This window comes from Heptranchias perlo, unplaced genomic scaffold (genome assembly GCF_035084215.1).
Source record: "Heptranchias perlo isolate sHepPer1 unplaced genomic scaffold, sHepPer1.hap1 HAP1_SCAFFOLD_64, whole genome shotgun sequence".
NCBI lineage: Eukaryota > Metazoa > Chordata > Chondrichthyes > Hexanchiformes > Hexanchidae > Heptranchias > Heptranchias perlo.
The window spans coordinates 583,544-655,632 of record NW_027139666.1 but is presented as its reverse complement, the minus strand read 5'-3'; positions in this window follow the sequence as shown (position 1 = coordinate 655,632).

The window sequence follows — 72,089 nt, the reverse complement described above, 5'->3', positions numbered from 1 at the left end:
GCGATCACGTCGTACAAAACGTGGGTACTGCATATCATTATCGGGATCAGAGTGATCTCCGCGGAGGACAAGCATTCACATACTCAGAAGATTAGACAACAGGAGGACAGACAGAAGATATTTTGTTTAGGTCAATCAAAACGACACGCTGATGTGGGGAAGTGATGCATGCACTTTATTTTATATTAATAGGTATAGTTATGTCGTACTGCTTGGATTTGTGAAGCCAATAATAACGATTGGTTTGTGAGTTTGCCTGGTGTGAAATGAAGCAGTTTGTCGATTGGGATCAGTTTCATTTTAACAAGTGTTTCCTGTGTCCGAATATTGAAAGATTGGTGAGGCGTGTGACACATGTACAGAAACAAGAATATCTAGTTCCTGTCACATTCCTGGGTTATACTGTCGCATTGTTAGATATTGTACAATGCACAAACCCGAATATCCAATTCAGATTATGAGAAGAAACTAATGTTACATTCTTCGATTACACTATCGTATTGTTCGACATTGGACAGTTCAGATTATAAGGGGAGCTATTGTAACATCACTGGGTTACACGGTGATATTGTTTGATATTGGACAGTGAAGAAACATGAATATCCCCTTCAGATTATAAGGGGGAACTGTTGTTACAGCGGTGCGTTACACTGTCATATTGTTAGATATTGTGCAGTGCAGAAACAGCATATCCAGTGCTGATTATAAGCGGAACCATTGCTGCACCCCTGGTGAGAGCCGTGGCTTAGTTGATAGCGCACTCGCCAAGAAATTAGTAAGGTTATGGTTTCAAATCCCACTCTAGAGATTTGAGCACAAAATCTAAGTTGACACTCCAGTCTAGTGCTGAGGGCATGCTACACCGTTGGAGTTGGTGTCTTTCAGATGAGATATTAAACCAAGGCCCGATCTCCCCTTTCAGGTGAACATAATGATCCCATAGCACTATTTCGAAGAAGAGCAGGGGAATTCTCGATGGTATCCTAGCCCATGTTCATCCATCAAACAACACCTAATAGACAGATGACGTGGTCATTATCACACTGATGTTTGTGGGACCTTGCTATGTGAAAACTGGCTTCCGCGATTCCTGCATTACAACAGTGGATGCACTTCCTTGGTTATAAAGCGCTTCGGGACGTTCGAGGTCGTGAAAGGTGCTATATAAATGCGTCTCTGCATTTCTTTTTCTGGTTTACACTCTCGTATTATTAGATATGGGCAGTGCAGAGACATGAATATACAGTTCAGATTCTCGGGGGAACTATTGTTACATCATTGGGTTACACTGTCCGTATTGTTACACATTTTGCAGCGCAGAAAGTTGAATATTGAGTTAAGATTATCAAGGGGAACTGTTGTTACATCCGTGAATTACCCTTTCGTATTGTCAGATATTGGAAAGGGCATAAACAGGAATATTCAGTTCAGATTATAAGAGGAATTACTGTCACTTCCCTGGTTCACTCTGCCGTATTGTTACGTATGGGGCAGTCCAGAAACATGACTATCCAGTTCAGATTATAAGGGAAACTAATGTTACATCCCTTGGTTAAACCATCATATTGTTAGATATTGGACAGTGCAGAAACACGAATATCCGGTTTAGATTATAAACGGGAACTGTTGTTGCATCCTTGGGTTACACTAACATATTGTGAAATATTGCACAGTCCACAAGCATGAATATCCATTTCAGATTACATGGGGGAATTATTATTACATCCCTGGATTACACTATCGTATTCTTAGACATTGGACAATGCAGAAATGCTAATATCCAGCTCAGATAATACGGGGAACTATTGTTACATCCCTGGGTTACACTCTCACATTGCTAGATATGTGGCAGTGCCACACACCGGCCTGCAGGATCATCCAAGAACGTCACTAAGGTCAATCTAGGAGAAATGTGAAGCGTAGATGTTTCAGTACAGGGGATGGCCCATCGTGTCAGTACCACTTCATGGTTATAGCAATTCAAAACGTATACAATGAAAAACTTTCTTCCAAATGCCCTTTATCTTCAACAATTTCAAATATATATTTAATTTTCTCCTAAACGATGCAATGGTTAAATATGCAATTGTCACTTTTCTGTTTTTTTCCATTCCCTGTGTTAAAACATTCCATGTTCCAAAAAATCTCTGCGTGAAGAATTTACACAAACTATCTCCAGATGCTGGCCATTTGCTGGCTCTCTCTGCCTTCCGGATGTTTCTGCCTCTCTCTGTTTTTTTTCTCTGTTTTTGTTCCCTGTTTGTTTTTTTGTTGAATGTGTATTCGGGGGTTCTGCAGGTGACACCTCTCTGTCTGAACACGGTGATTGCCTTGGCAACGGGCAGTTGCAGGGGCAGTCTGTAAACACCATGTATTGTTCTATATGTATAAATGCGTAGGCTTCAAGGAGCTCCTGAAACATTTACCTGAGGAAGGAGGAAGTCTCCGAAAGCTTGTGAATTTAAAATAAAATTGCTGGACTATAACTTGGTGTTGTAAAATTGTTTACAATTGTCAACCCCAGTCCATCACCGGCATCTCCACATCATATCTCCAGATGAGTTGGAATTGATGATCCCTTGTCACTGATCCTCACAACCACAGGATACAGTAATTCTCTATTACTCTATCATTGATTCTCACAACCAGAGGATACAGTAATTCTCTATTACTCTATCACTGATCCTCACAACTAGAGGATACATTAATTCTCTGTTACTCTATCATTGTTCCTAATAACCAGAGGATACAATAATTATATTACTCTATCACTGATCCTCACAACCAGAGGACACAGTAATTCTCTAATACACTGTCACTGATCCTCACAACCAGAGGATACAGTAATTCTCTATTACTCTATCACTGATCCTCACAACCAGAGGATACAGTAATTCTCTATTACTCTATCACTGATCCTCACAACCAGGGGATACAGTAATTCTCTATTGCTCTATCCAGTTCCTCAAAACCAGAGGATACAGTAATTCTCTATTACTCGATCAAACTCATTTATAACTTAAAATTTAAGTCTCCTCTTCTCAAGTTACGTGGAAACAATTCCGGTATTTCAAAGATTTTCTGCTACTGTTTCTCCTCCCTCGTTTCTTTGGAGATAATTTCCATTGTGCTTTCTGTGGCTGCAATATAATGGGACGTCAAAATTGCAGACTCTGCACTGGAACTACGGCTTCACCCGAAGAGAATAATTAAGAAAGCTTCATCCTTATCATCAGCCCCATTGAGCAGTAAAATGTGATACAACCAAAGAGATAAAAGACAAATAACTAATAAACCTTCATCCTGATCATTGCAGTTGGTCTCATCTTAGGTAGAAGACTTCCTAATGGCTGTCTCACAGCTGCACAAACTTATTTCAATGTGATGTCTGCAGATAAACCGAGTTTGAAGGAAACAGTGTCGATGAGTAGTTACTAATGTTAATTTAACTCAAAATGTCCGTCAATTATATAAGTCTCTTTCTGGTACAAGAATATCAGCCCAGAAATTGCTTTTGCTCATACAGTGGACAACTAATGAACACATTCCAATGAAAGTCAACAACAACTCGCATTCACAGGCCGCCTTTAATGGAATAAACATTCCCAAGGAGCTTTAGTGAGGAATGGGTAAAAACGGCTTCTGAATGAATATGAAGATATCATGAGGACTGGCAAAAACCTTGACAAAGAATGGGTTTAAGCAGGGTGTAAAAGTAGGAGAAGCAAATGGAGAGACGGAGGGGATAAGGTTCGTATTCGATCGTAGAATTTAGATATCTGAAGGAACGGCCACCAATGATGGTAAAATATAGCAATAACTGCTTGTATTATACAGCTGGTTTAACGTTGATAGATGTCCTTAGTCGATTTACTGAGGTATGAGCAGACAAAAAATGGACCTCAGGCTAAAGAAGGAGGTACTGGAGGGGTAATAAAACTTGGAAGCAAGAGATGGATTTCATAGAAGGTCTGAAAGAAGGAATGAACTTACCTTTATATGGCGCCTTTCAAGACATCAGGACGTCCCAAAATGCTTTGCAATCAATCAAGTACATTTTGAAGTGTAGTCATTGTGGTAGTGTCGGACACGGGTCAGCCAATTTGCACACGGCAAATCCCACAAACTGCATTGAGATAAATGACCAGAAAATCGGCTTTCGTAATGTTGTTTGAGGGCTATATATTGCCCCGGACAACGGTAGAACGCCCCTGCTGTTTTTCGAATATTGCCGTGGGATCTTTTTCATCTCCCTGAGAGGGCAGATGGACCCTCGGTTTCATTCCCATATATGTCAGCAACACTGACAGTACAGTGATCCCTCAGTGCCACACTACAGTGTCAGCCTAGATTATGTATTCACGTCACTGGGGTGAAACTTGAACTCAAAACCGTCCGACTCAGATGCGAGACTGCAACCACTGAGCCACGGCTGACACTTGAAAGGAGGAGGGGGAGAGGGAGGGGTATGGGGAAGGCATTCTGGAGCGTCGATACGGCAGAAGGCACTGCCGTCAAAAGTAGGGCAAATGGACTGTGGATGCACAAGCGGCCAGAGATGAAGGAGCTGAGTGTTTGGGAGAGATTGTGGGGCTGGATGTGATCGTAGAGATTGGGGGAGCTGGGGTTGAGGCCCTGATGGTAAGAAAGAATAAAAACAAACGACAGGTTTAGGAGACTGGAAGCCAATGTAGTTCAGTAAGTAGGTGGATGATTGGTGAGGGACTCAATAATCAAAAAGAGAAGGGTGAGGATGGAATCCTTGGCCAGCATGTGGAGATTGTGGGGCCAAAGATCTTCACTTCCCACTTTTTAACTGGAGGAAAACGTCGCAGATCTAAAATAGTATGTCAGTCTGACAAAACAAAGACATTGGAAGGGTCAAAAGATGCATTGCTTTTGTCAGCGTACATCTGAAAGAGTTCCGTATCTGCGAACAATGTCACCAAAGGACAGCATGTAGATGAGAAAGAGGAGGGAGCCAAGGATTGAACCTTGAGAGACATCAGAGATTACGGTGATAGGGTGGGAAGAGAAGCTTCTCCTTGCTATGATCAGATAGGTAAATGGAACCAAGCGAGGGTAGTCCCATCAAAAGAGGCCATTTTCCGATATATGAGGAGGTCACTGGTGGGTTTCCGGTAGGTGTGGAGGAGAGGGCAGAAATGGGGAGGGGTGGGTCATGGAGAGATTTAAACCCGAGGAAAAAAATGTCAAATATTTGGCGATCGGTAACTGGGAGTCAGTGAGGCAGAGCAGGAACTGGTGCTGGTTGGAAGGTGGAGGTTGGGTGACCTGCCAGGAGTGGACTGGAGGAATGGAGTCTGGAGGGGAGAGAGGCATTGATGAGGGTTTCAATGGCAATAGGCTGAGGAAGTAATGGATGCGAGTGAGGGAAGCACGGGGTCTTTGTGATGGAGGTCAAATCAGGTCATGAGCTCAGCTCGGGGTTACACGGGAGTAATTGTATTGCAGCTGTCAACCAACGAAAAATAAATGGGTAAACATCTTCAGTAAAATAACGGAGAAAGGAATGGCAACGAAGCTCGTTCAGAGTCCGACCCCTAATGTCACCCACAGTCATTTCTCGGCTGCAATACTCAACGTAGCCTTTAACTGTCCCCGTGTCATGGACTCAATATTCATATTTTAACCGGAAAACTGCAGGAACAGAGTCAAACTGGTTTGCTTATGCCCCTGGATTCAGTGTACACGCGGAGAAATCGTTAAAATTTTAAATGAATCAGCAGGAGTGAACATGGTCAATACAATTATATGAAAACTGTAAAGGAAGCCGCTCAATTTTGTTGGACCAGTCCTTTCTGAACACAGCTTTTAACTTTATTCCTGAGAGAGGTCTCATTAAGACAAGGATCTGAGCTTTGAGATGTTTGTGATACATCCACGTCATTGTTTACAGTGAAGACAAAGCTCTCTTGTATTGTGTTTGTTCGGGTCACTGGAAGTAATAGCAATGATCAGGGGTATAACCGTGTCAGTGGAGATGTCTCCCCTGTATAAATCAGAGCTAGTTGCAACGTGACATCACAGAGTGCCTGCCGGAGCTGCGGTTTTCAGATCAACAGAAATCACTGTTTCTCAAAGAAATGGGATATTCACTAATGATTCAGATAGAACGCGTTTACTATCCCGTTCTTGCAGCCATTGGAGTTCCAGGTAAGCCGTTAACTCACCTGTGAATATTGTAAATCGGTGTTTACTGTGCTGCTATACTTGACGAATTGTTTTTTCTCCCATCATGTTTTACACCCCCGCGTGTTCTGTTCCATCAGTTGAATGATGGATTTTTTTAAGTCTCTGCTCTTATGTTCTTGTAGGAGCTGCATTATATCTGTAATAAACGCTCCATATCCAATCATGACATTTTTACTGGATTGTTCTCTGTACTGAATGTAGTGTTGAACAATGTTACGTCCTTAACTTCTAAACGTTCGGTTTTGTAAAAACTGCATTATATGTTATGGATTTTTGGATGTCTAATTCATGCATTTTAATGTAATTTTAATTGAATGAGCAAAGTCAATAAACTGAACACATTATGTATCAAACGAGCGTTGCACTGACACCAGTAACCACAAAAACTAAAGGTTGAATTCATTAATTGCGTTGTGTTACCGGGATCAAGAGATCAGGTTTCCTCTAACACTCTGCTGCAGGCTCTCCCTGTGAATCCCAGCTGCTCCTGACATACCCTCCAGCTCCGACATGGGATTTTCCTTGTATCCCTCCCAATCTCACTCAATGTTTCGAATTCCAACTGCATTTTCCAATCCGATCCGAAGTCTCAAACTCACCGCCGCGGGTCTCTGGTCCTTTCTCGTTTTGTGCCAGCCCCTGTCGGCTCTCTTAACCCACGGCAAAAGAAAAAAGCAGCACCTCTCCCTGTTCACACAACTTCGCGGCCCTCGCTCACTTCCCCGTCTATCTGGAGCCCATATTGGATTTAATCCCCTGTATTCCCGGTCTGTAAAGCACCTTCTCCCTTCCCCACCGGCACTGCGCCCTTACTCGGCCATTCCAGGGGATCCGGTGCTCACATTATTCACTTTCTGTATCAATTTCCCAATTCATTATTGTCAAATGTTTTCCAAATAGTTCTCTGCCCGGAAGCGCTGGTCAGTGAATCATTTTCCAACGTTTGATGAAGCAATAAAGCTGGGAATTTCACCCCAGACCATGTGAAAATGCTGTCTTGGCTCCAGGTCTTATCAGTAATTCCTCTGCTTCCTTTTCTCTCTCATAGTTAACTTGATGGCGATTGTGATCCTGTACCGAGGAAAGTGCGGACTCTCCAAATGTGTCTCTCGCTACCTGGTGGGAATGGCGGCGGCTGATCTCCTGGTCGTTATCACTGATGTAATATTGAGGGGGATTGGTGATATTTATTTCCCATTTTCATTCTTGACCATTACCCCCGTGTGCCGCCTCATCGCCATCCTGATCTCAGCAGTCACAGCGGCTTCTGTCTGGTTAACAGTGGTTTTCACCTTTGATCGATTTGTGGCGATTTGTTGTCAGAAGCTGAAAACAAAATATTGCACCGAGAAAACGGCGGCTGCTGTTATCGGGGTGGTGAGTGCGCTGAGCTGTTTACTAAACATTCCCTGGTACTTTGTAATTGACCCGGAATATATAATGGACAATGTACCCCGGGGTTGTGTCTGGAAACCGACCTTTTTCACTTCACCCGCATGGGCAGCGTTTGAATTGTTTAATCTTGTGTTAACTCCTTGTCTCCCATTCATTCTGATTTTGCTGTTCAATGTTCTTACCGCCAGGCACATTTTAATGGCCAGTAGAATCCGGAGGGGACTCCAGGGCCTCAGCAATGGAGAGAATCACAAGGATCCAGAGATGGAAAACCGAAGGAAATCCATCATTTTACTCTTCAGTATATCAGGCAGTTTTATATTGTTATGGAGTGCGTTCGTTTTTTTTATTATCTTTCCGCATATAACAAACTCCCAGTACTATATGGCCAGTGACATTGAGTCAGCCGGATTCATGCTTCAACTTCTCAGTTCCTGCACCAACACGTGTATTTATGTTGTGACCCAGACTAAATTCAGAGAGGAGCTGAAGAATGGGGTGAAATGCCCACTGAATCTAATTGTTACATTGTTTAAATCATAGAAACATCTGAAGAATTTTCATCGAAAATTAAACAAAAAGTCAATTAGAGTAGATTTTCACGTTTGTCGTTGGTGTTAGATGGCCGGTAGCGAATCGTGTGCCTGTTATTCACCGCGCCTGATTTTAGTATCCACTGACATCAATGAGTTCACTAAAGTAACTGATATCAATCCAAAACTTTAAATACATTTTGAAATACCAGACAGGAATTGTGTTTTACCCGACAAAGCCGGTGTTGTGAAATGATACAAGATGTGATTCTAACATGAAATGATTTACTGTTATTCGTCTGGAAATAATATGATTTCAATATTAAATGTTTAATCCTGAAATCAATAAAATCGAATACGCCTTTTCGGTTGATGATTATTTCCCATCACACACACTGCCCGGTGGGATGGACTGAGGGTGAGCTTTCAGGGCCAGACTGCGTCCTGTTCATTTGGACATTTATTTTGACCAGAGCAAAATAATAATGGACCAAGACCCGGACCGTTACTAACTGGTAAAATAATAAAGTAATTTCAAACTCCAGTGGGCAGTTGCGGAGATCGTTTCCTCTCTGAGCTGCTCTGCAGCAATATTTACTCACTGCAGGGAGTTCAATGGGACATGAGGCTGGGCCTGGTTCCATAGATCTATAAGGAAACCTCCTGATACATTTCCGAGATCATCAAGAGCCGGTAGATTTCGCATTGCCGAAGGAGGCCAAGGGAATGCTCTCATGCATCTCCTTGACCCACAAAATATAAGTTAAAAAGTAGTTTCTCAGTGTTCTGGCCCATGGAAAGGGCGGCTCCTCCACCCATTTGTGCCAAACATTAAATTGTGTCCCATGTACATCATAATACTCTGATTTACATTTTACTCGTGGCCTGACCGGTAACAGAGGGTGTTGCTGCAGCCGCTCTTCTCAGGACCCTGCCCGCGATTCCGGAGGCGTGAACGCCAGCGTTAATGAAGCAGTAAGTGACCTGACACCATTTACTCGCCTCAGCCACCCCATTTCCGCCAGCCAGGGATGCTTAAAATCTGCCACACTTTTCCTGACCTACGCCCTAGTATCAATCTTCGAATCCCACAAGCTGGTTCATTGTCTCAAACTGCACCGGTTCACAACACGTAAAGGGAAATTTTCACCATCGCTCGGGGCTGAACTGGTGGAGCAGATCACCCGCCCCTTTTCGAACCCGGCATTTTAATTTCTGCTCAGTCAGTTTTCCGCCCACGCAGAGAAGATGAAATTAGCCCCTGCGTCTCTGACACCAAGGTTCGACAGGTGTATGAAAGGCCTCAGACAGTGTTTGCCAAACAATAACGTGAATGTTGGAAAATGGGTCCGTGTATTTAGGTGAAAGACGATAACGCCCCTCCACAGACTCAGGAACCCCATGTGAGAGAGGTGGTGGAGAGCTTGGGAGTGATAATAACAAGCTTAGAGCACCAGGGGTGTTCAGGGAAATTGTGGTCTGTTGCTCACCGAGAGCTGTTTGATTTGCTCTGCGGCTGTGGAGCAAATCAAACAGCTCTCGGTGAGCAACAGATAATTACAGGGAATGAAACCAAAATACACCAACAACGAGTGCAATTGTGACGTCTTACCCAGAGATGTTAGTCAAGCTGATCCATCGGTCTCACTGGTATTCGGTGAGAGATATCTCGAACGGGCCATCGGTCTCACTGCTATTCGGTGAGAGATAACTCGAACGGTCCATCATTCTCACTGGTATTCAGTGAGAGATATCTCGAACGGTCCATCGGTCTCACTGGTATTCGGTGAGAGATAACTCGAACGGTGCATCATTCTCACTGGTATTCGGTGAGAGATATCTCGAACGGTCCATCGGTCTCACTGGTATTCAGTGAGAGATATCTCGTATGGTCCATCGGTCTCACTGGTATTCAGAGAGAGGTATCTGGAACGGTCCATCGTTCTCACTGGCATTGCTTGAGAGATATCTCGAACACTCCATCGGTCTCACTGGTATTCGGTGAGAGATATCTCGAACGTGTTCGGGAATCTCCTGCTTCACCCGGATTCCCAGTATCAATTCGCCTTTACTTTCGAAGGACAGCAGTACTCTTGGACCATCCTCTCTCAAGGTTCCCACAACAGCCCCGCTATTGTCCCTGCTCATACGAAAGGAGCTTTGACAGTGCTGTGAATCCCCGGGGTGTCATCCAATATGTGGATGAAATCCTAATACACACCGGGACACGGGAAGATCCCCTGCGAATGGTGAGTGAGGTTTTCCATCGACTGGAGTCCTCTGGACTTAAGGTCAATGTTACTCAGCTGCAGTTGATGAACCCTCAGATCACGTTCCTTGGTGTCCTCCAAGAGGCCGGGTCCCGGTCTGTTGACCAGGATAAAGTCAAGGTTATCATCTCCTTACCACGGCCCACCGATGTGACCTCTGTGCACTTGTTTCTGGGTATGACAGGATAGAGTGGGGATTTTATCTCTGATTATACAGAAATTGCTGATCCCCCTATTAACTACTCCGGGAGGGAGAGGAATGGCAGTGAGCAGAGGGCCCAACCAATATCATCACCACCCGTAAGAGGAGACTTGCTATTGGTCCGATGCTTGCCTCCCCCCACTCTACAAAGGACTGTGCCCTTTACCCCCTTTCCCGATCTGAGAGTACCGTCGCCATGCTTGGGCGGGTCCATCATGGTAAGACCAATCCCATTAATTTTACATTGACTCGTCTCCGGGGAACTGAGCTGAACTACATTGAATGAGAGAGGCAGATACTTCAATTGTATTGCGCCCTCTCTAAGTCCCTCCACATCATTGGAGGTCACAAAGTTAAGGTTTACACCCATCACAGTCCAGGGCTCTTACGAACTGAAGGCCGAATTAAAGAGGGAAATGTGTCTCGTGCCCGAATCACTGATTGGCCGCCGAGACCCTCGAGGTCCCACCAGCAGAAGATGTTCGGAGAATTTTTACTAACCTGGACCAAAAAGGATTTAAATCTCATGGAATGAAATCAGATTCCAAATTTGAGAGGACCGAGTTGCACAGAGTGGCTCGGGCCAAAGTGAGCAATGCAGTAAATTGGACCTAGAGATGGACTCATCGTGACTTTCCCCGTTGGGTAATGGAACACGTGCATGAAATCCTCGCCTTATTTTATCAACACTCAGAATGATTTTCTCTTGCATTCCAATCTGCATCCGGCGTGTACTCAACTCAAGGTCACTTCCATTGCCTTCTACTCATTCTATCTCAGCACCCCAATCCACAGCAGCCCTCTGCTTTACGCGATCAGTTAATAAAATCCAAGCTTGCTTTCAACAAATCAGCATTTCTTAGAATCACAACATTATAGATTGCTTACAGCACAGAAGGAGGCCATTCGGCCTATCGAGCAATCCAGTTAGTCCCAAAACCCCGCTCGTTCCCCGTCGCCCTGCAATTTATTTCCCTTCAAGTTTTTATCCAATTCCTTTTTGAAAGCCACGGTTGAATGTGCTTCCGCCACCCTTTCATGTAGTGCATTCTAGATCAACCACTCGCTGCATAAAAAAAGATTTTCCTCACGCCGCCTTTGCTTCTTTTGCCAATCGTAATTCTGTGTTCTCTGGCTCTCGACCATTCCGCCAATAGGAACAGTTTCTCTTTATTTACTTTCACTAAACCCTTCATGATTTTGAACACCTCTATCAAATCTCCTCTTAATCTTCTCTGCTCTAAGGAGAACTACCCCATCTTCTCCAGTCTATCCATGTAACGAAAGTCCCTCATACCTGGAACTGTTCTGGTAAATCTTTTCTACACCCCCTCTAAGGCCTTCACATCCTTCCAAAAGTGCTGTGCCAAGAATTGGACACAATGCTCTCGTTGTGGCCGAACCACTGTTTGATAAAGGTTGAACACAACTTCCTTGTTATTGAACTCTATGCCTCTATTGATAAATCCCAGGCTCCTGTATGCCACTTTAACTGATTCCTCAACCTGTCCTGCCACCTTCAAGGATTTGTGCACAAATAACCCCAGGGCTCTCTGTTCCTGCACCTCATTTATTATTGTACCATTTAGATTATATTGCCTCCCCTCATTCTTCCAACTAAAATGAATCATTTCGCACTTCTCTGCGTTAAATTTCATCTGCCACGTGTCCGCCCATATCACCAGCCTGTCTATATCCTCTTGAAGTCTATCACTATTCTCCTCACCGTTTACTACACTTCCAAATTTTGTGACATCTCCACATTTTGCAATTTTACCCTGTACACCCAAGTTCACTCATTAATATATATCAAGAAAAGCAGTGGTCCCAGCACCGATCCCAGGGGAACACTACTGTACACCGCCCTCCAGTCCGAAAAGCAACAGTTCACCACTACTCTCTGTTTCCGTTCCCTTAGCCAATTTTATCATGCTGCTACTGCCCCCTTTATTCCATGGGTTTCAATCTTGATGACAAGCCTATTATGCGGCACCTTATCAAATGCCTTTTGAAAGTCCATATACACCACATATACCGCATTGCCCTCATCAACCCTCTCTGTTACCTCATCAAAAAACTCAATCATGTTAGTTAAACACGATTTGTCTTTAACAAATCCGTGCTGGCTTTCCTTAATTAATCTACATTTGTCCAAGTGACTATTAATTTTGTCTCGGATAATTGTTTCTAAAAGCTTTCCCAGCATCAAGGTTAAATTGACTAGCCTGTAGTCACCGGATTTATCCTTACACCTGTTTTGAACAAGAGTGTAACATATGCAATTCTCCATTCCTCTGGCACCACCCTTCGTATCTACGGATGTTTGGAAGGTTATGGTAAGCTCCTCTGAAATTTCCACCCCTACTTCCCTCAGCAACCTAGGGTGCATCCCATATGGGCCGGGTGACTTAACTAATTTAAGTATATCCAGCCTTCCTACGACCTCTCTTTATCAATTTTTAGCCCATACAGTATCTCAACTATCTCCTCTTTTCCTGTTACTTTGGCAGCACCTTCTTCCTTGCTAAAGACAGATGCAAAGTACTTATTTGGAACCTCAGCCATACCATCTTCCTCCGTGAGTAGATCTCCTTTACGGTCCCTCATCGGCCCACCCCTACTCTTGCTGCCCGTTTACTATTTATATGCCTATAGAAAACTTTTGGATTCCCCTTTATGTTAGCCGCCAGTCTATTCTCACACTTCCGCTTGGTTCCATTTATTTTCTTTTTCACTTCTCCTCGGTGCTTTCTGTATTCAGCCTGATTCTCACTTGAATTATCAACCTGACATCTGTCATACTCCCTCTTTTTCTGCTTCATCTTTATTGACCTCATCAAAACGGTCATACCCAGTATTCGGAGTCCTGGTCGTTCACTTCGGTACTTCAATTTGAAGAAAAGTTTCATTTGTTTTGATGTCCGAACAGGCAAAGATAAGTCCCCTGGAGTCCAGCTGAGGACATCAAGTTTTGAAGTTCATACTGTTGGTCAGACTCACAAGGAGATGGTCAAAACGTTCCAACTTCTCGATTTGCTGATAGCCTCAGTATAATGAACAGGGCAAGTAACACTTAACTATCAAATATCCTGCTCAGCGTGAAACTGACGGGATGGGGTTGACCCCCATTTAACATTCTGCCCATTTCACTTTTGAAATCAATTGTAAAATCAGGCTGGTTTTAACGCGGGCGGCCGACACGAAACCATCCCCGCCAAGAGGGTAAGGTTAAAATCGGGGCATACTGCAGGCGCCAGCAACCAATGTCCCTGACAGTACTAATTATGGGATGGGTTCACCTCTGTGCACACTTTTAATTTTAATTACAGCTCTTTAATTTATTCAACTACCTTTTTCAAGATGTTAAGTTGTTATTTTAACAGTGTAAATCAACAAAGAACGAATTACTAAATAAACAGTGTAATTAATTGATACGCAATTTGAAATCAAATTAATCAATCTACTAATTATAATCTAGACCCCAAGTGATCATATTCGTCCTTGAAGTAAATTACTGCTGACAATAAATAAATAAATAAATATTAGAAGTAACGCCACGGGCAGTGTGTCGGGACTGCATAATGTGAGGATATGTTGGCAGCGAGACTGTCTCAGATTGCCATATCTGCAGGAAATGTCTCTGGCTTGAGTCACTCCGGCTCAGAGTTTTTGAGCTGGAGTGTGAGTTAGAGACACTTCGACACACAAGGGAGGGGGAGGAATATCTGGATAGATTTCTCCAGAGCCCAGTCACATCTCAGAGGAAAGCACAGGCCCAGGAAGGGGAGAGTGTGACTGGAAGTCAGCAGGGTAGGGGTAGCAAAGAATGAGGTGCCACAGACACTGGTCATATCCGACAGGTACAACGTACTTGCGACCGATGAGGATAAGGACGCCGACTGCAGCTAGGATGCTCAGAATGCTGAACATGGCAACATGGTGCAGGTGGCAGTCCGTTGTGGGGGAGGGATGAGCAAGATAGGAATAGAAAGGTTGACTTCATGGGTGAAAGAATGTATCCTCTACAGTCACAACCATGAGTCTAGGAGGGTGTGTTGCCTATTTGGTTCCATGGTAAAGAATATTTCGAAGGAACTGTAGAGCAACCTAGAAAGGGAGGGGCAAGTCCATATTAAGACAACAATGACAAGAGTAATAATATGGTGCGGGGAGGGGGAGATCCAGCTAAGGGAGGATAAAGAGATAGAAAGTAACTTAAAAGCAGAACCTCACATGAGGTAATCTTAGGATTACTAGCCGGGTCACGCACTAATTGGCATCGGGAGACACAGATCAGGAAGGTGAACGCGTGGTGGAAAGATTACTGTGGGAAGGAGGGGTTCCATTTCATGGGGCACTGGTATGAGTACTGGTGCAGGAAGGAGCTGCACTGGTGGAACGGGCTCCACCTGAACCGGAATGGGGCCAAGGTCCCAGCGGAATGGATAAATAGGGCTGTTGATACGACTACAAACTCGTTCGATGGGGTTCGGGATCTGATAGAAGTAACAGTAGGTTGAAGATTAAAGGTATGAGAGATGAGAGTAAAGGTCAGACTAAGGAAAGGAATAAGTGAAACATAAACGGTCAGGGATCAGATAAAGTTATAGAACATAAGTACAACATGACTATCAAAATAAAGCGAGAGGAACAATTAATAAAATCAAATTAAATGACTGTACAACAATTTACACAGCATCCGAAACAAAATGGGGAACAGGAGGCAATAATTCGTGGAGATGAACCACGTGTAGTAGAGATATCTGAAATATGGTTGCATAAAGAACATGATTTGCAGTTCAATATTGCAGGATATAATATATTTAGAAAGGATAGGGAAGGAAGATGGGAGTGGAGGATCTCTACTAATTGGGGATAACATAATGACAGCAGAAAAACAGGACATAACTATCATTAAGATAGGAACAGAATCCATATGGATTAAGAAAAATGATAAGAATGCGTCGACTACGCTAATCGGGGTACACTACAGACCACCGAACAGATGAAGGGAGATGGAGGGAGGAATAACTCGGCAAATCTATGAAATAAGTAAACATCATAGAATAGCAATTATGGGAGATTTCAACGACCCCGAATTAAACTAGCAAGAAGCGGTAGTGAAAGGAGAGAAAGGGAATGCAGTCTTTACCGTTTGTTCGGGAATCCTTTCTTACCCAATATGTAAGAAGCCCAACAAGAGAGGAATCAGTAGTGGATCTAGTAATGGGAAATTAAATGGACCAGATAGAGAATTAAGCGTGGGGGAGCATCTAGGCAATATCGATGATAATATAAATAGGTTTAAAATAATGATTGAGGGATACATAAGTAGGACAAAGGCCAAAATAATAGATTGTAAAAAAAAAAGCTAATTGTGAAGGGACGAAGACGGAGCTAGGGAAGGTAAACTGGAAAAAAAATATTAAGAGACAAAGAGGTGGAACAGCAATGGGAAATATTTTAAAATATGGTTAATAAAGTTCTGCATAAATTCATTCGGCTAACATATGGAAAAAAAACGAGCCAATAGTGAGACCGTGGATGAATAAAGAAATAAGGGTAACGTTGAATCTCAGTACAAACGCATACAGTTGGTTTATAGATAATAAAGGAGAGTGTGACTAAATGGAATACAATGACCTTAGAAAAGAAGATTAAATAAATAACTGGGAAGGAAAAGAGGAATAATGAAATGAAATTGTGGACGAATATTAAAAGAAAGAGTAAAGTGTTCTATATACAGATGAATATGAAACGGAATATTAAGATAGGGATAGGGCCACTAAGGGATGCACAAGATGAACTCACAGGCAATGTCACTGAAAAGGCAGAAAGACTGAATAGTTACTTTACTTGATTTTATTTACCAGGGACACTAACATGACATTAGAAGAAGAGATCAAAACGGAGATCAAGACAGTGAAATAATTGATAAAGTAAACAAACTTAGAGAGGAATAAATCCCGTATCCCAAATCATTGAAGACTCAAAGAAACTAGTGAAGAGATAGCAGAGGCATTTTTACACATATATGGAATCATTGAATCATAGAAGTTTACAACATGGAAACAGGCCCTTCGGCCCAACATGTCCATGTCGCCCAGTTTATACCAATAAGCTAGTCCCAATTGCCTGCACTTGGCCCATATCCCTCTATACCCATCTTACCCATGTAACTGTCCAAATGCTTTTTAAAAGACAAAATTGTACCCGCCTCTACTACTGCCTCTGGCAGCTCGTTCCAGACACTCACCACCCTTTGAGTGAAAGAATTGCCCCTCTGGACCCTTTTTTATTTCTCCCCTCTCACCTTCAATCTATGCCCCCTCGTTATAGACTCCCCTACCTTTGGGAAAAGATTTTGTCTATCTACCTTATCTATGCCCCTCATTATTTTATAGACTTCTATAAGATCACCCCTTAACCTCCAACTCTCCAGGGGAAAAAGTCTCAGTCTATCAAACCTCTCCCAATAAGTCAAACCATCAAGTCCCGGCAGCATCCTAGTAAATCTTTTCTGCACTCTTTCTAGTTTAATAATATCCTTTCTATAATAGGGTGACCAGAACTGTACACAGTATTCCAAGTGTGGCCTTACTAATGTCTTGTACGACTTCAACAAGACATCCCAACTCCTGTATTCAATGTTCTAACCAATGAAACCAAGCATGCCGAATGCCTTCTTCACCACCCTATCCACCTGTGACTCCACTTTCAAGGAGCTATGAACCTGTACTCCTAGATATCTTTGTTCTATATCTCTCCCCAACGCCCTACCATTAACGGAGTACGTCCTGGCCCGATTCGATCTACCAAAATGCATCACCTCACGTTTATCTAAATTAAACTCCATCTGTCATTCATCGGCCCACTGTCCCAATTTATCAAGATCACGCTGCAATCCTAGATAACCTTCTTCACTGTCCACAATGCCACCAATCTTGGTGTCATCTGCAAACTTACTAACCATGCCTCCCAAATTCTCATCCAAATCATTAATATAAACAACAAATAAGAGCGAACCCAGCACCGATCCCTGAAGCACACCGCTGGTCACAGGCCTCCAGTCTGAAAAACAACCCTCGACAACCACCCTCTGTCTTCTATCGTCAAGCCAATTTTGTATCCAATTGGCTACCTCACCTTGGATCCCGTGAGATTTAACCTTGTGTAACAACCTACCATGCGGTACCTTGTCAAAGGCTTTGCTAAAGTCCATGTAGACCACGTCTACTGCACAGCCCTCATCTATCTTCTTGGTTACCCCTTAAAAAAACTCAATCAAATTCGTGAGACATGATTTTCCTCTCACAAAACCATGCTGACTGTTCCGAATCAGTCCCTGCCTCTCCAAATGCCTGCAGATCCTGTCTATCAGAATGCACTCGAACAACTTACCCACGACAGATGTCAGGCTCACCGGTCTGTAGTTCCCAGGCTTTTCCCTGCCGCCTTTCTTATACAAAGGCACAACATTTGCTACCCTCCAATCTTCAGGCACCTCAACTGTAGCTGTCGATGATTCAAATATCTCTGGTAGGGGACGCGCAATTTCCTTCCTAACCTCCCATAACGTCTTAGGATACATTTCATCAGGCCCCGGAGATTTATCTACCTTGATGCGCGTTAAGACTTCCAGCACCTCCCTCTCTGTAATATGTACACACCTCAAGACATCACTATTTATTTCCCCAAGTTCCCTAACATCCATGCCTTTCTCAACCGTAAATACCGATGTGAAATAATCATTCAGGATCTCACCCATCTCTTGTGGTTCCGCACATAGATGACCTTGTTGATCGTTAAGAGGCCCTACTCTCTCTCTCGTTACTCTTTTGCCCTTCATGTATTTGTAGAAGCTCTTTGGATTCTCCTTTGCCTTATCTGCCAAAGCAATCTCATGTCCCCTTTTTGCCCTCCTGATTTATCTCTTAACTCTACTCCGGCAATCTCTATACCCTTCAAGGGATCCACTTGATCCCAGCTGCCTATGCATGTCATATGCCTCCTTTTTCTTTTTGACTAGGGCCTCAATCTCCCGAGTCATCCAAGGTTCCCTACTTCTACCAGCCTTGCCCTTCACTTTATAAGAAATGTGCTTACCCTGAACCCTGGTTAACACAATTTTGAAAGCCTCCCACTTACCAGACGTCCCTTTGCCTGCCAACAGACTCTCCCAATTAACTTCTGAAAGTTCCTGACTAATACCATCAAAATTGGCCTTTCCCCAATTTAGAATTTTAACTTTTGATCCAGACCTATCAGTCTCCATCGCTATCTTAAAACTAATGGAACTATGATCACTGGTCCCAAAGTGATCCCTCACTAACACTTCTGTCACCTGCCCTTCCTTATTTCCCAAGAGGAGGCCAAGTTTTGCCCCCTCTCTGGTCGGGCCATCCACATACTGAATGAGAAATTCCTCCTGACTACACTCAACACATTTCTCTCCATCCAAACCCCTAATGCTATGGCTGTCCCAGTCAATGTTGGGAAAGTTAAAGTCCCCTACTATTACCACCCTATTTTTCTTGCAGCTGTCTGTAATCTCCTTACATATTTGCTCCTCAATTTCCCGTTGACTATTTGGGGGTCTGTAGTACAATCCTATCAAAGTGATCTCTCCCTTCTTATTTTTCAGTTCTACCCATATAGACTCAGTGGGCGACCCCTCGGATATATCCCCTCTCACGACTGCCGTGATGTTCTCCCTAATCAAGAACGCAACTCCCCCTCCTCTCTTACCTCCTGCTCTATCTTTCCTATAGCATCTGTACCCTGGAACATTGAGCTGCCAGTCCTGCCCCTCCCTGAGCCATGTTTCAGTAATAGCTATAACATTCCAGTCCCATGTAGCCATCCATGCCCTGAGTTCATCTGCCTTGCCCATCAGACTTCTTGCATTGAAATGAATGCAGTTTAATCTAGACTTCCCTTGGTCTTTGCCCTGCTTTCTCAGACCATCTGTCCGGTCATGTTTGGTACACTCTCCCTTACTGCCTTTTGTTTCTGTCACCACTTTACTTCCCACTGGCTTCCTCATCTGTTCCCATCCCCCTGCCACATTAGTTTAAACCCTCCCCAACAGCACGAGCAAACACTCCCCCTAGGACATTGTTTCCAGTCCCGCCCAGATGCAGACCGTCCAATTTGCACTGGTCCCACCTCCCCCAGAACCGGTTCCAATGGCCCAGGAATTTAAATCCCTCCCTCTTGCACCATCTCTCAAGCCACGTATTCATCCTAGCTATCCTGTCATTCCTACTCTGACTAGCTCGTGGCACTGGTAGCAATCCTAAGATTACAACCTTTGAGGTCCTACTTTTTAGTTTAACTCCGAACTCCATAAATTCAGCTTGTAGAAACTCATCCCGTTTTATTATCTATATCGTTGGTACCTATATGCACTACGACAACTGGCTGTTCACCCTCCCCCTCCAGAATGTCCTGCAGCCGCTCCGAGACATCCCTGACCCTTGCACCAGCGAGGCAACATACCATCCTGGAGTCTCGGTTGCGTCCGCAGAAACGCCTGTCTATTCCCCTTACAATCGAGTCCCCTATCACTATAGCTCTGCCACTCTTTTTCCTGCCCTCCTGTGCAGCAGAGCCAGCCAGGGTGCCATGAACCTGGCCGCTGTCACCTTCCCCTGGTGAGCCATCTCCCCCAACAGCATTCAAAACGGTATACCTGTTTGAGTGGGGGATAGCCACAGGGGACGCCTGCACTACCTGCCTGCACCTCTTACTCTGCATGGTGGTCACCCATTCACTTCCTGCCTGTACTCCCTTTACCTGCGGTGTGACCAACTCGCTAAACGTGCTATCCACGAGTTTCTCTGCATCGCGGATGCTCCACAGTGAATCCACCCGCAGCTCCAGCTTCGAGATACGATCGGTCAGTAGCTGCAGGTGGACACACTTCCTGTACACATGGTCGGCAGGGACACTGGTAGTGTCCATGACTTCCCACATCTTGCAGGAGGGGCATATCACGGGTGCGAGGTCTGCTGCCATGACTTGCCTCAGCTTAGATACCCCTTTTAAATTGTATGTATATACATATATATAGTCCAAAGCAAAGAGAATAGTGCCAGAAGACAGCTAATGTTATTCCTATGTTCAGAAAGGGAGATAGAACAAATCCAGAGAACGATAGAGCAGTTAGTCTAACGGCGGTGGTCGCAAAGATATTGGAAACTTTACTAATAAATGTAATAGAACACAAATGGAAACCGAAAATTTGATAACGAATAGTCATTACAGATTTCAAAAGAGGTCAACTTTAAGTACTGGGTTTACTTCTGTGCCCGACAGTGAATTGTCAATGGGAGCTGATTGGATTGCATCTTTTTGGAGATGGCCATTGTCTGGCCCTTGTCTTGTGTGAATGCTGCTTGCAATAGATCGGCCCAAGCCTTGCTGCATGCAGGCAGGGACTACTTCATTCACTGAGTAAACTGTGTATGACGCACGTTGCCATATATGATAGTGGAGAGTTCAGGTAGAAACCAAATTTCACCATGCACTCGGTACTTTTTGTTGCAGATGCTTCCTAGCACGTCACCCTCAGCAACATAGGAACAGGATTAGACCATTCAGCTCCTCAAGCCTGTTGAGCTATTCAGTTATATCATGGCTGATCTGCACCCAACTCCATTTGTCCGCCATTACTGTTCATTCATTCATACCCTTACCGAATAAAACTCTCTCCACTTCAGCCTTGAAAGTTCCAATTGTCCAAGCATCCACAATCTTTTGGGGCGAGAACTCCAGATGTTAACCACCCTTTGTGTGAAAAAGTGTTTCCTGATTTCACAGTGCATGGCCTTCCTCTCATATTAAGCTAATGTCCCCTCGGTCTTGATTCGCCCACCAGAGGAAATAGTTTCGATGTATCAGTGTTACGATCGCTCTACCCGATCGTACTCCTTTATCATTTTAAACACCTCGATTAGATCAACCATCAAATTTATGGACTCAAGAGAATACAAATTAAGTTCATGCAACCTCTCCTCATAATTTTACCCTTTTAAACCCAGATATTATTCTGGCGAATCGGTGTTATTCCGCCCTCGAAGACTATTGTGTCATTTTAAGGTGTGGTGCCCAATCTCCAGATCGAGTCTGACCAACGCTCTGTACAACTGAAGCATAACTTTCTCTCCTCTGTATTCCTACCCTCTTGAGATAAAGGCCAATATTCCATTTGCCTTTTTGATAACTTTTTGTTTCTGTGCACTGGCTTTTAGTATTTGTGCAACTGGATACCCAAACCCCTTTGCTCCTCAATAGTTGATAATCTCCCTCTATTAAGAAAATGTTATGATTTGTCTTTCTTCGATCCAAAGTGTATGACCTCACACTTCCTCATATTGAACCCCATCTACCACAGTTTTACCCAATCACTTAATCTCTTTATGTCGCTATGTAACTTCCTGCTCCCATCTATACTACTCACTGTTTTCCAAACTTGTCTCTTACACCCACGTGTTGAGCTCCAGCATGGCTGAGGATCAGAATGTTTATGGAGCCTCCTCCTCGTATTAGTTGCCTGATTGTTTTTACCATATGCCACAATTCTCTACACTTCCTGGAATGTATTGAACGCGTAAGGAAGCTTTTTAAGTCGAACGTTGACCTTCCTTTTCGCTTCCTACACGGAGACACCAAACCCAGCCCCCCATTTCACCCCATATACTCACACTTTTATCGTTCTCAGGATGTGGGTTTCGCTGGCATGGCCTGGATTGATTGCCTATCGCTAATTGCCCTTTGGTGATGATGGGCAACATTCATGATCGCTGATTAGTTGTTTTTATACAATGCTTGCTAAGACACTTCAGAAGGCAGCTCGTATCAACAATGTTGCTGCAGGATTGGAGTCACATATAGGCCAGACTGGGTAAAGACGTACGAAACTAGTCCATCCAGCCTGTCCAACACAATTGTGATGCCTTTTGTGTTCCAGTATATACACTCCTCAACTCCCACAAAACAATGTTATCTCCTGGAGGAGGCGAAGAAACAGATAAAAACCCAGGTTAATTTGGGGGAAAAATCTGGGAAATTCCTCTCTTACCCTCTTTGGCGATCGAAACAAGTCCCGGAGATCACTCTTGCCCTGATAATTCTATGCATTACTTCACCTACCTTTTGGAAGAGGAGATCTCCGCCCCAGCCAGAAACAGGTCCAGCTCTCGCTTGAAGGAATTCAGCGAATCGGCGTCCACCGCACGAACCGCCAGCCTGTTCCACAGGTTCACTATTCTCTGAGAAAAGAACCACCTCCTGAGTCCTGACATCTAAGCTAGATCTGGCCTTGTACAACTTAAAAGTGTGATTCTTTGCCTTCCCTAAATGATTTAAATGGAACAAACTGTCAATAGGAACACAATCTATTCCCTTCATCATCTAATAAACCTTGATCAAATCACCCCAATATCTACTCTGCTCTAATGTTTAGAGTCCAAACTCTTTTAGCCTATCTTGATAAGACAACAGGTTTGCTTCCCTAAAGGGCAATAGTGAACCAGTTTGTCTTTTTTATGACAAGCCGACGGCTTCATAGTCACATGACTTGACATCAGATTTTTATTTCGAAAATTCCTAATTGAACTTACATGCTCAAACTGTCATGGTGGGATTTGAACTCACGTTCTCTGAATCATTAGTCCAGGCAGTTAGATTACCAGTACAGTAAAATAACCACCATGCTGCCTTTCTTAGCCTTGATTATTTTTAAGATCTTCAGTGTAACTTTTACTGCAATAAAGCTTTGAAATGTTTCCTGTACCATTTCATCAATAGTTTTTAAAACAGGAGACCAGAAACTGACTAAACGGCACTGATTAATCCCTGGAAATTAATGATGGTCAGACCGCACAATTCTGAGCAAAAATATCAATTACCAGCCGAAAACTTTAAGAGACCTTCAATCAAAAAAGGTGGTCATGGAAAAGGACAGGGAGGGGCCGGAAATAAAGGTTCTAAATTGGGGGAAGACCGATTTTAATAGGATAAGGCAGGATCTGGCCAAAATGGACTGGGATCAGCTGCTTGTAGGAAAATCCGCATCGGAGCAATGGGAGTCTTTCAGAAGGGAGATTGAGACCATACAATGGCAACATGTTCCCGTAAAGGTCAAGGGTGGTTCCAAGAACTCCAGGGAACCTTGGACGTCAGGGGATATACGAGAATGGATTAGGAAAAAAAGGAGGGCTTTTGGCAGATACAAAAGGCTAAAGACGGAGGAAGCCCTAGAGGAGTAAAAAAGTGCAGGGGGATACTTAAAAAAGAAATTAGGAGATCAAGGAGGGGCCATGAAATAACACTGGCGAGCAAAATAAAGGAAAATCCTAAGATGTTTTATAAGTATATTAAGGGTAAGAGGATGACGAGGGAAAAAATAGGGCCCATTAGGGACAAAAATGGCAATCTGTGTGTGGAGCCGGCAGATGTAGGAGGGGTTCTAAATGAATTTTTTGCATCTGTTTTCACTATGGAGAAGGAGGATGTAGACATAGAAATACGGCAGGGGGACTGTGATATACTCAAACATATTAACATCGAGCGGGAGGAGGTATTGGTGGTTTTAGCAGGCCTAAAAATGGATAAATCCCCAGGCCCGGACGAAATGTATCCCAGGCTACTGTGTGAGGCAAAGGAGGAGATTGCGGGGGCTCTGACACTTATATTCAGAACCTCTCTGGCCACAGGGGATGTGCCAGAGGACTGGAGAACCGCTAATGTTACACCATTATTCAAGAAGGGGAGTAGGGAAAAACCGGGGAACTACAGGCCAGTGAGCCTAACATCAGTGGTAGGAAAATTATTGGAAAAAATTCTGAAGGAAAAATTAGTCTCCACTTGGAGAAGCAAGGATTAATCAGGGATAGTCAACATGGCTTTGTCAAGGGAAGATCATGTCTGACTAATTTGATTGAATTTTTTGAGGGGGTGACTAGGCGTGTGGATGAGGATAACGCAATGCATGTGGTATACATGGATTTCAGTAAGGCCTTCGATAAAGTCCCCCACAGGAGACTGGTCAAGAAGGTACGAGCCCATGGAATCCACGGTGCTTTGGCACTTTGGATACAAAACTGGCTTAGTGGCAGAAGGCAGAGGGTGATGGTCGAAGGTTGTTTTTGTGACTGGAAGCCTGTGGCCTGTGGGGTACCACATGGATCGGTGCTGGGTCCCTTGCTGTTTGTGGTCTACATTAATGACTTGGATATGAATGTAAAAGGTATGATCAGTAAGTTCGCTGATGATACAAAAATTGGTAGGGTGGTAAATATCGAGGAGGATAGCCTCAGTCTGCAGGACGATATAGATGGGTTGGTCAGATGGGCGGAACAGTGGCAAATGGAATTTAACCCGGAAAAGTGCGAGGTGATGCACTTTGGAGGGACTAACAAGGCAAGGGAATACACAATGAATGGGAGGACCCAAGGCAAGACAGAGGGTCAGAGGGATCTTGGTGTGCAAGTCCACAGATCCCTGAAGGCGGCGGAACAGTTAGATAAGGTGGTAAAGAAGGCATATGGGATACTTGCCTTAATTAGCCGAGGCATAGAATATAAGAGCAAGGAGGTTATGATGGAGCTGTATAAAACACTGGTTAGGCCACAGCTGGAGTACTGTGTGCAGTTCTGGTCGCCACACTACAGGAAGGATGTGATCGCTTTGGAGAGGGTGCAGAGGAGATTCACCAGGATGTTACCAGGGCTGGAGCGCTTCAGCTATGAAGAGAGACTGGGAAGATTGGGTTTGTTTTCCTTGGAGCAGAGGAGGCTGAGGGGGGACATGATTGAGGTGTACAAAATTATGAGGGGCACAGATAGGATGGATACTAAGGAGCTTTTTCCCTTTGTTGAGGGTTCTATAACAAGGGGACATAGATTCAAGGTAAAAGGCGGGAGGTTTAGAGGGGATTTGAGAAAGAACTTTTTCACCCAGAGGGTGGTTGGAGTCTGGAACTCACTGCCTGAAATGGTTGTGGAGTCAGGAACCCTCACAACATTCAAGAAGCATTTGGATGAGCACTTGAAATGCCATAGCATACTAGGCTATGGACCAAATGCTGGAATATGGGATTAGAGTAGACAGGGCTGATGGCCGGCGCGGACACGATGGGCCGAAGGGCCTCTATCCGTGCTGTATAACTCTATGACTCTATGACTCTATAACAAGCATTATAAGGCATGGAAGATATTTTGAAGCATTAATTTATTCCTGTTATTGTGGAATTTGTAATTTGTTCAGCTTTTAAAAATTGTTTAAGCCTTTATTTTGCAGCTTAAGAATTTCACTTGCTGAAAAAATGGCGGATGTTCCCAATTTCCAGGACTCATTCCCAACGATCTGTCAGAGCCTGTTGGTGGGACATTGCAGTTACACGACGAGACGTTCACATTCCAAATCTTATTATAAACATGGAGATAGTGTTTTATAACGGTGAACAAAAACTGTGACCAAAATTTGTTGACGAGGAAGTCAGATTCGATTTACAGGAAATGCGTGCAGACGTAAAATTTTAAATACTGTCTAGACGGAAACATACGTCAAGTCCGACGGAGATAATCTGTTCCCTTTCTTTGTATCAAACCTTTCAGTATGTTTCCCTTAAATGGAGTAGATTAATATATTTGTGCTTTACTGAACCATTCCTTCATACTGACCTGCGCCTCTAATTCTTGGTTTTCCCAAATTGTAGTTTTCCATCTAACTTTGAGCGAGATGTCATCACAGCTGGGATACGTTATCAAACCAATCTCCTTGTGTGATCCACCTCGAAGTGTTTTCCACTTTATATCATCGCGCTCCTCATGCCATCTCCTTTTGTACATTTGCCCCTCACATATCCACTAAAGGAAGTCCGAGCTTGCAATGGTACCGTGCCTTTCGTAACGACAGAACACACCTGAGAGTTAAACAGCCAGTGAATTATTTTTGAAGTGGACACTGTTGATGTTCATCCATTATATCCTTCTTCCTATGATATTTGTTGAACTGATGCCAGCATTTCGTATTATTTCCGTGCTAATGATCTCACTTACATAATCCGTATTCTATCTGTATCGTCCAATTTCCTTCGTCATGCTGATGTTCTCACTATGTTGTGCTACTCAATAAATTGTTATTTTATATGTTATTCCTTATTGACTAATCCTGATTTGTCACACTGTACAGTAATTTCCCGTCTTTTCACCTTAAAAGCAATGTGACCATCATTATTGAAGGTTTTTCCTTGAACTTGTCACATTCACACTTCAGACTGGAACGATGTTTGGAGATAATGAATGAACGCCTTACCCATTCATTTGACATTCCTCTGTTGCTGTTTCATAAAAGCATTCAAACATTTGTTTTAAATTATCAAATGTGGCATTGGTGGCTCCCTTTCTGACAATATGTGTTGCCTGTACTGTGTCAGAGGCTCCATATCTCGCTGCCTGTATTATGATAATGGCTCATTATCTGGCAGTAGTCCCTACGTGTGTTCTGTTTTGATCGAAACTTGGATCTATGGCTTGTCAGTGTCTGTATTCTTGCGAATCACTCAGATCAACAAGGACTGAGAGTCAAGCTAGTGCAAATGGACTAACAAATATATTTTTACAACACAATAGTGTTGACAAGGCAGCAAAGGATTTCAATTTCCCCTCCAGCCTCTCACATTTCCATTTGTATTGGGTACACTTTATCCTGCAAATTGCCGATTCAGTTTACCTTTCCTCGATGTCAAGTGTGATCTCGAGTTTTATACCAATCTTTAAATGTAATTATTTAAGTGTCAGAAATCCAAGTACTCTTGTGGCAGCATTTTCCCTGGGTAATATCATCATTAAAAAAAATCTTTTGCGTAACAACCAATAGAATGAAAGCGATTTCCGTAATTGGTACTTCTTCATTGATTGCAACTGACAACAGGGTGACGTAGGCTCACGTCTCAGTGGAGTGTCCCCGCTGTATAAATCAGGGATCCACGCACGGCATCACTTCAGAACAACGAGAGATTCTGCCTCCCACGTTAACGATGACACAGCTTCAGCAGAAAATGCGATATCCCATCATTATTCAGATCGAATCTATATATTATCCGCTTCTCGCAGCCGTCGGTGTTCTTGGTAAGCTAGTATACGTAAGTATTAATTGAATAGATATACATTTCACCTCAGAGCTGCTCTCGTGATGTATCTCAAAATGTCATTTTTGATTGATGTGATTGTTATATATTGATATCAGTTCAACGATAGATACATTCTATGTTTTCGCCATTTACTTCATGTCATTTTTCTGTCAGTTTTATAGCGGCATCGAAATTGAAATGGGCTTCTAACCGTCGATTGACCTATTGATATGAAACCTCTTCATTTCAAAGAAACAGGTTAATGCCTCAGTTAGAAAGGAGAGGGAAATTTCAGATAAATGGAGTAATAATCCATACCGCACAGAGCCTGCTGTCAACGCCAATGACTTCGAAATTATCACTGACGATAGTAAAAGACCAAAAGTCAAGGAGTTTGATATTCTGCAATATTAGTAATAACACATTTGGAATAAATTAATTAATTCTTCATTCAAAGTATAGGTCAAAGAATATTATTTGTCGTGAAATGTCAAAACGTTGAAAAATTTGACAGTATAGAAATAGAGACAGTTGGATCATCGCTCTCTGCAGCACGGAGCGTGGCGCCGGCCGATGAAAATCCGAGGGACTGCAGCAGCACAAGTGGTGGAAGGGAGTAATTACAGTGCTGCAAATTTTCGCAGGCAGTTCCCATTATAAATATGGAGATATGTATTCATAAGAGGAAGATTTGACAAAGAAAGTACTCCAATGCAATATTTTTATTACAGCAAGATTTATAATTCATGGAAGTTGGCTTGATGTTCTTATCTTCCTTGTAAATTAGCACCTTCTTTACAAGGACGAGCTGTGCAGCTGAAGGGATCCTATCCATTAATTAATGCAGGAACAGGACTGTGTCAAACTGATGGTTTTGCAGTGAGTTGCATGAAAATGCCTTTATTTCTTTCTCTTCATTACAGTTAGCGTACTCGCCATTGTGATCTTATCTCGAGGAAAGTGGGGTCTATCCCCATGCATCTCTCGATACCTGTTAGCTATGGCAGTGGGAGATTTGCTAGTCGTTATCACTGATCCGATATTAAGGAGGATTCGTGTGATACATTTCCCGGATTCATATTTGTCCGTTTTCCCTGTTTGTAGTGTCATTGTGGCCATGTCTCGTGCCGCTAGAGATAGCTCTGTCTGGTTAACTGTCGCCTTGACTTTCGATCGATTTGTGGCCATTTGCTGTGTGAAGCTGAAATCAAACTATTGCACCGAGAAAACTACATTTATCGTAATGGTAACAATTTGCTTGTTAATCTCTTTAAAAACCATTCCCTGGTGCTTTGCTTATGAACCCAGTTTTCTACTTGATAATGTTCCGTGGCATTGCAAATTAATATCAAAGTATTATACATCACGCGAATGGATAATATTTGACTGGATTGATACCATTTTAATTCCGTTTATTCCATTTTTTGTGATTCTGCTCCTCAATATTTTGACCATCAAACACATTTTAGTCACCAGTAAAATTCGCAGGAGACTCAGGTGCAGCAGTAGCGGTGATAATCACAGTGATCCTGAGACGGAGAACCGAAGAAAATCCATCATTCTGCTGTGCACTGTTTCAGGCAGTTTTATACTGTTGTGGACACCATACGTCATAAACTCCGTGTATTTCCAAACTACAGGCACATTTCACATCATATATCCTCATAACTCTATATATATCTCACGAAAGCTGGGATATATGCTTCTTCTTTTAAGTTCCTGCACTAATACGTGTATTTATGCAGTAATTCAAACTAAATTCAGAGAAGAGCTGAAGAATCTGGTGAAATATCCATTGCGACTGATTGTTAAATTAGTTGAGCAATAAAAAGTACGACCGGATTGTATTCCTAGTCTGACAGCTCATTCGGCATTTTCTTATTTTGTGCTTGTGGAGCTAATGGACTTCAATGTTGTGAAGTGGCGAATCCATTCGCTATTCCATTTTGCATTTATCTTATTTCAATGTTTTATCTATCTCAGTCTCCACCCCTGCCTCAATCCATCTGCTGCTGAAACCCTTATCCATGCCTTTGTTAAATCTAGAATCGACTATTCCAATGTTCACTTGGCCGGTGTCCCATCTTCCTGGATCCAGGCGTGTAGCTCAGGCCATTGAATAACACGTTGGATCCAGGCGTGTAGCTCAGGTCATTGAATAACTCACTGGATCCAGGCGTGTAACTCAGGCCAATGACTAACACACTGGATTCAGGCGTGAAGTTCAGGCCATTGAATAACACACTGGATCCAGGCGTGTAACTCAGGCCATTGAATAACACATTGGATCCAGGCGTGTTGCTCAGGCCATTCGATAACACATTGGATCCAGGCGTGTAACTCAGGCCATTGAATAACACATTGGATCCAGGCGTGAAGTTCAGGCCATTTAAGAACACATTGGATCCAGGCGTGTAACTCAGGCCATTGAATAACACATTGGATCCAGGCGTGAAGTTCAGGCCATTGAATAACACATTGGATCCAAGCGTTTTGCTCAGACCATTCAATAACACATTGGATGCAGGCGTGTTGCTCAGGCCATTCAATAACACACTGGATCCAGGCGTGAATTTCAGACCATTGAATAACACACTGGATCCAGGCGTGTAACTCAGGCCATTGTATAACACATTGGATCCAGGCGTGTAACTCAGGCCATTGAATAATACACTGGATCCAGACGTGTAGCTCAGGCCATTGAATAACACACTGGATCCAGACGTGTAGCTCAGGCCATTGAATAACACACTGGATCCAGACGTGTAGCTCAGGCCATTGAATAACACATTGGATCCAGGCGTGTAACTCAGGCCATTGAATAACACACTGGATCCAGACGTGTAGCTCAGGCCATTGAATAACACACTGGATCCAGACGTGTAGCTCAGGCCATTGAATAACACACTGGATCCAGACGTGTAGCTCAGGCCATTGAATAACACATTGGATCCAGGCGTGTAACTCAGGCCATTGAATAACACACTGGATCCAGACGTGTAGCTCAGGCCATTGAATAACACACTGGATCCAGACGTGTAGCTCAGGCCATTGAATAACATGCAGGAAGGATTCAATTGCAGACGGTTACACAATCACTCGCATAGCCTTCAGGTACGTGCATTTGATATAAAGAGACAGTTCTGTCACGACCAATCATCAGCTGGTGCAAGAAATGTAAAACTGATGGGCAACCACCATTAATGTCACCAGATTGACGACGCTAGTTTTCTACAAATATATACCTTTCTTCCTAAATCTTAAGAATGATATCAAGGATGAAAGACTTCAGTCACTTGGAGAGACTGGAGAAGCTGGGATTGTTCGCCTTGGAGCGGAGACGGTTAAGGGTAGATGTAGTAGAGGGATTCAAAATTATGAGGGGTTTTGATACAGTACATGGGGAGAAACTGCTTCGACTGTCGGGAGTATTAGTAACCAGAGGACACAGATTTAAGATAATTGGCAGAAGAGCCAGATTACAAAATATTTTACGCAGAGAATTATTATAATCTGTAATGCATTGCCTGAAAGGGTGGTGGAAGCAGTTTCAATGGTAACTTTCAAAGAGGAATTGCATAAATAGTGAAAAAGTAAAAGTTGAAGGGCTAAAGTGAATTTAGGATTAATCTTTCAGGCGTTTATAAGGGACATAGAGCTGAACCGTTAACCCGAGTTTCCTTCCCACAAATGCTGCCGGACCTGCTGAGCCTTTCCAGCTAAAATCCTTATCCTCACGAGTAGAAAGCACATTTTACCTGTTGGATAGGACCATTGCTGAACTTTGAAATACGAGCTAAGGGAGACGAGCTATAAGAACATTTTGTTCGGCAAAACGCCAGATTTTATATTGTATTAAATCTTTGTTACTATTTTACAGAATTTTCCTGACTGTCTCTCTTGTTCAAGGTTTTAAGTAAAAAAAAGCACTGATTCAGAGATTATTATTTCATTTCTGAATTAAAGTTTGTATAGACTTACTGTGTGTGGTACTATGTGTGAGTGAGATTCATTCTGTATCTATCAGCCTCTGATACTGTGTGTGAATGAGGGTTTCATTCTGGATCTGTCGGTCTCTGACATTGTATGTGAGCGTTGGATTCAATTTGCATCTGTCAGTTTCTGGTACTGTGTGTGAACATAGAATTCATTCTGTGTCTGTCAGTCTTTCGTACTGTACGTCAGTGTGGAATTTATTTTGTATTTGTCAGTCTCTGGTGCTGTGTGTGAATGTGGGTTTCATTCTGTTTGTGTCAATCTTTGGTACTGCAGGCGAATGTTGGCTTCATCCGATGTCTTATAGTCTCTGGTACTGTAGGTGACTGAGATTGATTCTGTATCTGTCAGTCTCTGGTACTTTGTATGAGTGTGGGATTCATTCTGTACCTGTCAATCTCTGGCACTGAATGCGAGTGTTTGATCCATTCTTCATCTGTCAGTCTCTGGCACTTTGTGTGAGGGTGGGATTGATTTTGTATTTGTCAGTCTCTGGCACTGTATTTCAGAGTGGGTTTCATTCTGTATCTGCCAGTCTCTGGAGCTGTATGTAAGTGTGGGTTTTATTCTATATTTGTCAATCTCTGATACTGTGTGTGATTGAGATTCATTCTCCATCTATCAACCTCTGGTACTATATGTGAGTGTGGGATTCGATCTGTAACTGTCAGTCTCTGGTACGGTGTGGAAGTGTGGGATTCATTCTATATCTGTACTTAACTTTCATCTCAGGTTACAATATGGTGCTTGAAATTGCCTTTTCCTTATCTTAATGTATAATAGTTTTTCGTCTATAATTTAATTGTAAATATGGATAATTTTTTGGATTTGGTGCACTAGGTTTTACTCAGATAATGTGTTTGAGGTTTGGACTAGTATTAAATAGAGAACACTAATGTGAATGATAATATATCTTTTAATCCGAATAGGTGATTACTTTGGACTGGTATGAAATGTGTAGCTCAGTCTGCACTCGTGGAATTGATACTGCATCTTTCAATCTGACATCGTATGACATTTTTGGACGAGTATGTAACGTGTAGTTCAGTATGCACTGATGGAACTGATACTGTGTCTTTCAATCTGACACTGTATGAGATTTTGGAGCTGGTATGTAATGTGTAGCCCAGTCTGCACTAATGGAACAGATCTTATATCTTTTATTCTGACACTCTATGGATTTTTTGGACTGGTATCTAACGTGTAGCTTTGGCAACTATAATGTAATTAATAATGTGTCTCTCAATTTCATAGCAAGGGTGAGTTCCGAAATTCCTAACAGGTGCCAGGGTTAACGACATCTCCCCGAGGCTGGAGAAGAACTTGGAGTGGGAGGGGAAGGATCCAGTTGTCGTGGTCCACATAGGTACCATCGACGTAGGTAGGACTAAGAAAAAGGTTCTGCTGAGAGATTTTGAGCAGCTAGGGACGAAATTAAAAAGCAAAACCACAAAGATAGTAATCTCCAGATTATTACCTGAGCCACGAGCAAATTGGTATAGAGTCAATGGGATCGGAGAGATGAATGCGTGGCTCAAAGATTGTTTTGGGAGAAGTGGGTTTCGATTCGTGGGGCACTCGCACCAGTACTGGGGAAAGAGCGAGCTGGTTCCGTTGGGACGGACTAAACCTGAACCACGCTGGGACCAGAGTTCGAGCGAATCGAATAACTAGGGAGGTAGAGAAGGCTTTAAACGAAACAAGGGTAGGGGAGTGTCTCGGTGGAGAGAAATCTAGAATGCTAAAGAGAAAATACAAAGAAGCAGTGCAGGGAAGTGATTTGGGTAAGGATAACCAGATTGTGTCAGGAAGGGACAGAGCGTATAAACAAAAGAGTGCACGAACAAATAGGGTCCGGGTGAGAAAAAAATGGTAACAAGACAAATAGGACCATGTACAAAAAAAATCAAAATGTCTCAAAATGTTAAAAAAGACAAATCTAAAGGCACTGTATCAGAATGCACGAAGCATTCGTAATAAGGAAGACGAATTAACAGCACAAATCGATGTAAATGGATTCGATACAATTGCGATTACAGAGACATGGTTACATGGTGACCAAGGCCGGGAGCTGAATATTCAAGGTTATTCCATAATTCGGAAGGACAGGCAAAAATGAAAAGGAGGTGGGGTGGCCTGGTTAGTAAAGAATCAAATCAGAGCAAAACTGAGAAAGGATATTGGCTCAGAAAATCAAGATGCAGAATCAGTCTGGGTGGAGTTAAGAAGCACCAAGGGGAAGAAAACACTGGTGGGAGTTGTCCATCGGCCTCCAAACAGCAGTGGTAATGTAAGGGACGGCAATTTACAGGAAATTAGAGAAGCATGTAACAAGGGTACTATATATAGACATGCCGAAAAAAATTAGCAATAATACTGTGGAGGATGAATGCCTGGCGTGTGTATAATATGTTTTTTTAGACCAGTACGTTGAGGAGCCAACCAGGGAACAGGCTACCCTAAATTGGGTATTGTGCAATTGGAAGGGCTTAATTAATAATCTTGTTGTGCGGGTCATTTAGAGATGAGTGACTATAACTTGCTAGAATTCTTCATTAGGATGGGAAGTGAAGTAGTCCAATCCGAAACTAGGGTCCTAAATCTAAACAAAGGGAACTAAGAAGGTATGGGAAGTGAGTTGACTCTGATATATTGGGAAGCTTCATTAAAAGGCATGACTGTGGATAGGCCAGCATTAAAGTCACTAAAGCACAAAAGGAAAAGCGGCCCAACCATGACTAACAAAAGAAATTAAAGAGAGTATTAGATCGAAAGAGAAGTCATATAACGTTGCCGGAAAAAAGTAGCAAGACTGAGGATTGGGAGCAGATTAGAATTCAGCAAAAAAGGACCAAGAGATTGATTAAGAGGGGAATAATAGATTATGAGAGTAAACTTGCAAGGAACATAAAAGTGGACTGTAAAAGCATCTATAAGTATGTAAAAAGAAAAAGATTAGTGAAGACAAATGTAGGTCCCTTACATTCAGAAACGGGAGAATTTATAATGGGGGACAAGGAAATGGCAGAGCAATTAAACAAATACTTTGGTTCTGTCTTCACGCAAGAGGACACAAATAACTTCCCAGAAATGCTAGCGAACCAAGGGGTTAGTGAGAAGTAGAAATTAAAGGAAATTAGAATTAGTAAAAAAAATAGTGCTGGAGAAAGTAATGGACTGAAAGCCGATAAATCCCCAGGTCCTGATGATCTGCATCCCAGAGTTCTAAAGAGGAAGCCATGGGAATAGTTGATGCATTGGTTCTCATCTTCCAAAATTCTATATATTATGCAATAGTTCCTGCAGATTGGAGAGTGGCAAATGTAACCCCACTATTTAAAAAAGGAGGGAGAGTGAAAACAGGGAACGACAGACCGGTTAGCCTAACATCAGGAGTAGGGAAAATACAAGAGTTTATTATAAGGGATGTGAAAACAGGACACTTAGAAAATATCAACGGGATTAGCAAAGTCAACATGGATTTACGAAAGGGAAATCGTGTTTGACAAATATACTAGAGTTTTTTTGAGGATGTAACTGGTAGAATAGATAAGGGAGAACCAGTGGATGTGTTGTATTTGGATTTTCAGAAGACCTTTGATAGAGTCTCACATAAGAGGTTAGCGTGCAAACCTAAAGCACATGGAATTGGTGGTAATATATTGGCATTGATTGAAAATTGGTTAACAGACAGGAAACAGAGAGTGTGAATAAATGGATCTTTTGTGGTGGCAGGCGGTGATTAATGGGGTGCCGCAGTGATCAGTGATTGGGTCCCAACCATTCAGAATATATATGAATGATTTGAATGAGGGAACCAAATGTAATATTTTCAAGTTTGCTGACGACAGGAAACTAAGTGGGATTGTGAGTTGTGAGGAGGATGCAAAGAGGCTTGAAGGCGATTGAGTCAAGTTGCGTGAATGGGTAAATACACGGCAGATGCAGTATAACTTGGATAAATGCCAAGTTATTCACTTCGGAAGGAAAAACAAAAAGGCAGAGTATTATTTAAATGTTGATACATTGGGGAAATGTTGATGTACAAAGGGACCTGATTGTCCTTGTCCACCAGTCACTAAAAGCAAACATGCAGGTGCAGCAAGCAGTTCGGAAGGCCAATGGTATTTTGGCATTTAATGCAAGAGGATTTGAGTAAAGGAGTAAGGATGTCTTCCTGCATTTATGCAGGGTCTTGGTGAGACCACACCTGGAGTATTGTGTGCAGTTTTGGTCTCCTTCCCTAAGAAAGGGTATACCTGTAATAGACAGAGTGCAGCGAAGGTTCAACAGACTGATTCCTGGGATGGTAGGAGTGTCGTATGAGGAGAGATTCGGTCAACTAGGCCTGTATTCACTAGAGTTTAGAAGAATGAGAGGAGATCTCATTGAAACATATAAAATTCTGACCAGGCTGGACAGACTGGATGCAGGGAGGATGTTTCCGCTGGCTGGGGGGTTTGGAACGAGGTGTCTCAGGACACGGGGTAGGACATTTAGGAGTGAGATGCGGATCAGCCATGATCATATTGAATGGCGGAGAAGGCTGGAAGGGCCGAATGGTTTGCTCCTTCTCCTATTTTCTATGCTTCTAGGCCAGTCAGTTTAATCTCGGTAGTGGGAAAACATTTAGAATTTAAAATTCGGGACAAAATTTACAATTACTTGGACAAGTGTGGATTAATTAAGTAAAGCCAGCACGGATTTGCTAAAGGCAAATCTCGTTTAATCAACGAGATTGAGTTTTTTTGCTGAATTGGGGAGTGGAGGAGAGGCGTTGGATGTGGATGGTGTTTGAGCAATTCATGGGCCTTCGTGTGTCCAAAATCAAAACTATCTGCGTAACTTCAACTGCCCCCTGTCTCTTGCCCTTTACCTTTCCACCTCCCTAAGCTCCCAGCCCTGCCACTCCATCGAACTGTATCCTCACTATTCTTACTGTACGCAGTTTCTGTTCTGTCTTCCTCCATCCTTCAGCTCAACACCTTGTTCATGAAGCCCACGAACTGTTCCCTCGATCTCCTACAGCCCAAGCCTCGGATGATTCAAATTCAGCTTCTCTTTCACGTGTTTCTTGACAATATTACTATCATCCAGCACTGCAGCTTCCTTCGCAACCACCGTGATCACACCCTCCTCACGTAGTCAACCCTCAGCGCACCCTATTTCTACACTTGAAATTTTGGAAGATAATTTTGAAGATCGTAATATACAAGGAGAGAATATGGAGAGAATGCAAAGGACTGGGGTTAGTTTTGAATTGCTTTAGCCAAGCAGGCCGCAATGGACTGAAATTACTCCATCTGTGCTTTACATTTCTATGGTTCCTAGTTTCCATGGCAATTAATGCCCTATCACCACCTTCCATTCCTCCTCTAAGTCCTGAAATGCGTATTGGTTTGTAATTGCGATGAAAGCTCTGTCCCCAGGTTTTATTCGAGTTTTTCTGAAGTGGCTTCTGTCCCGTCCACATTGCTGAGACTGCACTGGTCAAAGTCACAAAGGATAACCGGAATGATTGCATCCTGGGTTATTAATCTCTCCTCGTCCTCATCGACATCTCTGCCACTCACCGCACCATTCGGCACACCGTCCTTCTCCAACTCCTGTGCACTGCTCTGCTCAGGTTCTGCTCTTTCCTGACTCACACCACATTGCTGTTAATGGCATTCCCTCTGTTAAACTTCAATGTACCGAATTGATGAATTCTTGTTCCTCTCCGCTTCACAATCCTTATGCTACCTTCGATGAAGCCAGTTGTCAGCCATCAGATATAGGCCAATGATACACAACTTTACCTCGCTACCTCCACTATTGATCCATAATTGTACCAACATTGTGAGGTTTCCTCCCAGATTTCAATACTGGTAGGAGCTCAACTTATTCCAGCCGAATTTCAGCAAGCGTTAACCCATCCTCTTTACCTCTCAGCAGCAATTCGTTCAATTGCATCAAACTCTCTGCATGCTGCCTCAAGCTGAGCCAAAGGATGTTAACACGACGGCTTGCTCGACCTGATCTCGGTTTTGGACCTAACATCGAATTTGACACCAAAATGAAAGGCAAATCGTGTCTGACAAACTGAATTATTTCTTCGAAGATATAACTTAGAGGGTTGATGAAGGTATTGCAGTTGATGTTGTGTATATGGACTTTCAAAAGGCCTTTGAAAACATAATAGGCTTGTTAGAAAAATTGATGCCCCTGAGATTAAAGAGACAATGGCAGCATGGATACCAAATTGGCTAAGGGACAGACAGCAGACAGCACGGTGAATGCTTGCTTTTCAGACTGGAGGGAAGTATGCAGTGGTGTTCCCCAGGGGTCAGTGTTAGGACCACTGCTCTTTTTGATATCTATTGATGACTTGGACTTGGGTATCGAGGGTATACATTCAAAGTTTGCAGATGACATGAAACTCGGAAAAGTAGTAATGTGGAGGATAGTAACAAACTTCATAAGGACATAGACACAATGGTGAAATTGGAGGACGAATGAGGAGAGGCACTATAAACTAAATACTACATTTTTATTGGAGGTGCATGAACAGAGGCCCGTGGGTGCACATACATAAACACATCTTTGAAGGTTACAGGTCAAGTTGATAAGGCTGTTTAAAAAAGCACAGGGGATCCTTGGCTGTATGGTGGAAGCATAGAGTTCAAAAGCTAGCAATTTATGGTAAATCTTTATAAATCACTGGTTAGGCCTCCCCTGGAGTATTGCACACAATTCTGGGCACCAGAGTTCAGGAAAGATGTCAAGGCCTTGGGGAGGATGCAGAGGAGATTAACCAGATTTGTACCAAGGGTGGGGAATTTCAATTTTGTGGGGAGACTAGAGAAGCTGGGATTGATCTCCTCAGAGCAGACAGCGTTAAAGGTGGATTTAATAGATGTGTTCAAAATTATGAAGGGTTTTGAAAGAGTAAATAGGGAGAACCTGTTTCCAGTGGCAGGAGGGTCGGTAAGCAAAGGGCACAGATTGAAGGTAATTGGCAAAAGGACCAGAGGAGAGATGAGGAGACAATGTTTTTGGCGCAATTACTTATAATGATTTGGAATGCATAGCCTGAAAGAGCAGTGGAAGCAGATTCAACTGTAACTTTCAATAGAGAATAGGGTATATATACTTGAACAGGGGAAATCTGTAGAGCTATGGGCACATGCATGATGGGCCGAACGGCTTCCTCATGTACTCTATGATTATTTGATTCTTTGATCAGGTAGGTTTTCTTCCTTGGTGGCAAACGCAATCCAGTAACGGGTTGTTTTGTCTGGAGAGGAGAAGATGCGAGTCCCTCACCAGTTCTCACCCTTCACTCACAACTTCTCTTTATTTATCCCAGTCCTTCCGAACTGCTGGACAAAGGTGTTAACCAAAGTCCAAAGATACCTCCTTTCCTCAGTTCGGTCGAATTCTGAAACTAATCCCCAGATGTTAGAGGTTTAGTGGGAGGTATCCTGGCGATGGGAGGAAGTGGTGGGAGCACGGAAAGTTCGAGAGCAGACTGAAAGGATGGACGGAACAGTTTCTGGTTTGTGATAAACTCACAGCGAGACTTCTGCAGGTTTAAGGGCCTGTACTCAGACCAGCTGAGAAATGCAGTTCTAATATTGACTCTTTTCAAACCTGATTGGCCAGAATTATGACGATTGATATTATGTCTTTGAATTCTTCAACTGTGATATGTAACTGCCGCCTATCAGTTGGTTGCTATCGGACTCCAATTATGAGAGTTACGAACTGCACTTTAAATTTTTTTTGCGCAGGCCGTCATGGTAATTTGTTGGGCATGTGTGACATCTTCAACTTCACTGGTCCAGAGCCCTGACACTGTAACTTGCCAGGACATTCAGAGTTTATCGTGATGCTGCAGACACGAATATTACCAATCCATTGTATCCAAAGAAGCCTGTTAATGGTATTCTGAGTGTCTGTGAAATCTTTAATATTCCTGTAACAACTGAAAATGTACGTTTCCTCCTGATTTACTGATAGGAATAAACTTCGAACATGTAAATAACTCCTTATACCCCTTGATCCCATATGCCTACGATTGAGTCTTTCAGTCGTAAAACCCTCTGAAATAGCACGGACATTAGCTCTCCTCATGTTCGCAGCTCAAATTCTCGATTGTATTTATAAAGTTAAAATCCCGTGGGTGGCCTTCAGATCCCTCGGTGCCGGACACACCGTTCTGAGTTTGGATTCTTTAAGGATGGCTGTCGAAGTGATGGTCTTAACATGTACTAAATACACAGAGTCCTGTTAATGAGGTTGTTTGTCCGGCTCTGTCCCAGGGCTAAAGTAGAACCGTTGTTTACTGAGAAAATCCAAAGAAATTTGTCCGTGTTTTGAAAGATCCCTTTAAATAGATTCTGTTACATATTGAAGCTTTGGGGAGAATGGTTGATTAAATCTATTTGTTTAACTGAATGCGACTAATATCTCTGATGGTGCTCTCCAGGTAATTATCCCGGAGGAGGATCCCCGCTGGTATCAGTGAGGGATCCTTTGACCGAATTGGTACCTTTCATCAGAGCCTCGTGTCCAACGCAGCAGACATCGCTCCTTCACACTGAACATGGACTATCCAGTCATCTTTGAGATAGAACGTATTTACTATCCCGTTCTTGCAGCCGTTGGTATTACGGGTAAGGAAATAGAACTAGTCATCGTGTAAACCAATGTAACTCTTACTGCTCTAATTGCTAGTCCTGCCCTGTAACAGATTTGTTCTCGATATATTTTGATTGATACAATATATATATAACACGGATTAATGTAAGAGAGAGACAAATATGAAGAGAGTGTGTTTGTCAGAGAGATAGGTAGAGAGAAAGAGAGAGCGAGAGAGAGAGAGAGAGAGAGAGATAAAACAGGGAGAAAGAGATAGATACATGAATCAAGACTAATTGAATCACTCTTTCAAAGAGCTGGCACAGACAAAATTGGCCCAAAGGCATCCTTCAGTGTTGTATCGTTCTATGATTCTATGATCATGTGTCTTGATATGTTTGTGACATAATCGCCCAATCCGTTCATTGTACAGTATTTTTGTTGTCTACTTAATAGGATTTCATGTTTGAAATAATGAACTGCTTTGAATTTTCAACCTGAGAAATAATGGCAGATAATTCCCCAGTACTGTGTGCTGGAGAATTCCTTATCTCGAATAGACGCTGGCATCAGACAGAATATAAAGCTTAATCGGGCTGTGAGAAAACGTAATCGTTGTTTGTGTTGAAGTTTTAAATTGTCCTTTTTATTGCCAGAAATATCATGTTAACACGCAAGGACAAAGGAAGCATTTTTAAATCGATAAATAATCAGCTTAGTCCTGATAATTGTCTCCGAGTTCACACGGTTCAAGGTCCCACATAATGGTGATTCGGTGCTGCTGATAGTGAATCGACTACAGTCATTACATTGATTCAAAACAATCTTTGCCAATGTCAAAAGTTGACGACTTGCTCAATATCAATGAATGGTTTTTTGCTCTATGATGGTTGACTGCCTTTTGTTCCGGTTTGGTCGCAGAGATAGTCCCGGGCCATCTAGGTTAACACGCCCTGTCTGAGACTTGTGAAAGTGGCCTCTTTGATGGTGATCGCAGTGCCCAGAGGTCACCTATGTACCAAATCTATTGGATGTTTGGTAGCGCTTTGTGATCAGTGTGCTTCAATCTTGCAACCATAAAATTAACTTTTTTAAACGAGATGGGATGGCCAAGCAATGGGAGATTTATCTACAATAAATGTTATAAAATATGATTAGACAGACAACAAAGGGCGTCTCCACTGATTGTTGAGGAAGGAGACATTCAGTCCGGCAACACTTTGCAGGTCATTGTTTGGTTTCTGAACAAAACGGTACAACTGAAACAGGTATCATATTATCATAGTAACATATTAGGCAGAGCACAGGAGGAGGCCATTCGGACCATCTTGCCTGTGCCGGCTCTTTAAACGAGTTTCCAATTAGTCCTATTCCACGGGTCTTTCCCCAGAGCCTCCAAATGTTTTCCCTTCAAGTATTTATCCAATTCCCTTTTGAAAATTACCATTGAATCTGATCCCACCGCCCTTTCAGGCAGAACATTCCAGATCATTAAAACTCGTTGCATAAAAAAATGTTTCCTCATGTCCCCCCTGGCTATTTTGCCGATCAACTTAAAACTGTGCCCTCTGGTTACCGACCCTTGTGCCACTGGAAACAGTTTCTCCTGATTTACTCTCTTAAAACCGTTCATGATTTTGAACACCTCTATCAAGTCTCCACTTAACCTTCTCTGTTCGAAGGAGAACAACCCCAGCTTCTCCAGTCTCTCCACATAACTGAAGTCTCTCATCCCTCTGCAGCATCCTCTCTAAGGCCTTGACATCCTTCCGAAAGGGTAGTGTCCTGAATTGAACACGATACTCCAGCTGAGGCCCAACCAGTGTTTTATAAAGGTTGAGGATAATTTCCGTGCTTTTGTACTTCATGCCTCTATTACTAAAGCCAAGGATTCCAAATGATTTTTAACAGCCTTCTCGACTTGTCCAGCCATCTTCAAAGATTTGTGTGTGTACATCCCAGGTCTCTGTTCCTGAACCCCCTTCAGAATTGTACCATTAAGTTTACATTGCCTCTCCTCATTCTTCCGACCAAATGCATTACCTCACACTTGTCTGAGTTACATTTGATCTGACATGTGTCTGCCCATTTCACCAGTCCATCTCTGTCCTCCAGAAGTCTGTTACTATCCTCCCCATTGTTTACTGCAGGTGGATTTGTGTAAAATGTGAATAGTCTGCATAAGGATTGCAATTTAAATGGAAATGGACATTGTGTAAACGGAATCTGTGCGTGTTGAGTAACGCAGGTTCAACACTCGCCAATCCGAGATTTTCCCAATCACTGGGGAAATAAATCGCTGACTGGCGATTGTAAACCTCCATCAGTGTGTTTGGGATCTCAGCAGCCAACGGAGCTGGGGAATGATACACCATTGATTGAGGCTCAGAGAGAGTCTGGAACTGATAAATGGAGCAGAATCATCGCATCAGAGAAAGGTTACAGCACGGAAGGTGGCCATTGGGCCCATCGAGTCCATGCCAGCTCTATGCAAGAGCAATCCAGCTAGTCCACTCCCCCGCCCTATCAATGTATCCCTGCAAATGTTTTCCTTTCAAGTACTTATCCAGTTCCATTTAAAGGCCATGATTGAATCTGCCTTCACCATCTCCTAACGCAGTGCATTCCAGATCATGAACATTCGCTGAGTACAAAGGTTTTTTCCTCAAGTGGCCTTTGGTTCATTTGACAATCATCGTAAATCAATGTCCTCTAGTCCATGACACTTCCGACAATGGGAACATTTTCTCTCGGTCTACTCTGCCCAGACCCTTCATGATTTTGAATGCCTATATCAAAATTCCTCTCAACCTTCCCTGTTCCAAGGAGAACAACCCCAGCTTCTCCAGTCTATCCACGTAACTAAAGTGCTTCATTCCGAGGAATGAGTCCAGTAAATTTCTTCTGCACCATCTCTAAGGCCTTCACATCTTTCCTAAAGTGCGGTGCCCAGAACTGGACACAATACTCCAGTTGTGGCCGAACCAGTGTTTTATAAAGGTTCATCATGACTTCTTTGCTTTCTTACCCTATGTCTTTATTTATAAACTCAGATCCCCATATGCTTTTTAACCACTTTCTCAACCTGCCCTGCCACCTTCAATGATTTGTGCAGATGCCGCTAGACCTCTCTGCTCCTGAACCCCTTTTAGAATTGTGCCCTTTAGTTCTTATTGCCTCGCCTCATTCTTCCTACCGAAATGTATCACCCCGCAGTTTTCAGTGTTAAATTTCATCTGCCACGTGTCACGCCCACGCCACCAGCCTATATAAACCACCTTGAAGTCTATCCCTATCCTCCTCACTGTTCACAGCAGTTCCAAGTTTTGTGTCATCTGCAAACTTGGAAATTGTGCCCTCTACACCCAAGACCAAGTCATTAATATATATCAAGAAAAGCAGTGGCAGAGTTGAGAAAAGATCAGAGGAAACTTAAGTCGGCGGCGGTAGAAATGGACAAAAAAGGAAAATGAGACCAGGGATTTTGCAACAATGTCACAGGATGAACCACTTCCCTTCGATCAATCTCTCTTAAATTAAAAAAGAACACTCTGCCAGCTCTGCGTTGTTTTATTTTCCAACTCCGCTCGGATTTACCTCTGACCCTCCAAGCGACCACTTCATGGATTCTCTCTAACTCTCCGAGTGATCTATTTTGTACCGAGTGCGGTGATAATTCCCTTTATCTCTCTCTCTCTCTTACAGTTAACTTGGTAGCGATTGTGATCCTGTCCCGAGGCAAATGCGGTCTCTCCAAATGTATCACTCGCTACCTGGTGGGAATGGCAGCGGCCGATCTAACGGTGGTGATCATTGAAGTCATTATGAAGCGAATTAACAACATTTACGTGCCAGTAAATGTTCTGTTCATCACTCCAATATGTGCCCTGAAACTTGTGACGAAGATGGCGGCCCTGGACTGTTCGGTCTGGTTCACGGTCGCTTTCACCGTCGATCGCTTTGTAGCCATTTGCTGTCAGAATCTCAAACCAAAGTTTTGTACCCAAAGGATGGCGAGCCTTGTTGTAGGGACCGTGTGTATGCTAGGCTGTTTGAGGAGCATCCCCTTTTACTTTGTGTACCAACCTCAATTTATAATTAATGGCGTCCCGTATTTCTGCATTTTAACGGCTGCCTATCATACCTCGCCCTGGTGGGCAGCGTACGAGTTTTTCGACAGCATTTTAACCCCTTTACTGCCCATCTTTTTCATTCTGTTTTTCAATGTTCTCACCGCCAAACACATTATAATGTCCAATATAGTCCGCAGGACACTCCTGAGGAACGTCGATAATCACAATGACCCAGAGACCGAGAACCGAAAGAAATCCATGATTTTGCTCTTCACTCTATCCGGCAATTTCATTCTACTCTGGGCCACGTATGTTGTACATTCCTTAAGTTGGCGGGTGAAGAACTACAATTATACAGACAGATACTACACTAACCCTATATACATCAATCAGCAAACGGGATACATGCTGCAGCTTCTCAGCTCCTGCACCAACACGTGTATCTATGGACTGACACTGAGGAAATTCAGAGAGGAGCTGAGGAACGGGGTGAAATATCTGTTTACACTGAATGGCAGAGTATGTAAATAACGGACAACTGTCATAAAGCTGCAGCAGGCTTTGTAGATTTACAGCCCTCTTCTATTTTATAACACCAGGCTGGTAGGTGATGGGAAGAAAGCGACTGGACGTCTTGAGAGGTAATTGGCCAATTCTACAGATAAGCAGAAGAGGGCAAGTTTGATTTTAATGTGAATTAGTTGGCAATTGGTAATGTGTTCACAGCATGAAAGCGAGACATGGGAAGTTAGCCAGTTGACTGATGGGGTTATGCAACTTTAATCCCACTGAGGTACATGCAATTAAAATATCAGCGAGAGTCTGGGGCTCGCACTGCTTTTTAGTAGAATACATTATAAATAAAATACAACAAAATTTAAAAAATGTGTTCAATAAAAAAGCATCTGGTCAGAGTGAAGCATTTAATAATAATGCACACTGGACCTTATCTGGTCAATGAGAAACATTTAATAGCAATGAACAATTGACATTGAGCCACATTTGGTCAATCTGAAACATTTACCAATAATTCACATTGGAGACTTGCGCTTATGTGGCCTTTGTGAAACATCTAATAATAATGCACGCTGGTCACTGGGTCATATCTGGTCAACGTGAACATTTAATAATAATGCACACTGGATACTGGACCTGATCTGGTCAACGTGTAACATTTAATAATAATGCACACAGGATACTGGACCTGATCTGGTCAACGTGTAACATTTAATAATAATGCACACTGGATACTGGACCTGATCTGGTCAACGTGTAACATTTAATTATAATGCACAGTGGATACTGGATCTGATCTGGTCAACGTGTAACATTTAATAATAATGCACACTGGATACTGGACCTGATCTGGTCAACGTGTAACATTTAATTATAATGCACACTGGACACTGGACCACATCTGGTCAACGAGATACATTTATTAAGAATGATGCAATGTGAAGCATTGAATATTAATGCACACTGGACATTGCATCACATCATTTAACATTTAATAATGCACACTAGATCGTGGGTCACCTCTGAACAATGTGAAGCATCCAGGGGGGATACACACTGGACAATGGGGCACATCTGGTGAACTTGAATCATGTTTTAATAATAATGTACACTGGAAGCTGGGTCACATCTGGTCAACGTGAAATATATCGTACCAATGCGCCTTGGACACTGGGTCACATCTGGTCAATGTGAAATATATCGTAACAATGCGCCTTGGACACTGGGTCGCATATGGTCAATGTGGACCATTTAATAGCAATGCACTATGTACACTGTAAGTCATCTGGTCCATCAGAAATATTTAATAATAATGGATACTGGACACTGGGCAAGATTGTGAACATGTAACATTTAAAAATCATGTATATTGGACACGATACCACATTTGATCAATGAGAAACATTGAAGAATAATGCACACCAGACACTGCGTCACCTCTTGTCAATGTGAAACATTTAACACTGGATACTGGGTCATATCTGGTTAAAGTGAAACATTTACTAAAATTGCACACTGGACAGTGGGTCACATCTGGTCAATGTGAAACTTTTAATAATAATGCAGATTGGACGTTCGGCCACATCTGGTCAATGTATAACATTTCATAACGCACACTGGACACTGTAGCACATCTGGTCAACGTGAATCATTTAATAATAATGTACACTGGAGACGTTGCCACATTTTGTCAATGATAAGCATTGAATGATAGCATGCACACTGGGCCATATCTGGTCAAAGTGAAGCATTTATAAGTAATGATAACTTTGACACTGGGCAAATCTGGTCAAAGTGAAGCATTTAGTAGCAATGATAACTTTGACACTGGACCAAATCTGGTCAAAGTGAAGCATTTAGTAGCATTGCATATTTGGCACTTTGGCACACCTGGTTAATGTGGATCATCTGATAATAATGTGCACTGGATGCTGGGTCACCTCTTGTTAATGTGAAATATTTAATAATAATGTAAACTGGATACTGGATCACATCTGGTCAATTAGAAACATTTATTAATAATAATGTGCACTGGACACTGCGCCACAGCTTGTCAATGTGAAGCATTTAGTAATAATGCGTATTGGACACTGGGCCATCTCTGGACAGTATGAAACATTGAATATTAATGCAGACTGGACACTGCATCACATCTGGTCAAAGTGAAACATTTACTAAAATTGCACACTGGACACTGGGTCACATCTGGTCAATGTGAAACAGTTACCAGTAATGCACATAGGACAATGGGTCACATCTGGCCAATGTGCCACAGTTAATAACAATGCACATTGCACACTGTGTCACATCTACTCAATGTGTAACATTAATTAATAATGAATACTGGGCACTGGGTCACATCAGTTCAACGTATAACATTTCGTAATAATGCACATTCGACACTGGGACGAATCTGGTCAATCTGAAACTTATAATAATAATGCACACTGGACACTGGGTCACATCTGGTCAATGTAAAACCATTCATAATAATGCAGGCTGGGCACTGGGTCACATCTGGTTAATATGAAACATTTAATAATAATGTACACTGGACACAGGGCGCCATCTGGTCAATGTGAAACATTTAATAATAGAAACATAGAGACGCTATGAATCCGCTTGATAATTATTATTACAGTAAAGGAGCTCTGTCAATGCAAGTTGTTGTTAACATTCATGGCAATGTGTTTATTGGTTGTCCACTGTGTGAGCAACAGCATACGTTTCAAATGAAAAATCGTGCTTGACAAACCTCGGAGAATTCTTTGAGGAGGTAACCGACATGGTAAATGTCGGAAATGCAATGGATACAGAGTAGATGTATTTTAGAAAAACCTTTGACAAGGTACCAAATGGCTGATTAAGAGAGCAGATTAAGAGATATTGTTCGAGGAGAGTAAATGTGTTTGTTCTAACTTATAAATTACTCCTCAAATCAGTATGGTTCGCAACATTGAATGTCAGATGTCACCGATTTATTAAGCATATAATAATTAAACATACACTTAAGTGCAGCACATACAACACAAACTTTGCAAGTTTTAGCTAGAGAACTGCAATGTATACGAATAATGCAAACAGTCTGATCAGACCTCAATCGAATTTGAAAGTACCTGTTCCAATACACTCTTTAATACCTTTCTCTCACCCTTTCTACCTGACAAGTCGTATGTATTGATATTACACAGTTATATCAACAGGTGTCTTTGATTATATATCATTAAACACTGGTTTGATTATGTTCTGTCCTTGCAGCTGCAGGTCCGTGTTACATTAATGACATGGGTGAAAATAACATCCTTCAAAACATCGCTATTTCTAACTCCTTTTACTTGACGTACACTCACTAACTTTCCAGATCTAGGCTATGCTCATTCTCAGCTCGCTGCTTATCTTGAGTAAGGGTTCAAAGCCTTCCTTCTGATGATTAAATTCTTCTCTCTTTCTTTGGTACAAAGGGAACTTTTCAGCCTGTCCTCTGCTGCTGAAGTTAGTGACTCATTCTTACCCAGATCTCCTATCACCTTCTTCATTAAGCAGATGGTTATAACTTTAGGATTACTGTATACTTCCACACGTAAGATTTTACAATATAAGAATCATATTTCCCTTCTTAACAATGTCTAAAAGCTAACATTACCACCATATCAAGAGCAAGCGTTGGGAGTACTACATTAGCACGCTTTAATCAGTCCGATTAAAGCTTTCCTTACAGTTCCCTCGAACACCACCCCTCCCCCCACCCCCGTGGTGTTTGCTTTAGAGTATTTAAGACCAACACTGGACATTATTTCATTACTGCCATATATGACTACCCATTAGTTGTACATGATATATGAACAATATGATGAATATCATTGTACATTGAACTTGGTTCAAAACTTCGCCCTTGGTACTTCCATGTATCGAAAATTCATGACATGCACCTAAAAGTATTCTGTTACTGTTATTCATATTGCAGATCATTTTAATTTCAATTTTGGGGGTTGAGGTTGAATTTCCAATTTCCAATTTTATATCTTTCTCCACATGCATTCCCATCCCTCTGATCGGTACCAGTGCGTTTAACCCCATCCTGGTTCTTTGATTAACCTTAATATAAAAGGTCGGGTCCACTGTGAAGTACGCGTCAGAGCCTTAAGTAAAATATTTTAATCAGTAATATACCCTCTACTTCTCCTGAGGTACATTAACTATTGTGTTGTCAGCATGAATGAACATGTCTGGAACCCATTCTTCAGTAGGTCTCCTTCATGCAAACCGCAAACTAGTTGCCTCACTCGCACCATATCACATGTGCTCACACAGCATTATCCCAAGGTCATGCCACCCGTGGCATTAGATACAAACCAATCCTGAGCTTCCAGTATATCTTTTTGAAAGATCCGGGATGTCTGGAGCTCTTTGCTCACCTCCTGCATGTTCGTGGCTCGGCTATAAAATATATCTTCGCATTGTGACGTATAGGCAAGAAGATAACCTTCTCCGAAAGAAAGCTATCCACTAACTATGCATAACTACACTTCCCTGACATTCACCAGATTGTGCATTGATACAATATTGATATCTTGTGGTGAATTGTGCCCACGTGATTCATATTACTAGTGAGTGTACTCAGACATCTTTTCCATAACAACTTCAGTCCGAGTTCCTGAAATTAATCCATTATCACCAAGGGCTTAGATCACATTGTGTGGTATAATTTTCATTTTGTTACCATATACCGTAGTTACCTCCTCTCATCCAATTTAGAAGTCCAATTATACAATCTTGCCATCTCTTCATGAGCCATGGAGGAAATTTACCATCCAATACATTATTCATCATTAAACCTGAGTCCATTTTATCTCTTCATGATCTTACCGATTCCAGAGGGCCGTCCTGCCTGGAAGATATGGGATATGAGTTATCATTACCACAACAGTACCCCTCCGCTCCCAACTACCCCCTCCCCACCACCTCCCCACCACCCCCCGCCCACACACACAAACACTCAACACTAGGATTAGGTTCAGACTCGGCTAGTACTGTTGGACTGACAGGACTTGCCAATGTTCAATTATTTCAGCTGTCTCTCTGTTGAAGTCCTGAGTATTGGTCCCTGGGTCCTAACGCCAGAACGGTTCGAGTGCTCAGTAATTATATCCAATTAACCTCTCTCCTCTCGGTTATTTTATTCCCAAGTTTTGTCTGTCTTATCAATATGAATTTCCGCTGACTGACATGGAAAACAACATTTCTTCCGCTGTTGCAATCATCTTTTATCCACAGTCTTGTGAAAGAACCAACCAGACTGTGCTCTTTTTATTAATAACATTTTATTAACCCAGTTCTGAAAAGAGAAACGTTCAGGTAAAGTTTTACCCTTCTCGACTGCTTGAACAGCAAATCAGGTCAATGTATTCTGTTTTTCGAAACCAATGGTGCCCAGGCTTAGTGGTTTTACAGCAGAGAGAACAGTGTTTGCAGCTACTTTTGGAGGTAACTCCCATGACACCCCCTCGGGCATTCTGTCGTGGAAGCTGAGAAAGGACATTGAAGGGGTTAAAACCGAAACAGGCGAAGTCTTAGTCCAACTTGTCACCACGCAGGGACATTTGATAATATTCTTCTGATGTCCACAGATCTGAATGGAAATTCTGAACATTGCTGGATCTGCTCCTTGCCCCAACATGTTTTCAGCAAAAGGCTGCTCCTTTAACTCCATGGAGCTACTTCCATGTAAAATAAATACTCTCGGTAATCCTGCGCCACCACCATTGAGGAAGTCCCGAAAATCTGCAATAACATAGAGAAAATCCATTGTGGCTATTCTGGAGAGCGCCGGAACGGATTAACCTGCTCAGCGTGCGTTTGTCAATATTCTAATTGCCTTTTTGCGGATTCAGTAGAAATAGTCACGGCTGTCTACTGAGTGTTTTTAAATTCATTCTTGGGATGTTGGTGTCGCTGGGAAGGCAGGAATGTATTGCCCATCACGAGTTGCTCATGAGAAGGTGGTGGTGGGCATTCTTCATGAACTGCTGCAGTCCGTGTGGTGAAGATGCTTCCACAGAGCTGTTTGGTAGCGAGTTCCAAGATATTAACCGAGCGTCGTCAAAGGAAGCGCGATATCTCAGCAAGTCAGTGTGGCCTGTGACCTGGAGGGGAACTCGGCAGTGATGCTGCCCTTGTCCTTCTAGATAATGGAGGTGTTCGCTTGTTTGGTTCGTGCTGTCTCGGAAGCCTTAGTGAATCGTGCAGATAGCACACATTGTAGCTACGGTGCGCCGATGGTGGAGTGAGTGGATGTTTAACCTGGTGGACGGGGAGCCGATGAAGCGATGAGCCTGAAGAAACTGTTTGACAGATTGAATGCCGCACTCTAACTGAGATAGAGGGTAACACGCAAGTACATTATGACCGGGTATGTCGGGGGTTGAGTTCAACCTAAAGGTTTAGAGACTCATTGGGAGTCTTAATGAATGATTAGAGCTTGGTGATTGCATTTTAGTTTACGGTGGCTGACCTGGCGCCGTCGCTTAGCTGGTCAAAGCTCCTGTCAAGAGTGAAGAGGTCCTGGGTTCAAACCAATTTGCATCGATTTTAGCGACTTCGTAGAGTGACTGGTGTTTCTAATATACCCTTTTCACTATTTGTTTTTCTCGAGGTCTGCTGCTACATTTGGTGCAAAAATTGAATCGATCCTTTTCCAGTCAGATGATAAATTGCTGCTCCAGTAGAAATTGTCACCGCTTCATGTTGGAGAGCCAGGAACAGCTGCCATTAAGTATGGTGCATTGGTGGTTCAGTGGTAGAATTCTCAACAGTGACGCGGGTTCAATTCTGTGTATGCTTCACTTGCATGATGTACTGTATTCATTTACCAGCACCTCCACAAGAACCTTTTTGCACAAGAATTGTTCACAGGAAGTCGAATGCTGCTTTCTGAAGGCAGCGAGGTTCAAATTCTAAGTCTCCACAAACATTCAATTGTCCCGGAGCAGGACTTCATCTCACGGTCCCCTCAGCAACTCAGAGCAGCCGCTGACTGACGGGAATGTGTGACGTGGCAAAATCAAGCGAACAGTCACAGCTTTTGTTTCTGATTGACGCTCTGAAATTCGTCCATCACACTTTCTGATTCAGGATGTGGAGATGCCGGTGATGGACTGGGGTTGACAATTGTAAACAATTTTACAACACCAAGTTATAGTCCAGCAATTTTATTTTAAGTTCACAAGCTTTCGGAGGCTTCCTCCTTCCTCAGGTAAATGTTGCATTTACCTGAGGAAGGAGGAAGCCTCCGAAAGCTTGTGAAGTTAAAATGAAATTGCTGGACTATAACTTGGTGTTGTAAAATTGTTTACAATTTTCTGATTCAGGGAACGGATTACAGAACCGTCACTAAGCCTCAGCATTCGACTTGACTCAGACTTTTTTCGCTAAGTTCAAAGCAAAGAGCAACTGAAACTCTGCGAAGTCAAACCGAAGTTGAAATTTTGAGCGCACCGAACCGCTGGACAGCTGGTTTTGTGGGATATACAAAGCGGAAAATACACTTGTTTTCTTCCAAAAGAGCAACATTTTGTGAATGGGCATGTAGCTCAGTAGTACAGCGCATGTGTTGAGGTCGCGAGTTCGGTTCCCGGCATTTCTAAACAATCTATATTTTAAATCTTGGATGCAATCATGAAATGATCCTCTTGAACTCGTCGCATTCTTACAAAGAAGGATCGCCAACACTTCAACGCAGCAAAAACGTTTGTCAGAAAAATTAACTAAATTGAGGAGTGGAAGAGCCAATTCAATGGCTCCTAATACCAGCGTGTCAAGGTGTTATAGTGAAGCGATCCTTAAACGCAAGATCAAACCTGGGACATGTCCCGAGTTCCTCTTCAGTGACATGAGACACAATGCTCTCTGCGTCACACGTTGCCCTCCTCTGCACCTCAAGGACTTGAAACATTCTTGCAGGCCTCTCTTACAATGTGCATAAGCAGTTGTCGTCCACATCCAACCGTAAGCCACGTGAGTGATAATGGGAGCGTTCGAAGAACGGCGACTTGTAACAGGAAGGATGGAGAAAGTCTCAGCCGAGGACACTCTCCCCCACTCCCAGACTTTATTCTCAATGCCCCATTATCATTACTCTGTGTATGGAGACTTTGTTTCCTCCGACAATGCAGAGTTGTATCGGGCCCCGCGTCCTTTCAGAGGCTGTTGTAAGCCTGGAACGCAGATATAACTGCAAGAAAGCATTGGGCATCCTGACGAAAATTTGGCGAACATTTGTCGGCTTGGTTGAGGCATTATGACATTAGAGAATGTAGGTCAGTGGGAAATCACATGATTCCCGTGTATCAGATCCCACGTTCAATCCCTTGAATCTTCAAGCACTTCTATACAAGAATTAACCAAAGAAAGACGAGCGATGCTTTCTGAGAGCTGCGGATTCCTTCCTTGAGCTGCTCTCCTGCAGCTTCACCGCTGTATAATCATTTAATATGACCGGAGCAGGACTTAATCTCACTCTCCCCTGAACAGTTCGGCTTACGAAGTTTGGGACAGTAACGTCTACTGCCGGAATGGGTCCCGGTGCAATGTTGGGCGAGCAGTCTGCTTTGGTTTCTGTTTGACGACCGTTCATTCTTCCTTTCACTTTCTGTATCAGAGATCAGATTTCACCCCAGCCACCAGATCTCGATTTTACAAGGCCACTTAAAGGGTTGGGAATCTTTGGAATTCATTACCCCCCAGAGTGCTGTGGATGCTCAGTCGTTGATTATATTCAAGACTGAGATCGATAGATTTTTAGAGACTAAAGCAATCAAGGGCTATTAGGATCGGGCGGGAAAGTGGAGTTGAGGTCCAAGATTAGCCATGGTCTTATTGAATGGCGGAGTAGGCTCGAGGGGCGGTCCGGCCCACTGCTGCTTCTATTTCATACATTCTTATTTTCTTATGTGAGGACAGGAGAGCACTGAACTCAGAGAAGAGAGAGCAAGGTGAGTTAAGAAAGGGTTTGACGTCAGCCAGGATGACAAGTTGTTCAGTGCAGAGACAGAGGGGCAAAACCAGTAATTGAGTCTGGGTGAGAAACTTGGCGTGGGGCATGTGTGGGAGGTAGAGAACAAGGATTTTATAGGAGATGTGAGAGAGGTGGAACAAAGTGAGGTGCTTAAAGGAGGAGAAGGTGCCGGACGAAAATGTGGACAGAACAAGGTGTGATTCTGTGAAGGGCAACACCGCCACCACAGCGGTTTGGGCGGGGCAGGTGGTGAAAATTACAACCACAAGGGGGAGGCTTTAGTAAGGAGGAAGGTGTCATCGCTCATCAACCACGTTATCGTTAAAGCCATGATTTCGATGCAATCCTTTTAATGAGGCGATGGATGGTCCGGTCAGAGCCCAGTACAGTTTAATTAGGACCTTTTCTGACTTGTATTCCATTGTTTTGGGATGTGTAGTTCAAGATTCTGTTGGATTTATTGATCGCTGCTCTGCACTGGTTAGACAGGTTGAGCGACGGGTCTGTTAAGAATTCAAGTCCATTTAAGATTATAAGAAAATAAAAGAGAGGAGCAGGAGTAGGCCATAGGGCCTCTCGAGCATGCTCCGCCATTCAATCAGATCGTGGCTGAATTTCGACCTCAACTCCACTTTCCCGCCCCATCCCGATATCCCTTGATGACCCTACTGTTCAAAAATCTATCTATCGCAGCCTTGAATATAAGAACGACGCAGCATCCTCAACCCTCTGAGATAGAGAATGCCAAAGATTCACAACCCTCTGACTGAAGAAATTCATCCTCATCTCAGTCTTAAATGGCCGATCCCTTATCCTGCGACAATGCCCCCTCATACGAGTGTTAACTTCGTCCTTAGACATTTCATCTTTCAGTCCATGATCTCCTTACATTTACAGCCCGAGGTTAGGAGTCCAATGATAGATGGTTGGAGGAGATGGTTAGTAGTGGGGAAGAGAGAGGATAATTAGCTCAGTCCGTGTATTTGTAATGAACTGATATTATATATTGTTTAACCTACCTATCTTCCAGAAGCACACAACCAACAGAGCAAGGATGAGCATCAGAACCACAGCAGAGCCAACACCAGCCTCCAGCGCAACGGATTCATCTAAATGATATAAAGGGGCAGAGTAGAACCAAGTTAGCCCAAAGATTATTCACGAAATAAATAATTTGCTATTTAACAAAGAACATAATAGGCAGCGGATGTTTCAGAATGCGGAGTGAATTTCTGAAGGGGAAAAAATGGTTGAGATGAAGGTGTGTTTCCAACACTCGCCGGAGGCGTAATTGGACTTGGCGGGGGAAGCGAAACTGGTGCAGTCCCTTTTGCCGCCAGTTATACCGCACGCCAAATATCCAGTTGAGTGGAAGTGGCTCCTCTCGTCACTTTTACCCCTATAAATGTCCCACATTAATGCAAGGCTCCAAAATCAGGGAATCGGTAATGAGCTCGGCAATGGTTCGACATCCGGGTGAGAAACGGGGACACGGATCAAAGCTCAATTGTCATTAGCCCATTAATTAAAAGCCTCATATATTCATTGATTCCTTCGTTGGATAATAATAGTGGACCTGGGACCAGGTGAATTTTTAATTCTTCCCAGCTCACGGTAAAAATATCACACCGGCAGTGTGGAAATTAATCAATTCAATTCTGTGAACTCGAGAATCAGCATTGGGTCTAAACTGCGCATGTGCGGAGAGAATTGATGAGGTGATGAGGTAACGTTTCAGGAGTGGACCTTGGTCAGAACTCACCTGTTCTCTGCACAGAGGCTGACTGATTATTACAGCATTTGATTGTTTTTATCGTGTTTTGCTGACTCGATTAAATTAGTTCTTGTTGAAGACCGCAGCGTGGATGTTATTTTCTCAGCTTCACTGGGGGGCAACCCTGGACTGTTCGCGGGTTGGTAAGGAACTATAGAACAAACCGAGCGAATTTAACTTCTCATCAGAATTTGAAAAATTAAATCATTCAACGTTTTATGCTGTAGTTTTTTTCCTCGGTAACACGATAAATGGCGAACATTTAATGAAATAAGCGTTACAATGCTTTTTAATATAATTTCCACACCACTTTTACGCGTTAAATACCATACTGCATCAGGCCTAAAATGGAAAATAAACACATTTTACTGGTGTCGGATGAACACAAGTTAACAAAGCAGTGGGGTTTATTTCTAGCGGAATAGAATCGGAAAGCAGAATTTTTTGTTAAACTGGTATAGAACCTTGGTTCGACCACATTTAGAGTACTGTGCACAGTTCTGGCCTCCAGATTACAAAGGGTATCGAAGCACTGTCGAAAGTGGGAAGAAGATTTAGGAGGATGTCACCAAAACTGAGAGGGTACAACTATCAGGAAAGACTGAACAGGCCGGGTCTCTTTTCTTTAGAAAAGAGCTGATCTGATGGAGGTTTTAAAATTATGAAGGGGTTCGATAAGGTCGATAAGAAGTTTGTACTTGTGCGGAGTCCAAAGCTAGGGGACGTAAATACAATATATCCACAAATAAACCCAATAAGGAATTCAGGAGAGACATCTTTACCCTGATCGTGGTTAGAATGCACATCTCGCTGCCACATGGAGTGAGTGAGGCAAATAGCATAACTGCATTTAAGGGCAAGCTAGATGAGTACACGAAGGAGAAAGGAATAGAAGGACATGTTTATAGCGTGAGATGAAGTAACGTGGAAAGAGGCTCGTGTGGAGCATAAAGACCGCCATCGATCCGATGGGCTGAATGTCCATTTTGTGAGCTGTTAAAACACCCATGATCCATTTGAATGGCGGAATATGCTCGAGGGACTGGATGGCTTCATTCCATGTTAGTAAAATTCGATAGAATTCGAAGTGATACAGTCACCGTGGGAATCTCACTCACCTCTTACAGTTATGTGTACAGGGTCACTCAGAGCTGACGTTCGCAGCTTTCTCTTCCCATTTGCTTCATACAAACAGATATAGTTTCCTCCATCGTCATGATCTATATTCGTGAGCGTGAAGGTGACATAATTTCGCCGTGCAGCAGCAAACTGGATATCCGAGTAATTCGCTTCTCCATGTCTGTATAAGTAAAATGTGGAGCAAGGAAGCTTCTGGCGATTTGTACAGTTAAAGATGACTTTTCCACCTTTCACAGCAATACTAGAATCCACTGATATATTTGGTTTGGGTAGGTCTGTAATTCGAATGGAACAAGTAGTGACAATCGATTGAAATGCAATGAGCAAACGTATTTTTTGTGAGCCAAACTGTAATGCACCAGGTACAGCAGTCCTGAATAATTTCACCGAATTCCGCACATTGCTGCCAATCGTGCAGCTGAACAATTAATGGTTCAACCAACTTTATAGCATTTTGGTTTACTTTATATTCAGCATCCGAGCGCCCGTGCAGTCATCTCAGGCACGATACAGTAGACGAAAAGGGAGAGCAGTGGGCGAGGGAAATGCACGATTGGAAAACAGACAACTTGTATTCACTGGAGATTTGTGTGTGTGAAAATTATAGAAAGAAAAAGGTGGCCTAAAATCTCGAGGGTAGTTTGAAATCCTTCCTTTCACTGGCTTGCACTTTGTGATATGTAATTGTACCACTCACCCTGGAATTATCACAGACACAATTTACAAGGCCTATTGAACATTGCTATTCGTAATTAAATATTTTGTACCCTGTGAAACATTGATCAGAAAGTGCGATTTCTTATCAAAACTTCCTGTTATGTATCTACTTTAGTTCATGGAACAGCGTTTACTCGACATTTCCCTTCATTATGAGGTCAGGAGTGTGGCTGTTCGCCAATGATTGCACAGTGTTTAGCTCCATTCGCAAATCATCAGATAATGAAGAAGTCCATATCCGCATGCTGCAAGACCCGGCCAACATCAGACTTCGGCTGATAAGTGGCAAGTAACATTCGCACCACACAAGTGCCAATCAAAGACCATCTCCAACAAGCGAAAGTCTAACCACCCCTTTGACATTCAATGGCATTACCATCGCTGAATCCCCGACCATCAACATCTGAGAGGTCGCCATTGATCGGAAACTCAACTGGACCAACCACATAAATGGTGTGATTATCAGAGTAGATTCGACGCTGGGTATTCTGCAGTAAGTGGCTCACCTCTTGATCCCCAAAAGCCTATCTGCTGTAAGGAAATATTGGTTAAGGTATTATGGGGAACCAGGCGCGAAAAGGTTAATTAGTCAAGGCTTTAACTGAAACTACTGCACCATAACATAGACTGCTTTTAAACTAACGTACTGCAGCTGCAGGCACTAACATTCATGAAAACCATGTCATTTCAAACTAAGGGAGGGACTTAACGGCACCCCAACTCCTTCAGGTATACTGGAATGCTGAAGTTAACTAGTTACCTTAAAGGCCTAGAGAGGGATTTATCAACTGCAGGGATTGAGGAACATTGTGTTAAAGATAAGGGGCTTGAGGGTGCACAAGACGCAATCCTTTCTTGGAAATTACGTGTTGTCGAGACGATTTGGTAAATTAAAGGGAGTATTTTGGAAAAGACCTGATTGGGTGCATGTTCCCGCAGTTCCGTTTATTGGAGTATAATTGTTAGTCTGGGCCTTTGTTAAGTGCAGGGAACAGTATAGAAAGTACAAGGCGGTAAACGAGAACGAGAGTACGTGAAGGAACGAACAGGGAACGAGGTCGCAGCTTCTACCCAAAGGACAACGGGGTAATACAATTCTCAATTGTGTTTTGTAAACTACTGCTGAAACACTGTGATGTATTGATTCTTGCTTGTACTCAGTAAAGTCACATGGCTATTAACCATTATGGTGTCAGTCTCGAAGAATTGAGCAGAGAGTCAAATTGATTACACTGCCACCAACAAGGTGGCAGGAGTGTGATGGAATTGTCTTCACTTGCCTGGGCGGGTACAGCTGCAAATAGACTCAAGAAGCTCGACAGCATCCAGCACAACGCGGACCGCTTGATCGGCAGTCCATTCACTACCTCAACCATCCACTCCCTGCATCACTGGTGCACCGTGGCTGCAGTATTTACTATCTACAGGATAGACTGCAGCACCTTCCTAACTCGCGACCTCCACCATCAGTCAAGACAAGTGTAGAATCGCTATGGGAACACCATCACCTCCAAGTTCCCCTCCAAGTCAAACACCCTTCCGAACTCCCTACCTAACAGCACTGCGGGAATACCTTGTCAACATGGACTGCATGGTTCAAGAAGAAGGCTCACCACCACCTTCTCAATGGCAACTATAAATGGGCAATAAACGCCGGCGTTTCAAGCGATACACACATCCTGAAGAATGATCAAAAATTCAAGTCCACAAGCCTGTAACTCATTCATCTGAAATGTGAATCCCCATGGATTAGCAGAGATTTTCACTCTTTTTAATCACGTTTGCAACTCAGATAAATTAGCGGAATTGTGAATGTGGGACAAACGCATTTTCCTTGTTCCATTCATATCCTGGTGTGAATTTTTTGGGCTGTATCCTTTCTTTGGGACTGGAATCCCTGATTTCTTTTGTTTCTTATTTCCGTTTCAGTCAGCTCATGAAATTGTGAATTCCCCTTTTGTAGAATCTCAGTTCCCGATGCAAACACTTCCCTTCAACACAATCGGTATTGAGTTAACAACCTTCCACGACATGTGGCAATTCACAGCTCTTGGCCTTATTTTTCTTTCCATTAATTTTACCACAGACCCGGTTTATCTAATGGGCCCTGCATTAGCAAGTTACATATTATCTGGTCCCCTGGCATCTCTCTCGCTACTGAGTTCGAAGGCGGTGGGTATAAGGTCAACTCCAAGACGTTAGTACCTAAGCCACGTTGAATATTGATTGTAGTGGAAGGCCAGGCTGCAGTGTGAAAGTAAACGTTAAATCGAGGCACTACCTGCCCGTTTAGCCGAACAGGAAAGAACCGGTGGGCAACATTTAGCCCTCAACCAATACGGTCAAAATGAATGAACCGATTATTCTCTCATTGCTGTTCGTGTTAACTGCGTACCGCGTTTACAACAGTGACCACACTTCACCGGCTGTGACATGCTTTGGCACATTTTGAAGAAGGAAAAGCCGCTATCTGATTATCTTTCTATTTACACTGCTGATTTCTGGTTAGAAAATACTTGGGGTTACCTAAATATCTGCATGAAATGCTTCGGCCGTCAAATTTGGGCTGAAATTTGTCCTGGTTGGTATCGTAAGATGGGCGATAACTATCGGCAGCCAATTTTACACTCCGCCCAATTTTGCACTCCGCCCAATTTTCATTTCAAGTCACTTCAATGCTGGATAATAGGGGACAATTTCGACTCCCGTATAAGGCTAAGTTCACCGCACACATAGATATAAATTAACATCGGAGTTACAGTGAATGTTGATCTCTATAAATGAGACTAATCCCACCCTACACTTGGATATATATTAGCATAGAGGTTACAGTGAGTGCTGGTCTCCAGTAACGATACCATTCTCACCCTACACTTGGATCTATATTAACATTGGGGTGACAGTGAATGCTGGTCTCTATTAATGGGACTAATCTCACCCTACACTTGGATAAATATTAGCATAGGGGTTACAGTGAGTGCGGGTCTCTATTAACGATACTATTCTCACCCTACACTTGGATATATCGTAACATCGGTGTTACAGTGAATGCTATAAATGCTTTCACCGGCAGTAAACGGTCAGCCTATGTGTTCAGGTCCGTTTGTTACAGAGACCATGAGCTGAGCGCCGAGACGTTGAACATGCAACACTGAGACATTTATACAAAGATTATTTTTTGAAAATATAAAGAGCGTTGAACAGATATATTAACAATCTCTCCTCTCCTTCCCTCACCTGCTATAGTGACTGTCACAGCCTCACTCAGCGGGGACCAGAATCGCCTTCTTTTGACGACGGTTCTATATTTGCATTGGTACCGCCCTCCTTGGTTTGAACTGGTAACCGTGAATGTTCCAATGTTGCCCTTGGTGAAGAATTGGCGAGATGTCAGCAGTTGATTATTTCTGTAAAAGTAGATTTTACCGCGATATTCTCTGTTGACGTTGCAGGTAATGGTAACCGTCCCTCCTTTCAAATACACTCCAATCGATTGATCAAGAGACATCCGCGGCCGTGTGATTGGATCTGTGGTAAAATAGATAGAACCAGCAATGAGAAATTGACCTGTTGATATTTTCGTGCGCGGGAATGTTGGTATCTCAAGAACGATTCCGCTATGATCAAGGGAAATGTTACATCGGGGCCTGGGGTTCCACAAAAGAGTAATTCGCGACTTCATCAGTGGAATGAAATGGATGCGTGACTAAAAAGAAATCAGCTGGGGTTTCTATTTGTAAAATCAGATTTTATCCCAGAAATTGCTCTCTGTGATACAAGCGGAACAAGCGTTGATTTCAATTCCCATTGATGCTGATATAGCAGCATCTCAAACGCAATTAACAAGAGTACACGCCAACGCTAAACTGTGGGAAGTCACATTTCAAATAAAGCTTGGAAATGTTGTGGGCTAGAATTTTGATTCTCATGTTTCGGTGTGTTTGTTATGCTGCAAAAGTCGGCATTTACTGCCCATCCTTAGGTGCCCTTGAGAAGGTGATCGTCGACCCTCTTCTTGCACCGCTTTAGCCCGAGTGGCAAAGGTACTCCCTCACTGTTGTTAGATAGTGTGTTCCACGATTTTGAACCAGCGACAATGAAGGAATGGCGATATATGTCTAAGTCAGGATGGTGAGTGACTTGGAAGGCAACGGCAGTGATGGTGTTCCCATGCCCCTGCTGCCCTTCTCGGTGGTGGAAGTCACGGATTTAAGAGGTGCTGCCGAAATGCAATCAAGTGAGAGATATGGAAAGCTACAACATAACTGATTTGAAGTATTCTGCAAAGCAGTATCACGGTGAAAGTCTCAGCAGGCAGTTTCGGTTAACTGTCAGAGAAATTGGTAATACGTCAAGACCAGCCAGTCTGGCGGTACCTCGTGAGGTGACGCTACAGTCGGTGGAGCTAAAAGACTGGCGACGTGCTGTCATTGTGGCATTAAACATTTCGCCCTGCTAGTTCAGATATGTAAGGCATAAAATTGGAAATCATGACCATAGATGTGTAATAACATCACATCACCTCCATTTACACATTAAGGAGGGCGTATGTTGACATTGTGCCTTATCAGGGACCTTGGACCAACGGCTGAAAGGAAGACTCATTTCTGGGATGCAGTTTTTCCTCAGTACTGAACTAAAGGGGACATGTTAACCGGAACCGCCCAGTGGGAATGGGACGGGATCGAACGGCCGGCCATTTTACACTCTGCCCATTAAAGTTAACGGAGGGTAAAATCGGGCGAAGTGTAAAACGGGTGGCCGACCCGAACCTGCCCCCTTTCCCGTCTTTGAGAGTTAGTTAAAAATAACCCTCCATCCCTTCTTGGGAACTGAGCTCAAGACTTGGTTGAGATTGAAGACACAAAATTCTGCCTTAGGCGGTGACATTGCGTCAATGAAAAAGAACATTCGGCGAAGTGTAACATGCTTCTGCATACCCTGGCACCAGTTTTGCGCTACCACTTAAGATGGATTTCATCACACACTTGGATACAATAACATGGGGGTCAAAATGACTGCTTCCCTCTGTTGATGCTTTCACAGGCGGCTAGCCTGTGTTCAGGACCCATTGTTACAGAGACCCTGTCAAGGGATGAACTCAGAAACACTCTCTGCCAATAATAAACACTGTTACATTGAAAGAAGTATATAGTTCTGGAAATACCAAGAATGTTGAATAGACTGCCCTAAAATCTTTGTTCCCATTCACTCACCTGTTATAGTTACCGTCACAGACTCGCTGAGCTGGGATTCTAACCATCTTGTTTTGGCATAGATTCCATACTTGCATTGGTACATCCCTCCGAGCGTTGGACCGGTAACGGTGAAGGTTACAGTATTGTCCTTTGCGAAGAGCTGACGAGACGACAGCAGTTGATTATCTCTGTAAAAGTAGATTTGACCACGACATTCTCCGGCCACGGTGCAGGTTATGGTGACCGTTTCTCCTTCTAAATACACCCCAGTCGGTTGATCAAGTGATATCTCTGGCGGTGTTAGCGGATCTGTGGTAAAATCAATGGAAATAACAATTCGAAATGGAACTGTGTATTTTCATGTACAGTTCAAGATTGGTGACTCAGTAAGGATGGCGGTTTGTTGAAGGGAAGTGTTTACATAATTTCTGAGATTCCACAAAAAAAGGGAATTCGCGATTTCCTTTCCTCAATCAGTGGAAGTGCGAAAGTAAAGAAATCAGCTGGTGCTTTTATTTCGAAAATCAGCGCTTGGCCCAGAAATTGCTCTTTGCGATACGAGCAGAACACGGAAAATGCATTGATTTGAATTCCCCTGTTCTGTTAATTTAGCCGAGCTGCAAACTCGATTAGAGACAGTGAATGGAGTCGATTTCGATTTTGTGCGATAGTGTAAGATGAATGCTAACGGGACGCCATCTAATTTTACATCTCGGCCGATTTGACTGCAATGGGAATGAAAATCGGGAGTGATGTAAAACAGGATTGATGATTCGCTTTCACCCGTTTTACAATATCGCGCAAAATCAAAATCTCCCCCAATGTATCCGCTAAACCGTGGTGATTCGCTCTTAAAATAAAGGAGTTAAGTGTTGGTGGACTCGAAATTAATTTTATATAATTGTTTCCGATGTGGGCGTTTCCGCTGCCCATCCCGAGTTGCCTTTGTGAAGATAGTGGTGGGTCTTCTTCATGAGTCGCTGCAGCCTGTGTTGTGAGGAGGCTCCCACAATGCTGTTTGGGAGAGAGTCTCAGGATATTGATCCAGCAATAATAATGGAACCGTTATATAAGTCCAAGTCGGAATGTTGCTTGATAACGTTCCTGTGAAGCGATTCGGGACATTATTACTAAGTTAAAGGCGGTGTATAAATGCAAGTTTTTGTTATTGTTGTGACGCTACGTTCAGCGCAGTTGAGATCTTGGCGATGTGCCATCATTGTGGCATTGAACTGTTCTGTCTGCTAGTTCGGGCATGTGAGGAGTAAAATTGGAAATTAGGAACATAGATGTGTAATAATATCACACAATCTGCTTTTATCCTTCAACAAGGTCTTACGTTGCACTTCATCAGGTGTCTCCTGCCAATGGCTGTTAGGAAAATTCATCTCTGGAATGCAGCATTTCTTCAGTACTCACCAAAATGGGGCAATTTTAACTTAAACCACCCGGCGGAAACAGAGTCGGTTCAGTCGGCCGACGATTTTGCACTTGGCCCGATTTTATGCACCATTAGAATGGTTGGAGGGTAAAATCGAGCGGAGCGTAAAATTTGTGACCAACCTGAATAGGGCTCCAGGTTCGGATAATAACCACCGAAGGATAATTAAAGAGATGGGGCAGGCGCTCTGTGAGCTCCGTGAACCTGTCTTCAGTAGTTCAATAAAGTTAGGGAAAGTTGCCTTAGACTGGAAGTTAGCCCATGTAGTTCATGTTTTCAAAAAAGGGGTCAAATGAGAGCCAGCGAACAACAGGCCCATCGGCCTGACATCCAATATCAGGAAAATGCTAGAAGGAATCGTAAGAGGTGCCCTTCGTGATCACTGGGAAAGAGAATGGGCCATTAGACATCTACAACACGGCTTCCTGGAAAGTAAGTCGTGCCTTACAAATTTGATTGAGTTTTTTGAGGATGTTACCAGGGTATTGGATGAGGGAAATCCAGTACGCATTATCTATCTGGACTTTCAGAAAGCCTTTGTTCAGCACTCCTGATATGAAGTTACTTCACAAGATAGGATCTTGTCATATCAGTAGGAATTTGATACGGTGGATCAGCAATTGGCTCCTGGAGGCAAGTTACAAGTTTTGTTTCCAAGGGATCGCTACTATGCCCGCTACTGTTCACGGTCTTCCTTAATGACCTGGGCAGCGGTGTTGTGATTATGGTCAGTAAGTTTGCAAATAATACAAAATCTGTAAAATGGTTAAGGCAGTACAGGAATGCAATCAACTGCAAAGAGATTCAGATGCGCTTGTGGACTAGGTCACACCATGACAAACTATATTTATTAATAGGACCAAAGCTCTTTTGGATATATATATTAATGACCTGGACTTGGGTAAACAGGGTATAATTTAAGATTTTCAGGAGACACGAAAGACAGGAAATGTAGTAAACAATTTGGAGGGTTGTAACAGACTTCAGGAGGTCATAGGCAGACTGGTGAAATGAGCAGACCCATGGCAGATGAAATTTAACGCAGAGAAGTGTGAAGTGATATATTTTGGGAGGAAGAATGAGGAAAGGCAACATAAACTAGATGGTACAATTTTAAAGGGGATGCAGGAAAGTAGAGACCTGGGGATGCACGTTAACAAATCTTTCAGAGTGGTTGGACAAGTTGAGATGCCTGCTAAAAAAGCATAAGTTTATACTGGGCTTTATTAATAGAGACATAGAGTACAAGAACAAGGAAATTATGCTAAACCTTTCTAAAATACGGGCTAGGCCTCAGTTTGAATACTATGTTCAATTCTGGGCACCACACATTAGGAAGGATGTCAAAGCCTTCGAGAGGGTAAAGAAGAGTTTTACTAGAATGCTACCAGGGATGAGGGACTTCAGTTATGTGGAGAGATTGGAATAGCTGTGGTTCTTCTCCTTAGATCAGAGAAGGTTAAGAGGAGATTTGAAAGAGGTTTTCAAAATCATGAATGGCTTTGCTAGAGTAAAGAAAGAGGAAATGCTTCTATTGGCAGGATGGTCGGTAACCAGAGCACATAGATTTAAGGTGATCGGCAAACAGCCAGAGCGAGATGAGGAATATTGCTTGACACAGCGAGTTATAAAAATCTACAATGCACTGCCAGAAAGGGCGGTGGAAGCACATTCAATTGTAACATTCAAAATGGAATTAGTTAAATACTTGAAGAGAAAAAAAATATGCGATGGTGAAAGAGCAGGGAATGTGATTAATAGACAGCTCTTTCCAAGAGCCGGGAGAGGGACGATGTACCTACTATGATAAAATGCACGGTGCTCTACCTACTATGATACTATGAACGGAGATCAATGTGATGTCCTGCACGTTCGTACGTCCAACACAGAATAAGCGCATCATTTGCAGGGAACAATACTGAAAGAGGTTGAGGGAGAAAAGTATCTCGGTGTCATTGTATACAGATCACTGAAGGTTAATGACCAATGGAGAGAATCTGTAGCTGAAGCTAAAATGGTATTGGGCTGTGTTAATACCACACAACTCCATATTTGTGGATAAACCTCTCCAAAATAATTCAAGGGCTGAATAGCGTGCCTATTGATAGATTATTCCAGCTTAACAGATTGGGGATGACCAGGGGATATGAAATGAAACTACGCAAGTGTAGAAATAGATAGGATGTCAGGCAGTTCTTTTTCCAGAGTTTAGTGAGCCCCTGGTGAGGTGGTTGTTGACTCTTTGCACGACATAAAGCAAGCTGGACCGCTTCTTGACTCGGGCAGAAATCGCACCTATATAAGGTAAGTGACTTTATAGATACCATTTGGTCCATGTGATCTCCAGGCTGGTTTCGACCGCCTCACTGGATCAAAGAGGAATTTTTTAGAGTATTTTTCCCTTATCGGCCCTGAATATTCATCTGTTTTTGTCTCTCCCCGGAGATTACACAGCTGCAAGGGCGGGATCGTAATGTTCCAGCCATAATGAATGTGGGTCAGGCATGATGGACCAGCTGGTCTTTCCTGTGTAGGTTCGAATGCTGATAGAGTTAGGTGAATAGACTGGGGGGAGGCGAGTGAGGAGCATAAACATGGACACATAGAAACATAGAAAATAGGAGCAAGAGCAGGCCGTTCCGCCCTTATGACCTATTCCGCCTTTCAAAATGATCATTGCTGATTGTCTAACTCAGTATCCTGTTCCCGATTTTTCCCCATATCCCTTGATCCCTTTAGCATTAAGGCGTATATCTATCTCCTTCTTGAATACATCTAATGAATTGGCCTCCAATGCCTACTGTGATAGAGAATTCCACAGGTTCGCGACGCACTGAGTGAAGAAATTTCTCCTTATCGCTGTTCTAAATGGAATACCCCGTATCCTGAGACTGTGACCCCTGGTTCTGGACTCCACAGCCATCGGGAACATCCTCCCTGCGTCTAGTCTGTCTAGTCCTGTCAGAATTTGGTATGTTTCAATGAGATCACCTCTCATTCTTCTAAACTCTAGTGAATACAGGTCTAGTCGATCCAATCTCTCCTCATACGTCAGTCCTGCCATTCCAGGAATCAATCTGGTAAACCTTCGTTGCACTCCCTCCATGGCAAGGACATCCTTCCTCGGATGAGGAGACCAAAACTGCACACAATACTCCAGATGTGGTCTCACCAAGGCCCTGTATAACTGCAGTAAGACATACCTGCTCCTGTAGACAATCCTCTTGCAATGAAGGCCATCGCCCATTTCGGCCGAATGTCCTTTCTCTATGCTTTACTTTCTATGTAATTCTATGTCGTTCAATATCATTCTATCTAAGTTGTAAGCTGCCCCTTTTTTGCCTTTGCCAGTTATCCAAAATAACATTATTTGTCTCCTTGTGATCTGAGCCCAAGACTTGGCTGGGATGGAATTCACATAATTCTGCCTTAGTGGGGTATAAATTGGTCTTGACTGGTAGCGTGAGTTAATTAGAAAGTTAAATCAGGCAGAGTGTAATATGGGCTGCAATCCGCAACCACACGGTTTGCACGACAGCCGAAGCCAAATATCACCCTACACTTGGATATAGTAAGAAAGGAGTCAATGAGAATGCTTGTTTCTATTAATGTTTTCGGAGGCAGTAAACGGTCAGCCTGTGTGTTCAGGACCCATTGTTGCAGGGACCCTGTCAGGAGCTGAGCTCAAGGACCTTCTCTGTGAGTATTAAACACTATTCTATCAAAACAATATGAAATTTTGAAAATAACAAGTGTATTGAACAGATATATTAACAATCTCTGTCCCCTTCACTTACGTGCAATAGTGACCGTCACAGCCTTGCTGAACTGGGATTCCAACCACCTTGTTTTGACAGAGGTTCCATATTTGCATTGATACCGTCCTCCTTGCTTTTTACTGGTAACCGTCAATATTCCAACGTTGTCCTTTGCGAAGAATTGGCGAGAGGACAGCAGTTCATTATTTCTGTAAAAGTAGATTTTACCGCCATATTCTTTGTTCACGGTGCAGGTAATGGTGACCGTCTCTCCTTCTAAATATACGCCAGTCGATTGATCAAGAGATATCTCTGGTGGTATCAGCGGATCTGTGGTAAAATCAATGGAAAGAACAGTTAGGAATGGATCTGAGGATTTTCATGTCCAGTGAAAGGTTGATAACTCAATAAAGGTTGCGTTGTGTCGAAGGAATTTGTTTGCATCGGGAATAAAATTCTACCAAGGGGGAATTCACGATTTCATTAGCGCAATCAGCGAAATTGCGAAAGTAAAAAAAAAACCGCCGGGATATCTATTTCCAACATCTGGGTTTCGGCCTGAAATTGCACTCTGGGATACGAGCAAAACAAGGAAAATGTGTTGAATTCAAATTGCAATTTCTGCTGATTTAGCCGAGCTGCAAACCCAATTAAAAAGAACGAATGGGGTAGATTTTGATTTTGTGCGGTGCTGTAAAGCGGGAGATGGCGAGTCAGAAACCCATTTTACATCTCTCCCCATTTGAACAGTGCAAAGTTGGTGATGGCGAGTCGGAAGCCCATTTTACACCTCTCCCCATTTCTATAGTGTAAAGCGGGTGATGGCGAGTCGGAAGCCCATTTTACATCTCTCCCATTTGCACAGTGTAAAGCGGGTAATTACGAGTCGGAAGCCGATTTTACATCTATCCCCATTTGTGCAGTGCACAGCGGGAGATGGCGAGTCAGAAGCACATTTTACATCTATCCCCATTTGTGCAGTGTAAAGCGGGAGATGGCGAGTCAGCAGCCCATTTTATATCTCTCCCCATTTGTATGGTGTAAAGCGGGTGATGGCGAGTCGAAAGCCCATTTTACATCTCTCCCCATTTGTACAGTGTAAAGCGGGTAATTGCGAGTCGGAAGTCCATTTTACATCTCTCCCCATTTGTACAGTGTGAAGCGGGTAATTGCGAGTCGGAAGCCCATTTTACATCTCTCCCCATTTGTACAGTGTAAAGCGGGTAATTGCGAGTCGGAAGCCCATTTTACATCTCTCCCCATTTGTACAGTGTAAAGCGGGTGATGGCGAGTCGGAAGCCCATTTTACATCTCTCCCATTTGTACAGTGTAAAGCGGGTAATTGCGAGTCGGAAGCCGATTTTACATCTTTCCCCATTTGTACAGTGTAAAGCGGGTGATGGCGAGTCGGAAGCCCATTTTACTTCGTTCCCCATGTGTACAGTGTAAAGCGGGTGATGGCGAGGCGGAAGCCCATTTTACATCTCTCCCCATTTGACTTCAATGGAAATGGAAATAGAGAGTTCTGTCAAACGGGATTGCTGATTGGCTTTCACCCGTTTTACTTTGTCGCACAAAGTCTAGATCGACCCCAATATCTCCGTTAAACCGTGGAGACTCGCTTTAAAAATAAATGTTAAATGTTGGTGCAATTGAAATTACTTTTAAAAAATCATTCAATGGGATGTGGGCGTTGCTGGAAAGGCCGCAATTTTGTCCATCATCGGATGCTCTTGACAGGGTGGTGGTGGGTCTTATTCTTTATATGCAGGCTTCTGAAAAGTGAAGGTGCTCCCACAATGATGTCACATAGGGAGTTCCAGGATTTTGACCCAGCGACCATGAAGGGATGATGATATATGTCCAAGTCAGGATGGTGTGAGACTTGGAGCGGGACTCGAGGGTGATGGTGTTCCCACGCACATGCTGCACTTGTCCATCTTGTTAGTGCAGGTCGCGGGTTTGGGAGGAGCTGCCGGACAGCAATCCAGTCAGAGACATGGAAAGTCGCAATAGAATTAAGTTTAAATATTCCGCATTAAGGACTATTTTGAAAATCTCCGCATGCAGATCTAATAGAAAAATGTAAAGCGACAATGCCAGTCAATCTGAGAGGGTGACGCGACAGTCAGTGGATTTAAAATACTGACGATTTGCTATCATTGTGGCATTAAACTGTTCAGTCTGATAGTTCAGATACATGAGAGATAACACTGGAAATCAGGAAGATGGATGAGCATCAATATCACACAGCCTGCAGTTATCTTTTGAAGTTCTTGTGTTCACATCGCTCCTGATCGGGTATCTCGGGCCAACGGCTGAAAGGAGGACTCATCTCTGGAATGTAGAATTCCCTCAGTAATGAGCTAAAATGGGCAATTTTAACCTGACCTTTCCGGAAGGAACGGCACGATTTCAGTCGACGGCTGGTATTAAACTCCGCATAAATCTCAGCTCCATTAAAGAAAATGGAGTTTAAAATTGGGCGAACTGTAAATTAGATGGCTGACCGAAGCGGTCCTTTTACCACCGGGGGGGCCTAAGTAATCAAACCAATTGTTACCTTGGGGTCTGACCTCAAGGTTTGTTTGGGGTTGGAGCAAAAAATTGTGACAATGGGTTAGAAACCCGTCTTTGGTGTTGGGCTATTCGGGCGGTAGCGTTTCAGCAGCCCAGTGGAAAAAGCAATAGGGTGGAATGTAACACGTGCTGCTGATATATTAACATCTATGTTCCTATTCACTTACCTGCTACAGTTAACCAAACAGCCTCACTGGGCTGGGACAGGAATCGTCTTGTTGTGACAGAGGTTCCATATTGGCATTGGTACAGCCCTCCTTGTTTTGTACTGGTAAGCAGCAATGTACCAATATTGTCCTTTGTGAAGAGTTGACGAGAGGACAGTGGTTGATTTTCTTTGTAAAAGTAGACTTGACCGCGATACTCTCTTTTCACGGTGCAGGTAATAGTGACCGTCTCTCCTTCTAAATACACTCCAGTCGATTGATCAAAAGTTATCGCTGGCTTTGTAAGCGGGTCTGTGGTAAAATAAATGGATCGAACAATTAGAAATGGATCTGTGGATTTTCATGTGTAGTGAAAGGTCTGTTACACAATATCGATTTTACTGTGTTCAAGGAAATTGGTTGCATCGGGGACGGAGATTCTACAAATGGGGAATTCGCAACGTCATGAGCGAAAACAAATAGAAATGGGAAAGAAAATAAATTAGCTGGCGTTCTATTTCCAAAATCAGTTTTCGTCCCAGATATTTCTCTCATAAGGTGAGGATAAAGTGATTGAAGTTAAAAACCTGTCCACGTGCTGTCATTGCGGCATTAAATATTTCGCCCTGATAGTTCAGACATGTAGGGGATAAAATCGGTCTTTGATGGTAGCGTAAAATGGACGGCAATGTAACGGCAGCCTGTTCCACACTCCAACTTATATGATAAGGAAAATTGGCCCTGCCTAAAACGTGAGGCCGATTTGCTATGGCCGTTTTTCCGCTACCAGCGAGGATGAATTTCACGTATATTTTCAAGGCGTGAGCGGCCATCAAGTAATATCCGATTATCTTAGAGTGATAGGAATTGAAACTTACCCACCACCGTGAGCTTCACTGTATCACTTCGCTCTGACATCATCTCCCGCTCTGACACTGTATTTTTATATACACAGAAGTAATCTTCTGAACCGGCCCCCAAATGGTTCGTGATGTCAAAGGTGACAGCGGATTGCGATGACTGGGCTGTGTCCGTTTCGACTGGTGTATTTTGGCCTCTTCTGTACAAATAGAAACTGCTGCCTAAATATGGAGACCGTGATTCACAAGTAACCGTGGCAACTTCTCCTGTCACAAATACTTTATCCCGACGGTTAAGAGATAGTGACGGTTTGAGAGGGTAAGCTGTAAACACAAAAAGGGAACACATTAATGTTAAATACACGAAAACATACGGGACTAATTATAACCTATCCCGCCGCCTTGAATTGGGTTAGTTCGGGCCGGGCACCCGTTTTACAGTTCGCACCATGTGTTAGCACAGATTAGAATCGGTCGGGTGTAAAACGATCGATCCACC